The sequence below is a fragment of the Colossoma macropomum genome, unplaced genomic scaffold (assembly GCF_904425465.1).
Source record: "Colossoma macropomum unplaced genomic scaffold, Colossoma_macropomum, whole genome shotgun sequence".
Classification (NCBI taxonomy): Eukaryota; Metazoa; Chordata; class Actinopteri; order Characiformes; family Serrasalmidae; genus Colossoma; species Colossoma macropomum.
The window spans coordinates 30,316,104-30,377,051 of record NW_023494805.1 but is presented as its reverse complement, the minus strand read 5'-3'; the positions used below and the strand labels follow the sequence as shown (position 1 = coordinate 30,377,051).

Below are 60,948 nucleotides of genomic sequence, written 5' to 3'. Positions count from 1 at the left end.
TATCCCCACAAGTCAGGGCTTGACAGCAATAACGACTGACTTTAGTCCATAGGTTCTGTCGTTGTTGTGACACTTCTTTCCAGCTTCGAGCAAGGTCACTATACAGTTTCTTTATCGGTCTCTTTTGTGTTTTCCTCCTTAGGTTTTTTGGGTACCCAGTTAGGTGTCTGAGTTTTATTATTGAACGTGTTTTAAAAGTGGAAGTTTAAGCCGCGCGATCCAATATGTACACTCCCTTCACGGAGGTATTTCAATTAATAATTGCGTCCTGTGACCTTGTAGAACTTGTCTGGTGATGGTGACTCGGACGTAGTCATCATCACAAAGTTATCCAAAAGATTTGTTTGGACATCTTCTCTAAATATTGTTAACAGTCTTTTTGTTGCTGTCACATTTACTTGCATATCCATTCATTCAAAGTTTACTTTATGGGCTGGTGATTAAATGTTATTTCAAACAAGGTAGCACAAACAGAATGACTGTAATAACAAAAAAATAACAGCAAGGATTCTTTTCCAAGTTACCTGCTGAGTGCAGTACATCTTTAATTATCCGTATATTCCTATCACACACTGTGTTTTTCTCTCAGTGGATGTTACTCTGGATGCTGATACAGCACATCACTTTCTCATCCTGTCTGATGATGGAAAAGAAGTAAAATATGGAGACACAGAACAGAAACTTCCTGACAACCCAGAGATTTTATTTGTATATCAATGCCCTGTAAAAAGAAGATATTCTCATCAGGGTGATTTTACTGTGAGGTGCAGGTCAGGGGGAAGACTGAGTGGAATTTAGGAGTGGTCAGACAGTCCGTTAACAGGAAGGGGGACAATACGTTGTGCCCACAGAATGGATTCTGGACCTTAGTTCTGAGGAATGAGAATGAATATAGTGTTCGTACTGATCCCCCAGTCCCCATTTCCCTGAGAGAGAAGTTCCAGAAGGTGGGAGTGTTTGTGGATTATGAGGAGGGTCTGGTCTCCTTTAATGATGTAGAGGCCAGATCTCGTGTCTACTCTTTTACTGGTCAGTCTTTCACTGAGAAACTCTAGCCATACTTTGAACCCTGTCTAAATGATGGGGGTAAAAACTCAGCTCCACTGATCATCTCACACGTATCAAAGACTGAATAGATTTTCAACAGTGTACAACTGAACCTGCAAGTGGACCAACAGATAAATACACATTTCTTATGTTGTGTTTTGTATGGTTTTGATTTTATGCACAGAAACAAAAAAAAACGTTCCTCGGATAAATTCTCTCTTCTTCTTTATTCTCCCTTTAAAAATACATTTGTGGAATATACCACAGTTCCACAGTCATTTGTGGTCAGCAGCTCATGAAATCATAATTTGTGTTTATGTTAAATTTTCTGGAGAACTGACTTTCCCATGGAAAAATAAACTACAGATTGTAGGGTTTGTATTGTAAAAATGGTTTAATAACAACTGTAAAAGGGCTAATGTGGTCAAAGCTTAGATAAAACAATTAATACTAAATTAAGAACAATAAAATGTGGGTTATTGTTTTATATAAGTACAGCATAAAATCTTGGTGTCTTTTGTTTTGGGGAAACATGCTTGTGATGGGGTCAGTAAATCTGTCCCATCACCAAGACTGGGAAAGGACACCGGGGCATAAAAAGGGGGACAATGACTGGATTGAAACCTAGACTATAGTAAAATGTACATAGAAGAAATACTTACCTTGTCCTGTCCTGATCCTCAGGGGAGCTCAGGCGCCTTCCAGGGCTTCCCTTATACTGGCCGGTAGAGCCCACGGCTGTGTGTAGAGGGGGGGAGGTGGGATCCGAGAACCTGTGGGGAGAGACAGAAAAAGGGTTAGGAGTAAATTAATATATAAATGAATATGATGACTGATATGAAGAAGCTTCTTGTTATGTGTATTATTTGTATTGTCTTAATTATCCTGAAGTTGTTTGGTTATTGTTTGTTTTGTGTATCCCCTCACTAGCCCTGGGGAATGGTTTGGGTTACATCAATTTGCAAGGTGGTTGTCAAATATCTTACCCGCATCCATGGGTGAAGCATCAGCTGTAAAGTATCAGAAGACAAACAATTTAAGTATATATACACATTCGAAATATGTAATGAATGTGATTATTCCAACAAAATCTCACAATGAGGTTGTGTTTAAAAAGAAAAGTTAAAAATCTTACAAAATCTGTGGGCCATTGCTTGGAGCCAGTTCTTTAACAGGATCAGGTTTTAGCTTTAAAACCTATCTGAAGACCCGTTGAAACCTCTGAAACAATAAGTAGGTTGTGGTAAGGAAAGTGTGCTTCATATATTCAAAATAAATTGCAGGACTACTGACTCTTGGCTAATGATTAACTTAATACATGCATGGACAAATACTGATAAAATCTTAAATAATATAATAATCCAAATTAGTAATTTCATGTAGTTCCACAAAAAATATGACAGATTTCTTTTTAATTAAAAGTATGCATTTGTATAAGCCATTGCTTAAAGTCAAAATGTTTATGGTAGTTTCTGTATATACATGCAGTTCATCACCATTATACAGCCAACCCATTTAAAGCAACCATTAACACTTTACAATACTGGTACATTAATCATGATATAGCACTGATGTTTATTTTATATATAAAGCCCTCTCCCAACAACGTACACCATGTGGCCAAAAGTATGTGGACACCCCTAATCATTGTGATCATGCCTTTCAGCCACATCAATTGCTAACAAGTGTATAAAATCAAGCACCTAGCCATGCAGTCTCCATAAATAAACATTGACAGTAGAATGAGTCATACTGAAGAGCTCAGTGATTAAACATGGCACTGTCATAAGATTCTACCTTTGCCACAAGTCAGTTCAAGACATTTCTGACCCGCTAGATCTGCCCCAGTCAACTGTAAGTGCTGTGATTGTGAGATGAAAGTGTCTAGGAGCAATAACAGCAATAACAGACCATGCAAGTGCACACCACATACATTAGTTGCATCACTTGCTACAGAGTTCCAAACTGAAATGGATTTCATGAACAGTAAAACATGCTTCACTATCTAGCAGTCCGATAGACAAATGCAGGTTTGGCAGATGCTAGAAGAATACTACCTACCAGAATGCGTAGTGCCAACAGTAAAGATTGGCGGGATAATTGTCTGATTTTTCAGGGTTTCACTTTAGTTCCAGTGAAAGGTAATGCTAATGCTACAGTGTACAAAGACATTTTAGGCAGTTATATGCTTCCAACTTTGTGGCAGCAGTTTGAGGAAGACCATTTCCTGCCCATGGATTTAGAATAGGATATCAAATGAATTCATACAGGTGTATAGTCATGTGTCCACATACTTTTGGCCATATAGAGTAGGTTATGAAAAAAATCTTGAAAGTGGTCCATAATGCTTTTTGGAACAAATTCTTCAAATATTGTTAGCTGTTTTAGTTTGAGATGTAATGAGAGATTTACAATCACAGTTTAAGATTAAATAAGTTAAATATTTTAATAAGGATAGTAGTGCACTAATTATTTTGGCTTGCAGTTCTGGATTAGAATTGAACAGTTAGAGAGGAGACAAGGAGCATTCTTTCACATCATTTCTGAAGGCATTTCAGACTGTTAAACCTTCCTTAGCCCTAAACATATACCCATAACATATAACTTTCCATATGAGTGGGCTTTTGCTAATTCTTTTAAATGTGCAGTGATGAGAAAATGTTGGGCTAGAGGGGAGATGTATCTTGCTCTGCTTTGGTTATTGTATAACAAGTTCCTTGTTTATTCAACCATATTAAGTGAAAGCATTTAGAGCAGGGGTGTCCAATCTTATCCCCAAAGGGCTGGTGTGGCTGCAGGTTTTCACTTCAACAAAGCAGAAGGTCACCGGATGAAATGTTTGAAGACTAAAACCAACGGATTAAACAAGTAGAATCAGATGTGCTTCAGCTTGTTTGGAGTGAAAACCTGCAGCCACACTGACCCCTTGTGGATAAGATTGGACACCCCTTAATTAGAAAGTGCTCCTTGGGACATTTTTTGTGTATATACAGCATTGAATGTGATCACACGCCCTTCTAGCAAGGCAATAAAAGAAAGCTTAATGTTGATTTATGAAGGTATTCAAATGGCTGAAACTAACTAATCTAAATAATCCTACTGATTTTCCAGATCTTCAGATGAAATTAAAAATGAATTTCTCTTTTATCATCTAATCGAACATATTTATACGATTTATTTAAACAACAATGAAAAAAAGAACACAAAAGATGAAAAGCCTGAACTGGGTGTAAAGCGGCCTGTCTGTGTTCTAATAACCCCAGTGTTTTATTTCAGAATAATTAATCATTTTAAAAATTGATGAGCTTATGAATAACAGAAAGCCTCTTTTAAACATGTCTAATAATAAATATTTATCATTTTTGTATTGTGTTGTTTTTATATATGTAATGTAAATATCATTAACACTTGGATCATTAACACTTCCCTCCACATTGCCACAAATCTTACACTAAAAGTATTATGATATCAACAATCAAAGCTACAGGCAAAGATGTTTGTTACTGAATGAGATGCCCCATATTTTTAACTACTCCAAATTACGATTATGCTTGTCATATTAAAAGTACATTTGTAGCTGTGTGAGCTTATAAGGGGACTATTCCCCTAATTAAAAAATAAAATACAAAAAGACATACAATATAAAATGTGCCATAACTTTTTTACAGTCCACAATTTATGCTTCATGTATTTTTTTTTTTCCAATTTGTTAAATTCAGCACATAAAGGGTAAATGTCTATTAAAATGTTCAGAAGTGTGTTCTCTGTGGAGGATGTTTAAATTTATTTTCACTTTTCACTTAGTCAACCAAACATCATTTGATCAAGGGCACCCAAACTCTGGATTCAACTTTCGTATGCTGTTTGTTCTTTCTCTTGAAAAAACTGCATCATCTGGACAGCTCTTTTAATTATGCCCATGTTGCCTGCCCCAGGCCTAGGGGAACCTGAGCCGTGCACAAGATGATATCATAACAGCGAATGGCTGTATGATGGCAGGAGATGGTCGATCTCTCTCTCTCTCTCTCCTCTCTAAAATGACAAGGAAAACCAACACAAAAGTCAATGTGTCGTCAGCGTGCGGTGCAAGGTTTATTCTGAACCTTTTACCAACTTAGAAATTACTTTTGTATGTTCAGTGCTATTAAATATACAGAACCATTTGTAATTCCAAAAAATGCATTCCCACATTACATTGACATCTGAAGTCTAGGCTATGTTCATCTTAATTCGCTGAAGTTTGAGAACCTCTGTATCAAAATTAAGACTGTAATACAATTATCTCTACATCATTGTTTCAAATAAACAACAACAGAAAACAGATTGCTTTTAGCAATAAAGCTGATATTGCATTTCTAAAGCTGAGCTATTTTTTTACTATAAACAAATATTCAAAACACATATCACAATAGTAAGAGCTTAGTACAAAGAACCTCATTGTTTTCATGGGTACCGCCATTTCAGAACAAGCTGCTAACAGATAGCTAAGCTATGGGTTAATACAGAAAGTAAACGTTGCTTCACAGATGCGCAAAACAACTGAAAGAAACTACTTTCTAAACAATAGATCTGATGTTGCTAGTACATACTTTGGATTTTCAGCAGAACACAGAATTACAGAAAATGTAGATGAAAAACAGAGTTTGTTTCTGCTACTTAACAGGCTAGAACAAAGTTAAGTTCAGCTGGCACTCGTATTTCTCACATTACCACATTCGCTCCATAAAACTACACAAAAACACACCTTATACGAACTATGATATGACACAATGCTTCCTGAACATTTCAACATACAGTTGAACTACTTTGAATGTATAAAAGAGTGTTTCGTACCTCTAAAATGACAAGGAAAACCAACACAGAAGTGAATGTGTGTCGTCAGTCTGCGGTGCAAGGTTTATTCTGAACCTTTTAACGACACAGCCCGTTTTCCTGTCGGTTCAGCCTACTCTACTGGATGAAATAAATATAACTCCTTTCTCTAACCCCTTTAATGTCCTCAAAAGCAATGGACTTTCATATTTCGTCTTTTTTATTTGTTTGGGGCAATAATAAAAACAATTGGTGCTTTTTTTTCGTTTTTTTGACCCCACAATTTAAAAAATATTCATGTCTACCAAACGGTTGAGATGGCACTTTGTGGCATACATAGTGACTCAAAATGTGCTCTACCAAATGGTTGAGCAGAACATTAAAGGGTTAAAAGACTAAATGATTTGACATTCTCAGCACTGTCACAAAAAAAAGAAACAATGGTGTACTAATGTCCATAATAAGCAAAATGTAATAAAACCAAGTCAAATAAATTTATAAAAAAAAATGTGAGAGTCCCTAGTTTACTGAAACTAATAAACCCTTTTATTTTTCAGTCCTCTACACCCATATTCTGTTCTGTTTGCAAAGTGAAAAACACATCTACATCCAAAACGGTATGTCATTGTGAATAACTACATTACAACACAATAACAGAAAACCTCTTAAGCTGAAAGATAGAGAGATGGTAGTGTTTTGAACTAAATTCACAACCTGTTGATCTAATTAATCTAACATGGTGAAAAGAAACCCAGCAGTTTCTTCCGTTTCTTCCATGGCTCACTTGCAAACCATGATAGTACTTAAAAAAAAACAAATAAAATAATCTTCTAATGAATGACAGGTGATTCTGTGCTTTTTTTTGGGCCTAGTGTAGTTATTTTCCTTTTCCTCTCAATGATTATGTATAAATAACCATGTTGATATCACTGATCTAATTCTTTAGAGGGCAATATAAGTAATATGTTACTGATACATCATGTATTTTTCATTTTTTCTTGGTGAACTAGGTCTAGATACAAGGTATAAACAAGATGAAGTTAATGCAATCTGTTGATTTATATAGAGTATGATGTGTAAAGTTCATTAGATCACTATAAAATATTTCTTGCACATGCAGTCTTTTAATTTCTGTACTGCAATTTCAAGACTGCAAACAAAAGCGACAAAGCAGAATTCCTCAGTCTTTTTTGCATGGTCATCAGTTTCAGCATGACTATGAAACTATGGTCATTAGTAAACCTGATATATATATGGTTTTCAGCTTTGCCTTTAAGCACAGAGATTTCTCTAGATTCTCTGAATCTTTGAATATTCTGCACTGTAGAAAGAGAAATACCTAAAATCATTGGAAATACCTAAAATCATTAAGGAACCTTTTATCAGCATTTTTCCCAATTTTCTTTACAATTTGGTCGTGTCCAATTTCACCTACTAGCTAGGCCTCCTCCAGTCACATGATGCTTCCAGTGCTAGGAGGGTGAAGCATCTTCTGAGTCATGTGAACCCAGCCACTGAATCCTTTCAAACTGCCACTAACGCAAAGTCATTGGACAGCTGAACATGCTTGGAAGAAAACATTCACTTCCAGTTCTGTTACATCAGCTAACAGACGTCTGTGCTGGCTAGCATCGCGCTAGTGATAGGCAAGAGGGAGGACCATCCTTAAAAACTTAAAACATGTTAAGACAATGTTGATTAATGTAGCTTAGAATTAAAATTGCAGTAATTGTAATATAAAAAATACACTCTTTTAAACTATGATTTTGATATGAAAATGATTGTTTAAGCATTAAAAGATTAATTCTTTGTCTGATGGCAAGACAACATGCAATAAATATATTATGAACTCTGATTGTAAATCCAGCCTTCTATGTATCAGTTCACCACATTCTGAAGCCTGCTTTTGTAATACGTCTTCAAAATTGGGTCTCACTGTTTATTAGTACTCTTTAAAAATGTATTTGTCTGTCTTGATTGTGATTGACTTAGATCTAACTGGCAGATAAAATCATATTTTCCCTTTAACCTGGTTCTTGCACTATTAAACATATCTAAGACACTATATACCTAACTTACAGATAAGTTTTATTTCTTTGACTTGAAAAATCTTTTATGTCCATGATCAGTTGGGAGATTTTCATAAGCAAAAGACAGACAAGCTTGAAGGGCCTTCTGCAAAATATTCAGTAAAATCAATAAGTGCAGTATGACTGGCAAGGAGTTCTTTACTATGCTACACTGAGACTCGCCCCCAGTGGAAAGAACCGATGCAAATTTACAGCAGACACATTGCAGTTCCTCTGTACAATTCACACTTGTTGAATTTAAAGAGTTGCTCATTATTTGAAATCCCCATTCTTCCAGCCTATTGCAGATGTCAGCATGTTCAGATTTCCAGTAGCTATATATTGCTTCAGCCTCAGTGCAATCTTACACAGTGTAAAACAACAGCTATGAATGTCCACATGTAATAAAATCATCTAAATCATCCTTTCAGACTTACAATATTAGTCTGTCACCAAATGTTCAAGCCAAAGTTTTGTGCACTCACGTTAATTCGGTTGGAGAGATGATAATGAGTGAGATTCATGTGATCTGATTTCTTGACACACTTGGATCAGAAATTTACCATTATATTAAGAGCGTGGCAGTTAGGGGTTTACCGGCAAGTTTTACCTTTACCATTTTCCCAGTAAGAAGCGCATGTGGATTAAATGATATTTACTACAACACATTTGGTCTCACATGCAACAAGTCACACACACACACACACACACACACATACACACACACACATGCATACAAAAAAAAAACACATACACAGCTGAAATAGCCAGTTTTATATATTTTAAAGACACATTTTGATCTGTTTTGACTGAACAGCATGTCAAACTGCTGTTGTAGAAGAACAGAGCAGAAAAAAAATACTCAAGCAGGATTTGTGATTGGCAGATTTAACAGACACTGTACTTAAAACAGCCTCTTCTTCCAGTGTCCGATTTGATGTTTCACAAATGGAGAGTAGGTTTAGCTTGAAACCCAAATAAGTGAAGAGTACTTTGACCTGTTGAGATTCTAGTTACATGTTTGAACTGATTTTATTGCAGCTCTGTTAACTTTTTTATCTTAGGGATTTTACAGTGGCTTTTACAAAGAAATTCAAGCTACACATAGAAGAATGACATTTTACAAGAGAAAATCCATCTTTTACTAGTAAAAATGTAATGTTAGTAGTCGATATTTAATAATATGTAATTCTTACATAATTATTATTTAATTGAAAATTTGAATCTTACATGCTAACACATAATACCTACAAATAAGAGTTGAATTTTAAAATGTTATAATTAGATTTTTTTTAGTAAAACATTTTCTGGTAAAATAATTGTAAAAATAAATAATTTTTTGATTAAAACTTAAAACATCTTTACCAAACAACAGACAAATAATTGTCAGCATTTCTTCTCTTAAAATTGTAGCTCTGATTCGAGAATTTTATTTTTCTTTGTTTTCATTCATTTAATCGTGTCAATGTAAATTTTGATTTGCTGTTACCCAGGACACTGGTAAAAATACAGCTGTACTAAAAGACACTGCTGCACTAATCACTGGTGTTTAAAAGCAAGTAATGTTTGACAAAAAACTCTTTTTTAAGTAAGAACGGCTGTGTTTTAGTATATGACAAGAATGTGAAAGAGGTTCAGAGGAAAAGTGTGTTTCTTCAACAGTTTTTATTTCCAGTCAGCACTGTTTACCTGGTTAACCTTTAAGTGACAACATTGTAGATAATATGACAAGCATTATTATTATTAATATTATGCCTAAGTTATATAATTCCTTTGATTCTTATTCATTAACATAAGCATGAAGGCTACATCTGCACTGCGGTGTTTCTATGCTTTCAGTGGACTCTAATACAAAGGCAAATAGCTTGATACTGTAAGCAGACTGTGTTTGTGTTACTGAACACAGTTCTCTAGCCATGCTGCTCTCCTAATTGGTTTAATTCTGACCAGGTCATTATCCTTCTCCTCTGTCTGGACTTCATGGCTGGATGGTGACCTCCGTCTCACCATACACCTGTCTGAGGGCAGCACAGTCCAGGCTGGCCATCAGCTTGGTGGTGCCTGCCCTCCGAGGACTGAAACGCTCCGTCCATGATATAGTGGTGCCTGGACCAATTATGCTGCAAAGCATAAACATACACTTTTAAGCTCCATTTTTATAGGCTTTCACCTCGAAATAAGGATTAATGTGTTCTTGAAAGCAAAAGCATTAATACTGTATATATCATGTAGTACAAAGTTGCCTGAAAGCAAATCAATGTAACTTCAATAAGAACGTAAGCACTGCAAAAAAATTATATATTGGCAAGTGAAAATCTTAAATCTAGTAAATCTAAGTCTAATATTTTTCATTGCTGTAAGAATTTTATAAGATTAATTAACTTGTCATTTTTATTTGTTTTAAGCCATTTTATCTAGTGAAACTGTCTTGTTCTACTGGAATATAATTTCTGTGTTTCAAGCATTATTTCTTAAACCAAGCAAAATGATCTGTCATTAGACTAATTAATTAGTCTTATAATATTCTTACAACAACCTAAAAATGAGAAATAGTAGATATACTGACTACATTTAAGATGCTAACATAGCTTTTTGCAGCGTTGTGAACCCCTTGACAAGTTGTTGTCTGTCTCCTATCTTCTACAAAGACTGCAGAACACAATAGTGATGTCCAGCAGCAGCAGCAGAGTTAGAGGAATGTTATGTCTTATAAAGCAGCTTTTGGAAGAAGTAAGCTTAAATTTGTTTACCTGTACTGCTTTGTATGAATTGACATGATGCCAGGTCCCTCCAGACGAACATACACATTTTTCAGACTGAGCGTAAAGGGGTTGGTGAACTCCACTGTCACGTACATCTCCTCACTCACTCTAGGAGAACCAGACACCTAAAAGAGAGAAACAGTAGGTGTTTGTGTGCCCATTTATGGTTAGATGCATCGTGAACAGGGTCGCAAGGATCAAAATTTTAGGAATGTGTGTTATACCACCTGTCAGTTTCTCCATTAGTTTATTTTTTTTTAGTTATTTTTTAACCAAATCATTGCTCCTTTTTTACCCCTCCATAATTATTATGTACCTTTTCTTTTCATTTATTCCTTTCCCATCCCCCTAGTTTTCCATAAACTGCTATTCCTGTTCCATAAATTCCAGTTACCCTGTTTCATTTAATTTAATTAATCACTTTGTATCATGAAAGTGTTCTTCAAATTGATGGAGAATGCGCTGTAGATGGTTCTATATTGCACCCAAAAAGTTTCTTCTGTTGTTAGCTTTAGTCAATAGAAGAACGCTTTTGGATGCTATAAAGAGCCCTTTTCAAAAAGGTTCTATATAGAATCATCTATTGCACATTCATGCACATTTTCTATCTGAAGAACCCGTTCTGGATGCAAAGAACCCTTCAATCATGTAAAGGGTTCTTTGAGTGTTCATGGTTCTATACTGAACCATTTTCTTTACTAAAGATCCCTTGGAGCACCATTTTTTAAGAGTGTACAATACAGTGTCCTGATTGTTCAGATTATGAAAATATATTACTTATTGTTCCCACTGAAATCTATAGCTGAATTCTAGAGCAACTCAACTACAAAAACACCTTGATTTCAGATGTAAAGCATCTGGATTTGTAATTCACTCATTTACTTGAATAGAGCCCACTATCTGATGTTTCTCCAGCAGGGTCGCTATTAGCACGCTAGCCATTTTTGTATGTTATTTAAAGAATAAGAGGCAAAAGAGTTTTCAAGAAATTATTAGTTACTCAGTTTTATATTATTTAATATGTTAATGTTTTTTTTCATGGAACATTTTAATTAAGTAAATGTTGAAAAAGCTAAAAATACAACAGAAAGTAGTTCTAAACTTTAACTGAGATGCATCAAGAATCGTTTCATAATCACATCTTGGCTACTTGAATCAAACTTTAATCGAACCGCGTGGTGTCTGGAGATAACCTCCCTCAAAAACAATGTATTTTGGGTCTTCAACGTCTTTGCAAACAAGTTGTATTACTCTGTTGGGTTTGAACTGTGAAACTAAGGAAAACTGTAAGAAAGTTCAGTCAGAACACTCCCAGTCCAATCTACATAATGTCCTTGATGCAATTCATGAAATAATGTTTGGCCATCCACATATGTTTCTAAAGATAAATAAAAAGTAGTGGAGCCTGTCAGATTTATTTGATTAAATGTTAAAATGGAGCGTCGGACCTGCACAGTGAGTCTGGGGTTGTGCACATTGATGAGCCTCATGGCGGTTATGATCTGACCCGTCTCTTTCACCTTCCCTGTAGCGATGAAGTGCAGGTTCCCCTGCTCCACCAGGTCATTTTGATAATCCGTGCTGCGCACCAACACTTTCTCCTTCTTACCTAGCACCAGCAGGGGCAACAAGGCAAAGTTCATTTTACACAAATACACAACAACAAAGGGAATGTTGAAAAGATCATTTCAGGATAAAAGGGTAGAGAAGTGAAGGAGAAAAAATGCGCTTATTGTTTGGGTTCATTAGCGATGGCTTAAAGTGCACTCAAATTCAAGTATAAACAAAATGACAACTATGGTAGAGAATACTGTTGGTCATCTAGCTTTAGCAAAGACTTGCACGCATTAACACATTCACTTTCCACAACCCCACATGCTTACTCTGGTGCGGATCCACTTTCACAGTGGGTGTCTTAAGCACGACTTCAGCGCTCGGCACCCCTGTGTAATAGACCACGCTACCACTGATGTAGATGTCCACGGTGCGACGCTGGCTGCTGCGGTTAGTAAACTCCAGCACCAGTTCAAAATCATCCCCCAACTGCACCTCCAGCGCAGGAATCTCCACATTCACGTCTCCCTCAGGCACAGAAGCTTTCTCCCGCTGACAGCCAAACTCCTCAGCCTTCTCCAGCACCCTGCGCTCCTCTGGACTACCTAAGAAGAAAGAGAGAGAGAGCGGGTGACTAATTAAAGAGGAATTATGTGCAATTGAATGGTTAAGTTACAAACAAAGTCATTCAGAGTGATTTTCTTTGAAATGCTCTGTTCCAGAGAAACGTTAACTCTCAGAAATAAAGGTAGTAAACTGTCACTGGGGCAACACCCCTCTTGTCACTGGGGTGGTATTATGGTACATAATTGTACCATAATCCCTTAAAACTATATTTTCTAAGTTGTATTGCCTCCACACACCCCCCGTCTCATCACCAGTCTTTTTATTTTATTGTTATGATTTAAGTCATCAGGATATAAAAAAGTACAAATACATACTTTTCACCTGGGAAAACTTGTTAAAGGTGCGCAATTGAACTTTAAAACCACTGTTGTACCTTTGACGGTACATTTACATTGTTTGTACCTTGAAGAACGAAAAATATACCTGCACAGAACCTTTATTTCTAACAGTGTAGTGAGTCACAAAGCTTAGTAAGAAACTTAGTGAGAACAATGGTGGTGAAAGCACTCAGACATTAGAAGAGTTTTAATGCCTCTAAGATGTCTCTGTGGTGGCAAATACGCTAGATGAAGTTTGAGACGTTGCTTTTCAATCATTTTGAGAGGAGGTTTTGGCCTTAAATGTCATTTTTAAAACACCTCCTTGGTGGAGAGGTACATACAGGGCATTGTAGGGCAAAATAGCACCAAAAGAAAACTTTCGCCAGTATTTTTTCCCTTATCAACATTATTTAAATGTATCAACACAGAAGACATTTTCACTAGTCATTTTTGATAGTAAATAAAATGGTTATATTTGTGTTATAGACACCACCACTTGCTGCATGCTGTTGTACAAATATTAATAGCTCTCCTACCCTCAGGGAACTTGTACTGGTCAGTGATGTCTTTGCGTCCATCATGCAGCACTGCTTTGGTCAGCACCATGCGGCCCACATGGCTGCTGTTCACCTTCACTGGTTGCAGGGTGCCCTCCTTATCTCTGCGGTAGAACACCACATCACTGTTCACCTGCAGAGAGCAATCATCCATTAACATCAAATAAAGCAAAAAGAAGAGCACAAGAATAAGAATCTATGTCTATCCTGGTACATAAATGAATTAATAGTACAATTTATGAATATCTTAATTATACCCTGTGGTTCCCTAAAGAACACTTTTACTGAGAACCACCCCCTAAAAGAGAACGCTTTTGGCACCTTTATTTTTAAAATCGTATGATTCTGAGTTCATAGAGGCTCATTCTTTTGCAGTTTTCCCTACTCAGTCATTCATGAACCGAAACACGTACATCAGAGCTGGGGAGTTGAAAGTTGAAAGTAATGACTCTCTAATATGAGTAATAATCAAAGAGGAAGCACATTTAGGAAACTGGACAACACTGTTTACACTGGTTAGACTAGCAAACTTACCTCAGCAAACACAAATGGGGCATCAAAAGGATAGCACACTTGGCCGTGTTTGATGGCCGCCACAGATGCAGGTCCACACCTGTACATACCTGCCACACAGTGACCAATACAGTTACTGCTACTGTAACTATAATACTGATTAATATGTCATATCACATGTGCATGGATACATTTATCTATGGATCCATGGATACTTTTATCCTGTGGCTGTTATTCACATATGTGTGTTTGCTCACCATCACTTGTCTCCTGAGGTGTAGCATCCACAACCTGCCAGCCTCCAAAGCCCTCAGGAAGGTCAGGCCTCGCCATGTAGCACTCATTCCAGCAGTGATAATTCCTGCAATGCAGGATAAGACCATGCAAAGCCAACATAAATCTCACCTAAAAAACAAGCCCTTTTGGATTTGGATGACATGTTTTACAAGGGTGTCAGTCAGTAAGACCAATTCCAGCTGCTGAGGGCCACTGTCCAGCAGAGTTTGGTGATTTCCTTACTTAAACACACCTCACTGAACTCATGAGTTAAAGGGGACCAGTTATGCTGTCAAATGGATATTTTAGAGGATACCCCCAGAGATACTGTTCCAGAACCTATGAAGCTTGATTACTACATCTGTCATTCTTTATTTGCAGCATTCAGTTGGTGGGGGCGTGGCTATATTTGCACTGCCCTTTATTTTGTCAATATGTCAATATGAGCAGAAAGAAAAAAAGCAGATGTTTGTCGCTCACCACTGAATGACTGAAAATATGCCACTGTTACAAATAACCCAAACTGCAACAACACACAAAATTTGATCTAATGTGTTCACAACACTTCAAGCCAGAAGATTCTGGAGAAAGTTTAAAGGATGGACTTTTGAACTAGCATCAAAATAGCCAAATGTGTTTCCCTTTAATTGCCAGGTTTAGTAGGTCTCAGAACAGACCCCTACAGTAACAACTTCTAATAGCCTATATATTTGTTCCATTTATTCACTAGCATGACAGGACGAAAAGAAAAGGGCTCAGTACTTTTATTGTTTTATCTGAGTATCATAGCAGGACTTCAGTTTAGCAACAGAACTGACCAGATGGAGTCCCTGGTGCGGTTCCTGTCTATTTTGCCATTGTCGTCTAGTATGATGTCCATCTTCAGGTTTCCGTCGTTATCGTGGGCGGAGAAGTAGTTGGTCACAACTCTGCTAGGGATGCCCAGGCAGCGCAAGACTGAGAGAGAGACAGACAAAGAGAAAATCACTTTCAAATTTGGAATGCTGTGCTCTATTCACACGGAACTTTAATAGTGAATTTGTGATTACAAATGTTTTCACTTCAATCATTGTTCTGACAGTCAACCCATCAGAGTGACAATCAGGACTCTGTTAATGGGGCAGAATTAGATTGTTTTAAACAATTTCATTTCCACCACTGAGGTGTACCAGATAGCTGCTAACATACTTTAATTGTTTGCCTTGAGAAAGTACTTTATTTAATTATAATATTTGCTGGACAGCCCAGCAGGCCTGCTTACGAGGGCCGCTGTTTCTTGCTGAGCCTCTTGCTTGACTAATAGTCTGACTGCCACTCATTTTTAAAACACGTATGCATTTAGCTAGCCTGGGAGCTGTGATGCTAGTGCTATATTCTAGCAACTAGAAAATGAGTATTTTCTTGCTTATATTTTTACAGAAAATTTTAAATGCTTAAATTTGTAACAGTGGCAAACTGTAGACATTTTAGTATGTTTATGTGTAAAAATCACCTTTGAGTCTGCTTTTTTGCTAATTTTGACCTAGTTAACTCACTAGCTAACTACATCACTCTTAACGGACTTATTCTTAATGTAACAGTGAACAGAGCATATCAGAATTACAAACTGAACCCATGGAAAGATTTTGTATTTTTTAAGTTAATTCTTAATATTATTGTTGTTAATTAGCAGCTCTAGTAGTAATCGCAGGAGAATTTATAGAAAATGTGCCTTTATTGACAAAAAGTGGGCATCCACTAGGTACCGCAGACAGGTGGACTAAAATGTTAATTTGCCACCTTACACATAATGCAGAGGTTTTTCACATCATGTACTGCAGATACTTGCATGAAACAAATATTATGCCACCAATGGCAGTCCAGCAAGACTAGCCTTGTTTTACTTAAAGAAAATCAGTATGCTGGCGTTTCTGTGTGAGAACAGTGTTTGATCAGCAGAGGGCAGTAAAAGCATGAGTTCAGTCTCTCACAGGTGTTGAAGACAGCCGCATAGACCCAGCACTGCGCATAGCAGACTGGCATTCCTCCACTGCCGGAGTAGTTCAGGAGGATCTCCACACTGCCGGTCCAGGAGGTGGGGGCAACACCGTACATGTAGTCACCACTCCAGTTCCCCACCAACACACCTTCATCATCACGTGAGTTCAGCTGTTAGGTTACAAATAAAAATGGTCCAAACAAATCATTATTACAACTTATGAACATTTTTTCCTTCTCCTGTAAAGTTTCCATTTTGGAGATACAAAGTTTTATTCTAACAATGACAATATATTTTATAAACCTTATTTAAAACCTTATTTAGTAAAACTGCAAACAGTTTCTTTTGTACCTAAATAAAATACTAGAAAATGTTAACAGACAATAAAACAAAATGTATAAGCTATATTCTGTAGTGACTTCTGTTCATCCTTTTCAGATAAACAGCTTTGGCAAAAATGTAGCAAATTAGGTTAAATGCATTTAACTTACATGCTAAACAAGCTGTGAATTAAAAGTTTATCAAGGTTTACTTCATGTGGTCCCACATCATCTAAGAAAACAATGAACCAATTTAACTGTTCACATTTAATATAATGGTTTTCTTTTGGCGGACCATAATTTAGCAGCTCTCTGGAGTTTGGTGTTTATGGTCCTCCTATCTCACCATAGCAGAGGCCTTCCTGCTGATCTTGATAGGATCTCCGCGGTTGGTGAGGGGCATATCAGCTTTATCCATGATGAACAGACAGGCATCCAGAATGCCAAACTCAAACTGAAACACAGAGAATGAGTTCAAATTAGCAACCCACAGCCCCTGAGTCACTCTGACATGTTCACATCGCAGGCCTTTATCTGTGGATGTCAGAATAAAACAGAAACACTTCGCTTGTGACTCACAGATTAAAAACAAAACAAAGCAAAACAAACATCTCAGTCACTTTCCAATTTGACATTTGTTTCTAATCTCTCATAAGTTGTTTAAAGCCTGACATTTCGAAACAAAACCATGCTGTTTTCTTAAACTCTTATTTGGATGTACGCTTTAAAATTATAGAGCACCCTGAAGGTTATAATGAACTTATTTCTAGATATTTTTAGTTGTTTAAAATAATTGTAGTGACAGTTTCTTATTCTATTGGCAAATAAATTAGCTTATTTAAAAATAAAGCAGACACTTTTGCACTTACCAATAAATAATGTTTGAAACAAGCAGAATTAAGGAAATTTCTCTAGGTAAAATTACTTAGAACAAGCAAAATTACTAGAAGTAAGAGAATTAATCTTTTAATAGTCTTTTCACAATCTGAAACATTAGACATATAGACCATATTTAAAAGGAGAATTCCACCAATTTATCAAAATTTCTGCTTAAGCAAACGGTTAAGATGTAAACAAAGTCATTCAGAGTGGTTTAACATAAAAGGCTCTGAAAAAGAGTTAGACTCAGAGTTAGACTTGTTCATAGTTGTGGTGATAAGAACCAGACATCTGAAATGTTTTATGTCTCTAAAAGCTACATCACAGGAAGTTATCATGACAGAAATAGTTATGAACACACTGCGTGATGCCTGATAAGATAAAGTTTTAGCCTAAAACATATTTTCAAAAAAATACATTCAGAATTCAAAATACATTCATTCGGAGATGTACATGCAGGGCATTCTGAGGACACCTAGTCATCCTCACAAAATAAAAAAAAAACATGTGAAGGTGAACTGATTATTTTGTATAGTTTGTATAGATGGTACCCAACACCACCACTGTAAAGAAATCTGAGCCAGTAAGTTTCTCTGCAGTGCACCATTTACATCAAACCACTCTGAATGACTTTGTTTACACCGACTCAAAAATCAAATCAAAACATGTTTATTGGCACATCACATTTACACAGGTTATATATATATATATATATATATATATATATATATATATATATATATATATATATATATATGCACACACACGTAAGATATGTACACATGGACACATTATACACATCAATATACATTCAAATATGCAGAATGTTTTAAACAATGGTCCCATTCATAGATATCATTTCTGTATTGTATAAAACTGAATCAAATGATGTCACTGTTTCCTAGGGGTGGGAATCTTTAGGCACCTCACGATTCGATTCGATTATGATTCAGAGGGCTGTGATGCGATTATAAAATGATTATCGATGCATCTGCGAAAGACTGCACGTCACGTAGCAACGAGGTTTCGCCGAGCTAGTAGCGAACGAAAAAGGAAAAGAGAAAGACAGACGAACATTTGGAGATGAATGAACTTATTCGCATTTATAAGCAGCACAGTTGGTTTCCTGGTACGTTAAATCCGCAACGAGAGACTGTCAAACACTAAAAAGTTGCGAAGATGAAGTCACTTCTCTTTCTAATTTTCCTGTTCCACATTGAATGCTGCCGCAATTACATTCAGCGTCTCAGTCAGAATTTAAGGTGGATCGGGAAAGTTCAGCAAGAAACTGGCGAGTGAGAAGCGACTTCAGCCTTGTAAAACAGCCGAACGCTGAGAGACATTTTCAACAAACTATTCAACTTTTGAGGAAAAGTTTTCTGGCGGAGATGGGAGGAAAGCGGCTGTAGCTGAGCTGAAGCTTAAAGCAGAGTAAGTCTGTGTGTTCGTTTATATTGTTTAGTCTATAATAGGACATTAACACATACTGAGACATACTGGACATTAAATGTTGCGGCTCCCAAGGTGGTTTGATTTTTGTTGAAAGGACAAAATGTTAACATTTGGGTTGTGACTCCTGATCTAACCTGGCTTTTAATGCAGAGGGAGCCAGTTGGATTTCTCACTCATCCAGTAGTGTTTTTGTTATGTGCCGCCACATAACAACTGTCCGGCGCTGCACTTCTGCATTCCAAGTTCCACCCTTTGCGTTTTTTATTAACATTACATTATAAATTAAATATTTAGAAAATCGTTTTTTGACATTCGTGAATCGATTCAGAATCGTCCACGTCTGCATCGCGATGCATCTAAGAATCTTTTTTTTCCCGCACCCCTACTGTTTCCATACCTGCCCATAGTTCCAGGCACGTTCAGATATGTCATCGTACGCGCCATGATAGATGATGCCCAACTCATTCATCACGTACTCCTCCCTCTGCTCCTCATCATCAAGGAACACAGAATCGCCTACAAAGAGAAACCACACTGGCTGAGGAGTAAGGTCAAAGGTCAAAAATAGGTATTCCTTAATATTGCAAACTTTTGACCTATCCATGTTCCGCCCACAAATGTGTTGCGTTTGGACAAACTTTACAGAATGCTGACAGAAATTGGGCGTTTAGATTCTCTACATATTGAGTTTTAACAATAGTACTCTACCGTGCAGCGCTGTAGCTAATCAAAACTAGTCCTGTTGGAACTGACAATGAATTTACTTAGCTCAATTGCACAACACAAAGCCTACACCTGATCTGTCCTAACAGCATGACCTTTCATATTCACACAAAATAAATATCAAGTGAAATAAAGAATACACTCTAAATGTCTGGCAAAACCTGAGCTGTGCAATAAAAATTTCATTTGGGTGAACAGAATTTTTGTCAGTTCTGTAAAGCTTGTCCAGCTTTGCATTCTCACAACTTTGCAACAGTTGCTATAAAACAACACATCTGTGGGTGGAACATAAATTCTTGTTATTGCTCAGTTCCACACCTGGTGACCATGGGTTGAAAATGATGTAAAAGTCCAAGTTGGGGTCCCTCCTTGTCCTTCGAATGCCATATCTAGTGACCACAGCAACATACACCCCATACTTTCCCACAATGCAGTCGGAGGCAGCTGTGATGCCCATGGTAACAACATTGTCGTTGCTCTCGATCACCTGACCACGCCATGTGCTCCGACGCTCCTCAGTGGGGAAGACGGGGATGTAGGTGCCTTTACTGTATTGAGGGCTGGCACCTAGTGGACAGGAGGTCAGGTTACATGTACAGCAGTATCTACACACATTGTAGCCCTGACTTAGCTCCAGGGCCTATAGCAGGCATGTCAAACTGAGATTAGCGTTTACCCTCATCTAACGCTCTGAATTCAGCTCATGAAGGCCTTGCTAATTAGCTGAAGTTCTGAATTAGGTGTGTTTAATGAGGCAGAGTGTTGCAGGTTGCAGAGTTTTGGTCCATGAGGACTGGAGCTTGATACAGGTGGCCTATAGTGAGGATAAATATGCAGAGTAACGTAGAGTAAATGCACGTTGCAATCTATAATGCTGATATAAGAAGTTCAGTACTTTCTATGATTTATCATGTTTTTGGCTAGGCTCAAGACCTCAGTTAAGGCCAAAGGGATTTTTTTTCATATAAGAGTCTTATAAAATACAGCATAAACATAAACAACTGTCCTAGACATTCAGCCTACTTAAACTGCAGTCTAGCTTTTGGGACGCAGCTCATGCATTCTCCCTTCACTGTTCCTTGCAATAATTAAAGTAAATCTTATACCAGTTTACTCGTGAACGTTTACTGATTGTGATTATTATCTTTTCTGTCGTCACAGTTGTCACAATAGGCCTCAATTCTAAAATGTAAAAATCAAGAATTTACATGAAAAAAAGTGTATTTTTTAAACTAAGTTCAGTACTCTCCCTTCAATTGCAATAAATTTGCACCTGCACCAGCCCTCATATAAAGATGTAAACAAATAAGAAATATGTTTTATATGACTAATTTCATGTTAAAATATATACTGTAATCAGGAGTCTTAAACTCTAATGATATGAGAGACTCTGTTCTCCAAAAGGGGTCGGTTATTTTTATCCAATTCAATGCATGTATGCAACATTTAGTAGCATTATTCAGACAAACAAGTAAAGCTGATGCACTTTTTTAATAGGATGTTTCATACTGATCAATTTCTTCACATTCTTTGCTGCTTATTTAAAAATATAAGTAAGTAAAGTTTATTTATATAGCGCTTTTTACAACAGGTGTTGTCACAAAGCAGCTTTACAAGGAAATCAGCATTACAGAAAGACATCTGGGTCCAAGCCCCCATGAGCAAGCCAGAGGCGACAGTGGCAAGGAAAAACTCCCTAGGGACAGGAAGAAACCTTGAGATTTAAACGTCTATGTTATATAAACTCATGTTATTGCAATGAAACAGATGATCCGTCATGAACAGAAGTGGGTAGTTACTAGATCCATGTACTCAGTTCCACATAACATTTTGTTGAATTTGTACTTATGCTATAAATCTGTGAATAAAGGAAACTGTTCAGTTATATTTTAATCCTTCACATTTAGTTTTTTTTTTGCTTAACTTCATTCTGTTGGGGCTGTTGCCCATGCCAATTACTTTCAAGCTTTACTGTTTTAATTTAGACCAGAATAAGGAGAGGAAATGCACCAAACAATCTTGATCTTTTTATTTTTCTTTTAATTTATTCATTTTTGGTAGCTAACTTTATCTACACTTGTATAAACATTTATTTGCAATAATTACTTGAAGATGCTTCCAGGCTCCTGTGACCACCACTTTATATCACTGTTTTCCTCAGAATTTGCAATATTGCTGTCTTAAAGTTTAATGAACTGGAAAGAGGAACCTAAAGAGGAAACACTGGGTACATGAGGAAGCATGCCAACGAGAAGGGAAAGTGACTACGGGGCAATGTTTACTCCTCATTCTCTAACTATAACAGAAGAAGATGCACTTTATTGCTGTGTTAAAGGAATTGTTTCTCAACATACCCTCACATGTTTCCATGAAAAGAGGAAGACAATAGAGTTAAACAGAAGAACTAACACATAATGCTTCATATTATCAAGGATAACAAATATTTGCGCTGCAAAACCAAGATGTTCACACAGTAAAGCCAAATTAACTGCCTTGTTTTCATTGCTCCAGATCTACCCTAAGATGACAGTTATAAAATACACCTACCTTTTACCGACACTTATTGACCATTTTATCAGCTGCACCTACTACGTAAGTGTATTTTGAAGGTTTACAGTTAATGACTGCTGCTGAAAGGGACCACCATAGGACCACCATGATCAAATATTACATTTATGCAATTGGCAGACACTATTCAGAGCAACTTACAAACTTGATCATGTTACTGTGGTGGGTGAATGCAGCGTTAGGAGTTTTGCCCAAGAACCTTGATTGGTTTAGCCAGGTGTTTTTGCCTGAGCAGTGAATTGAACCCTGGTTTGCAGCTAAGATGGCTGGGGTCTAATCCACTACACTATACCAACCACTATACCATTATTTGGATAGTGGACCATTTTCAGCACAGCAGTTCCACCAACATGGCAGTGTGAATTGCTCTGGTACAGCAGCAATGAGTGTAGCTGAGTGTACAAGGAAGTGTACCCAATGAACAGGCAAGTCAGTTAAGCAATAAATGTAATCGTTCTGTTTAAGAGGGAAACGCACCTATAACAAACTCAACAGCAAACTTGTCTTCTGTAGGCTTGTAGGGACGGTTGAAGGTGATCTTCATCTGGAACTGTTGAGCTCGACGTACAATCAGATGGTCACTGGCGTACAGGTGAGTGTGGTGACTCTGCTTATTCACCTCATGGCGTTGCTTCACCATGTCAACATCCCAGATATCCAGGTACTCTGAGTAACAGTGACACAAGAAGAAAAGATTTTTGAAACTAGTTCACTGAAACTCAATTCAGGATGGGTTACATGGCTTATCCTGGTCCCAGGAAAATACTTAACAGAAGATGTGCAGGAACCTTTTTAACTATTACCTAACTGTAGTGAACATGGACATCCTCAAGGCTTCAATTTTGAAAGGGAACTTTACAATTTTGTGAGTTTTGTGACTGGAGCTTATGTCATTTCACAGAGTGGAGTTTCTTCAGAAAATGCTTTATTCTGACAAGATAGGCAATAACATTCACTGCAGGTGTGTTATCTATTCTATAAAAATGACTCAAGAAATAAATGTTATCAGTATGTATAAAGGATGTATCCTGCCTTCCGCCCAATGACAGCTGGGATAGGCTCCAGCACCCCACCGCGACCCAGAAGGATAAGCGGTTTAGATGATGGATGGATGGATGGATGTATAAAGGAAATGTATAGTGTAAATTCTGCATTCTGGTTTTAGATTTTCTTCTGACAGCTTTGGTTAAACAAGTTAAAATAAATCTTCAAAATTACTGCATAATCTGTAGAATTTTCACCTTGTCCTGTAGTACTGTCTTATAGTAAACTAATGCTAGTGATCTAATCCTGTAGCAATTTATAGTAATTGTCTAAATGAACTATAAGATTCTTATAGAAATCCTGTAAAATTCATGAATTATTATTATCATTATTATTATCATTATTATTATTATTATTACAAATACGTTTCATACAGGAAAAGAAAATGCACCAGTGTTAATATGATCCACAAAGACTCACTACATTATATAAGGATCTTTACACCAATCTCAAATTGATCAACTTTGGTAAGGTTGATGGAAAAAATGATGGAAATGAGGGAACTCACAGAAACCCAAATGAACTAAATTCTGTGTTAAGTCCTAGTTCAGTGCTGTTTTCCTCTGCTCTAGGATGGTAGATTATGGTGCTAACAACCTAACAAATGGGTAAGATTCCCAGGGAACACACGCATGCTGATATATACCTTCCCTGTACTATAAATTGCTGAGGGTCTGTATGAGGTCCTCAGTTCCTGAACTTAGTTTCTCTCATAACCACAAACCTCACAGATCAGCTTTTATAGGCTGTTTATAGTATTTATAGTAGTTACTGAATAAGATGTTTCATCAGTAATACCTGAAATATAGTGTTGAGAGTCCTGAAGCGGGCTTCTGCCAAACTGTGTGAGATCTAAATGAACACTGTAGTGATTTTACTCCACTGAAACACACACACACTCTGAACCTCACCATTAAGAGGTGGAACTCCTCTAGGCAGTGGCCCAAAAGCCTCAAACTCAGGCACACTTCCTTCATCTTTGTTGGAGCTTGCCGAAGGAGCCGCACTGCGGCCACGGTGGGACACCCGTTTGGGACGTACAGCTGGTGCTGCAGGGGTCTCTGTAGGCTCAGGAGTCTCCTGATCTGCCATAGCTGGTGCACTTCAAAATGCTGGAAAAGAGTAAAAGTATGCAGAAAAGTGCACAACTCTTCAGTTAAGGGCAGCATTCATCCATGTACAGTTGTATGCAAAAGTTTGAATAGTCCTGGTCTAATTGTATGTGTTGTTGATTTTCTAAGTGAAAATAAGCAAACACATCTTCTATAGAGAACATGCTTAAATATAACACTTTTCTGCAAACTTCTATGCCCAGTTTCTACTTAATTTGCCGTGTTAAACATATTGGAAAAAATAAAAGGCAAAATGTGACATAACTTTTATACCATCACATTTTGTGGTTTGTTTTTGTTCCCAGTATGTTAAATGTAAACTGATCTCACATTTAGCGAAATAGCCAAACCAAGGTGGAGCAATTTGTGGGAATATTTTAAACATAAAGATGACAAATTTGTATAACAGTATAATTTGTTTGAGTTTACACATGCATACTTAAAGCATGAAGCTCAGAAATCAAGCTTTGCTCCCCAGGAAAAAAAGCTCTAAGACTAAAACACAGGGGAAGGTAACCACTGTAGAATGATTCAGTAAATTGGATCAAATGCAATATACTAAAAATTATGCTGCTCTCTTAAGACTTTTCCTTATTTGCCTATTTGTTAAAATCTGTTGTTTGCTCTGAATTCAGTTCATGAATGCCTTGTTAATTAGTTGAAGACCCGGTCAGGTGTGTATAATGACACAGTGCGCTGAACTCTGCACTGTTATAGGATTGGAGCCTGACACACGTGCTTCAGACTGTTAGTGTAAACCTGTCAGGTTAACGTTAATAAAGTCTGCTGCTGTAGAATCTGGCAGTGTGGAAAGTCAGATTAAACACCTGATTCAGACATTTTCAGGAAGACACCGCAGATCTCAGTTTTGACAATAAAAATAATATACTTGTTAGTATTTCTATAGATTAGCTGAATAAATGAGGGGGGTTCTTCAGAATTCTCTCCTGGCAGTGTCACCACCTCCCCCCAAATCAAATGCTCTTTAAATCTACATAACTCGTGACATACTTGTCAATAATATGGCTAATTTTGGCAAAAAGACTACAAATTTGCATTTAAATGTAACCCTGTTTTTATGATGTACCTGTGATCTGATTACTGATTTTGTTTTACCTGTAACAGAATGCAGTTATATATTTTTTTAGTATTCTGATGACGTAATACTACATTTACATTACTAGTTGTTTAATTCCAAGTTGTGTCAGTTGCCAAAGGCTTGTTTGTCAATTTTGACTGAAATAAGGTTCTGTTAAGTAACTTCGCAGCTAGAAATGATTACAAAATATGACTGCTGACTTAGCGTAGCTTAAAATGCCTAGTATGGCTTCAGAAATTCAAAAAGATGCTTTGCAGCATTTCACTTAGTACAGGCTTTGTGACAACTTGATCACAGAACTGAAAATGTGTTTAGTTTATTTAAGACTCTAGGAACCTGAAATCAGTGACGCTCTTGCTTCTGACAAAAGAGGAAATGAAGGCCAATTTGCCACTTTGGTTTTTCTACAATGCAGTGCTTCCTACTATCTGACTTTCTTTCTAGCAAGACTACTGAGAAAATATAGAATTTATCCAGTAGAGGTCAATAACAAATAAGAAAATGGTTTCTTACAATAAAACCAACCCTTTCTAACTCAATGTTTATCTACAAACCGCAATGATACTTTTTAACAGGGAAACTACACATTCCTGTGGTGTCCATCAGTGTCTGATGACCTGAACATGATCTCATCACATCTGGGTCTTAATCAACTCCAGCTAAGAGCTACACAGAAGGCATTAGTCTCAGCTCTCAGTGGAAAAATCTGCAGTAAATAATAACAAGTAATGTTTTATGTGAGATGCTTACTTGAGATGTTTTCATATTGCACATTAGTTACAAATAAACAATAATTAAAGGAATATGGTGGCTGGGCAATTACTCACACTAAAATGACAGCATGAATAGCATTTTTTAGCTTTTTTTCCCCAAAAGTATTTATAAGCAAACCAGTGGCGCTGCTTGCCATCCACAGTTGGAGTAGGAATCCAGTGAGAACACTAAGTTTATTAGATTTCTTGGGTGCTTCATTTTTAGCTGGTAGGGGTTGAAATGAAAAACTACCTGTCATGAATGTTTTCCCCTCTTAAATCTTCTGCAGTGTATTTTTATGCTACGCTGGAAACATGGCAGCTGTTTTCATTCAAACTAAGAACGGCACAAACTATGTCACCGCAGAAGACACAAGCACTCGTTTGAGAATGTGTCATTACATAATGGGCGTCTGCTGGTGAAAAGGCTGCAGTTTGGGCACCGTGTTGGCACCTGGTAGACCCCCCTGTAGCAGTGAGTCATCTCACACACAGTGAAAGCTCTGTTTTCTCCCAGAACGCTTTGGAAGGCCAAACTGCAGATGCTCCCACATTTTCCACACTTAGGCTTGGCAGAGTTGGTACAGGGTGGGGAAAATATCTATCAGCACAGATTTTTAGAAATGTTTTCATTACTGTTTTTAATGGTTGTGGGCGCACATGTATTATAAAACTCTCTGGAACTCTTGCAACTTATATAATGCATGGCAGACACACACACACACACACACACACACACACACACACACACACACACACACACACACATATCTAATAGTGACACAGTGACACACATTAGAAAAATTCAAAACACCAAACCAGTACCAGACAGTTTTTACAGAATGTGTGAAGTTTTTATAAGACATTTGAGACAGAGTGTAATGATGGATCTACTGTTAGAAATTCTGATCGTACTTACTGCATAGTCAAACAATGTACTTAAAAATGTCTAAACTGGAGCCACAATACAGCTGCTTGGGAGGCATGTTGGTGGTCATATTGTAATCAAAATCATTTAAACATGGTTGTGAGTTACGTTATACTACTTTTTAGCAATGTTTTTCCCAGTTTATACATTTCTCATCATTGTTTTTGCAAGTGCAAATCTAATGCTGAAAACTGTGTGGCCCACTACAAAGTCAAATCATAAGTGCTTTGGAAGAGATTGGAAGATTTTCAGAAGCCAAACCAATGACTGTGAAGAACATGTGGCCAACATTTGGCCAACTCCTGGACAAGCAATGTAATGGCCAGGAACATTAAATTGGTTTTTAAAAGAGAATTTCATTGTAGATGTGACTTGTGGCTAAAATTAGATTACTGCAGAGCAAAAAAATGCATCTTAATATCAATGGGACACCACTGTCTTTCTCTATTGTAGCGAGTGTATGTGTTAGGTCACATGCAAAACTGTATTTACAACATCCACTAAAATACATTCAATGAAAGGAAATCTTCTGCCACAAAATTAAAAATCTTAATATTAACTTATTTTTAACTTGATATTTGAATTTGCTAAGTAGGGAGTGTAATATGCATCATAACTGCTGGTGTTTACTAACCTGATGTGTTTGCTGAGGGAGAGGCTGGAGGAACTTGGAGTGTCTCAGAGTCTGCTCACACACTTCAGGCTCCTGAGGCTGCCACGATCATCCCCCCCTGCTACCACCATTTATATACAGAGAAGGAGTAGCCCACCATGTGTGTGTGTGTGCGTGTGTGTGTGTGTGTGTGTGTGTGTGTGTATAAGTGTGTAAGAGAGCCATTGAGATAAAGCAGCCTCTGGGCTGGGTGTTGTGCACATGTGGATGTCACTATGAAAGCTGATGTGTTTCCATGTTTGGTTATATGTGTGTGTTTGTGTGTGTGTGTTCATCTATGCTGACTTTAATTTCGCAGGGCTTTTTGTAGTTTGTTTTTCACACATTATTCATCACCCAAAGACATGTTTGAATGTATTTTACATGTTTTGTTATTCTAACTATGATGGTACTTTATGCTTCAGTAACTAATTAACTGAATTTAGTTACTTCCATCTTTGTGGTCTAAATGACTGATGTAAGTGCAGCAATCAGATATTCATTTGATGGTGTGATTGATTATCAGAACTACGCTGCTGTGACAGTCTGCAAGAACATTCAATCACTTTTTATCAGAAGCTAGCAAGCTAGAGCTTCATGTTTGCTGATATCTTTGCATGTTGTAATAAATAGAACAGTGAAACGAGGGTTTGCATACAGTTGTGGGTTCATATTACAGCACACATGACCTGTATAAATACAGACGTGCAGGGGAAAACTGTAAAAATACAGTTATTAACTGTGTTTAGAAATTAAATATTGTAAAATTGTAATTTAAGGGTGTCTTTTGTCTTGCTTAAAAATACATAGCAAGATCTAATCATGCATGTGATTGTTTGTGTGTGTGTGTGTGCCCACAGAAATACTTTTATAAATAGTCTTTTAAGTGAGGCAAGCCACTTGGGGAAAGCAATGTGTGACCAAATAAAGAACTAAGTGAGGAATGTACCACGTCCATCTTTCTGTCTAGACAGGCAAGTGTTAGAAAAGTCAAAATTCATACATGATGAATACATAATGTGTCCTAAGGAGAAATCTCATAACATAAACTAACACACATCAGTGAACAATATAAGTCTATACTATGATGTTGGCTTCTGAGAACATATACTTAAGTGATTGTAGTTCCAAAATATAACTGATTTTAACATGCAAGCAATGAAACCTTAAGTCTCTCATTATTTGTACATGTGCCACAGCTATATGCAGCCAATATGGAAACAGCTTACTTTGCCCGTTACACTGAGAAACAAAACGCAGTTGTTCCTGATACCCAGGAAAAGTTGAATCATAGGCATGATCTAACCACTAGCATGCTCAGAAACACCAGAACACACTAAGCTACGTTCATCCACCAGCAGCTTTAGTGCTAGAACATGCAGAGGCCCCAGTATGGCCAGTCTTCAAAGCAAGTGGCAGAATGCTTAGATTTGGAGTAAAGAGATTATGAGGAGACTCTCTGCACACACATCTTATGAATAGTCTTTTCAGCAACATCCCCAGGCATTAAGAACCAACATGTGACAGTAGTTTGCAAAAAAAGTGCATCATGAAACTAAAATGTGGCAGTGGTCTGCAAAAACACAGGGGTGGAAATTAATGACCTTTTGAGGGGCTTTGGGTGTTTTCTGCTCCCTCATTTAAATGTGCACATCAAAAGAAAGCAGTTGGTTTCTGAGTTCAGTTATTCTGATAAATACGTTGAAATATACCATTTACAATCAAATTTAGACTTTACCCAAGACTTTATTGACTATGAACTTCAAAACGTAGTACATCAAAATGTAGTATATTACAAGCACTATTTTTTTTTTCAAGAATATCTCAGCGTTACTACTTATTGTGCATAAAATAGGCACATGGAACCAGCTGCCCTAATCACAAAGAAGTTCAACAGAACTCAACTGAAGTGATATCGTGTGAAGATGGCACTCCTTAATAGAGCAGCATCAACCACAATGTTCTCTTTAGTTCCGCTCTACCCGTGTCGGCAGACAGCACCCATACATGCTGTTTCCTGTGTTGCACTACTAGTGAGAAAGAAACCACAGGTTAATCATGTGATCTGGTTCCATATTCTGCGTTGTGTTCTGCTGTTCCGCACAGCAGTAGGAAGTAAGTGAAGTGCTCGTGAGTTACTGAAAAGTAAAAAATGATGAGGATAGCGAAGATATAAGTGGAACCAAGCAGGCGAAAGAACAAACAAAGGATACAGAGCTTACGCCAGAGTGATGGAGACACAGAGTGAGAATCCATTCAATGCTGGTAAGCTGCACACGATCATGATTGAAGATGACCACAGAGCAGACGAGTGCCTGAGCATTTTGAACTTAAGTTTAGGAAATGGCCGATACATCCTAAATGAAATGCACTGTCTAGGTCCCACATTTGCCCATTTGTCCACTCTCTATATGATCTCTATGTATAGTGGCCCCAAAAAAGTATTTGGACATTTGTACCATACTTAAAAATGTACTAAGTTCCTTGTGTTAGAGAACAAAACCAAGCGTCTTTTTTTTTTTTTTGAATGACCATTCCGAGACCATCTCTGACCTCTGAAAAAAGATTCTTTCAAACGACAGCTGACGTTTTTTAGTTCATTATCATTTGAGCAATTTCTTTGCAGAGTTTTGCGGTTTTTATCTAAAATGGCTTCATACACTTCATAATACCACCAATGAACACAAGCTCACTGACACCACTGTAAGAAAAACAGCCACAGGCTTTGATGTTTTCACCTGTGTGCCTTACAGTACTCTTACTGTAGTCTGGTTAGAAACCTTCTCCAGGTTTTCTCCAAACATCACACTCTATCATCAGTTTGATGTTATGCTAAAAGTGAAATAAATGTCATTTTGTTGCCAGGCAACCTAAAGAACCTCATTTAAGTTTACCAATTGCTCTTAAAAAAAAAACCCTTGCATAATGTAACAGTTCTAAGTTCTACTTTAAACCTTAAAAGTTCTTCACACTACCAAATCTCTTTTTAAACACTGTTCCTAAGTGAACCAAAAGTAGTTCTTTTATGGCATTGCTTAAAAAACCTTTTGCAAGTTTGGACCATGACTTCAACATGTGGTGGTAGTCTGAGGGAAGACTGATTGATGGAGGGAAGCGAACTCTGAGAACTTGGGCTGGAGTTCTGGGTGGCTTTTGCCAGTTGCTAGAAGGTCAGACCCACTTGTAACTGTGGTAGGACTGTCATGGAACTAAGGAACGGGAAGGAAATTGGATGGTGGTGGGGATTGGGAAAAGTTTGTCACGAGAAACGGAAGGTGAGAATGTAAATTTATAGTGCGTTAAATTGGAAGGAGGAGGGGTTTTAGACATGCTCCCAAATTTCAGTTATTCTGTAACTCCATTTTACATACATCATCTTAACCACTTATCCTTCTGGGTCGCGGTGGGGTGCTGGAGCCTATCCCAGCTGTCATTGGGCGGAAGGCAGGATACACCCTGGACAGGTCGCCAGTCCATCGCAGGGCAGACAGACACATTCACACCTAGGGGCAATTTAGCATGTCCAATCAGCCTGACTGCATGTTTTTGGACTGTGGGAGGAAACCCACACAGACAGGGGGAGAACATGCAAACTCCACACAGAAATGACCCCGGTCGCCCGGCCAGGAATCGAACCCAGGCCATTCTTGCTGTGAGGCGACAGCGCTACCCACTGCGCCACCGTGCCGCCCTGTAACTCCATTTTGTGGCACCTTAATTTTTAGTGTCCAGAATACTTTTGGGGCCATTAGATATCACATACCTTATCATAGGCTGCTATGGTCAAATGCACAGATAGATTATTAAAGCTGTGTCAGACAGGATGTAAGAGTGTGACACTGCTTAATCCAAGCATGCAAAGTAAATATACTTAGATACTTTCTATGTCTCTTTTAGGAGCCAAACAACATGCTGCTGCAAAGGCAGCAGACAGCACTCACCAAGGGAACTCCCCTCTCCCAGAGCTGCGTCTGGTTCTGCTAGGCCGCAAAGGGACAGGAAAGAGTTCTGCTGGAAACACTATTCTTGGCCTGAGTGGGGGGTTTGAGACTGGCAAGCCAACAGAGGAGTGTGTGAAAAGGCGGGCTGACACTGCAGGCCATCGTGTTACAGTAGTGGACACCCCGGGATGGGAATGGTATTACTCAAGCAATGGCACTCCAGGCTGGGTGCAAAGAGAGACAATGAGAAGTGTGTCACTCTGTCCACCTGGACCCCACGCTTTGCTTCTTGTGGTACGGTCCTGTGCCTCGGTGACAGAGGACTACTATCGTCAGATTGAGGTGCACCTGGAGCTTTTAGGGAAGACAGTGTGGGGACACACCATGGTGCTGTTCACACGTGGGGACGAATTAAGCTCCATTCCCATTGAACAGAGAATACAAAATGGAGGGAAGTCCTTCCAGAAGCTTCTACAAAGGTGTGGAAATCGGTTCCATGTTCTAGAAAACAAACGCCGTGGTGATGATGGAACTCAGGTGATGGAACTGATGAGGAAAATAGAGGAGATGGTGAAAGAGAGAGGGGGAAAACATTATGACTCGGATCCACTGCTGCTGGTCTTGGAGGTAGAAGGGAAACGAAGAGCAAGAGAGAGAAGAAAGAAACAAAGACTCATGGAGGCCCAAACACAAAGAGGGGCCATAAAAGCTGTGCTAACAGGTGAGTGCTTATGAATTCTCTACATCAGGGGTGTCCAATCTTATCCGCAGAGGGCTGGTGTGGCTGCAGGTTTTCACTCCAACAAAGCAGGAGGTCACCTGATGAAATGTTTGAAGACTAAGACCAGCTGATTAAACAAGTATAATAAGGTGTGCTCCAGCTTGTTTGGAGTGAAAACCTGCAGCCACACCAGGCCTTTGCAGATAAGATTGGACACCCCTGCTCTACATGCTACATGAAAACATCCTATGATTGATCTAATTATACATACACTCAGTGGCTATTTTATTAGGCCTTGCATCAGGCCATGGTGCTGCATCAACCAGTCATCATGCCCCACTAAAGCCACAGGAGTATTCATGTTTCTATAGTGGCAAACAGCAAAACAGAATCAAAGTGAAACTAAACTGCTGCACTGCCTACCACGTGTGTCTTGAATAAAAGGCTTCGTCAATTAACACAAGAGGGTTTGCATGCAAGACTTTGTATTGGCTGTATTATAGGGAGGGGTTGTATGATGTGGAAAAAGGAAAATCAGCAGACAGATTAATTGTAAACATGCTTTTCCTAATGATTCCCTCCTGGAGGCTTCACTCCTTTGGACAGTGGTACAGTACATTTCTAAACCCATTTTTAGGTCTTTTTTTTCCCATGTGGATGTGCTGTACACACACTGCTATGATTTTCCGATGCCCCACTTGTGATTACGTTTTGGTGATGGGCCTGGGTACATCTACCTATCTACACTAATTGTCCAATTTATCCAGTTGGCTTAACCATAGTTATTGTAGTTGTACAAAGTTCTAACATCTGTTTTCCTGAATAGTTTGTCTGTTTTTTTTTCACAACAAAACAAATATGCATATACAGACATACACATACACAAAAACGTCTGTGAAATGGGAGGAGGAATAAAGAAAAACATGACATCAAGCAGTATGCAGTAACAATGACATTTTAAATAGCAAAAGTAACTGTAACAGATTGTTCTTGCCTTCATACTGTGGCATTTGGCTGTGCCCCTTTCCAAACAACCCAAAACGAGGATAAGAACCTCGAACAAACCATCCTTTGAAAATGTATTTGCTAGACATTAAGGCTGCCATTAAAACCCTTTTTTGCTGCAATGTTGCTGGAGTTTTCAAACACTGTGTGTACACTAGATGTGTCAGTGTTCCATTTTAAACATGCACAGTAAAGTTATCAGGGACACTTTGAAATACTGTTAAAGTGTTCATGACAACTATTGTCCATTACTCAAACTAACTGTTGTTTCAACCGAGTGTTTTCTGTGAAGGCCAAGCAGCTCTGCTTTCACAAGTTCCTACTACACTGTCATGCTTTGATCACGGGACATAGCCCTTCCTCTGAGTGGAGCTTTTAAACAGTCACAATGCGTAGAGCCACAGCACAGAGAAAGGAGAAGCAGACAAAGGACTTTCTCCTACAAAAAAATAAAGGCTCACATTCCAACTGGCTTGAAAGAAATGCTCAATCCCACCAATACATGTATGTTTACAACTATCTTTGTATGAAGTAAAAGATTGATCTTAATTACTTAACCAGGTTTTCAAGCACACCTAGTTTGGCACTCTGCTGAAGCTAAAGCTTGAAATCTCATATATTAAATAAATTAGCATAATCATCACGTGTGTGTTTTGATAAACAGAGGCTACTAATAAAACAAGGGTTTCTACATCCAACACTGTTAAACAAGGACTGGCATAGCATGTACATGTTTAACTAATACAGCACAGTATATACAGTATGTTTTATGATGGAATAGTAAAGGTTCTAGTAGTATGTTCCATATTGTATTTTATGTTGGAGCAGCTTCACAGCTCTTGGTAAAGGTGATCTGTTGCAGAGTTCTCAAGTTCAGTCCTGAGTGCACATAGTCCTTTATCATGTGAAGTTTGTTTTTATTTAGTTCGTTTTTTGTTGTTTTTACTGCACATGTATACTGCTCACACACACTCACTACCATGTCACTACCATATCAGTGTCACTGCAGTGCTAAGAATGATCCACTGTCTAAAAAATTCCTGCTCAGTGGTGGTCCTGTGGGGGTCTTGACCACTGATAAATAGGGTAAAGAAAGACTAATACATTTTCAGAGAAACAGGTTAAACATTATCAGTAATTGTAGAACTACAAAGTGCACCAATAAAGCATAGATAAAACTGACAAGGTAGGTGTTCCTTATAAATTGGCCCAGTGAGTGCATTTGAAGGCTAAATGTATATGTTGCATATTCAAAACCATGTACCTTGTGGTAAAGACAATTTAAGCATGTCTACATTCGCACATGCTATAGAAACAGGTCTCAGGAAAGAATGAGACTGAATAAGAGGAAAACACTGTGCCTCATAGAATACTGTAAAACCAGGTTTACGTTACTAAAAATATTGTGGAAGCTGATTACCTGGGGTCCATTTAAGCTATTCTAAATTAATTCAGTTAGCTTGGGCTGGATCAAATTCCACAGTTAAATTAAGCAGTCAACAAACTTTTTTATATTACATTTTTTCTTTATTCCACACAGTTGATGCTCCACAAACTGAAGATCTGGATGACAGGAGTTTGTTCTCTAGGGGATCACGCCGTCTCCCGGAGCTGCGACTTATCCTTCTGGGAGAAAGAGAGACGGGCAAAAGCTCTGCTGGGAATGCCATCCTCAGAGGGGTCACATTTTTCCAAACAGGACAGGCCACAGAGGAATGTTCAAGGCAGCAGGCAGAAGTTTCCGGAAGACTGGTCACAGTGGTGGATGCTCCTGGATGGGAGGGTGGACCTGATGGAATTACCCCAGAGAGAGTGAGGCGAGAGATCGGTGTTAGTGTGACCTTGTGTCCTCCTGGTCCCCATGCTCTCCTTTTGACCCTGAGGGTGGATGCCCTGGTCAGAGCTGCAGCAGTCAGGGACCACTTGGAGTTACTTGGCGAAGGGGTATGGAGACATACCGTACTGCTTTTCACCAGAGGTGACCAGCTGAGAGAGGGAGTCACTATTGAGCAACACATTCAAGGAGGAGGCAAGGACCTGCACTGGCTGATGGAGAAATGCGGCAACAGATACCACGTTATTAGCAGTGTCTCCTGGGAAGGTCACAGCTCCACTGCCCAGGTAACTGGACTGTTGGAGAAGATAGAGAAAATGGTGGCAGGAAATCGTTGTGAGGCTTTCTCACCACTGGTGCAGGAGATTCAGGATCTTGGAAAGCAGAAGAATGAGAGGTTCAACCAGAAACTGAAAGAAGTTAACGACAAGCTTCAACGTCAAGACACGGAGCTGAAAAGGATGAGAGAAAGGGAGGTGAAAAGTATCAGGTGGTTTTTTGACAGAAGGAAAGACAAGGTGAAATCCCCAGAGAAAACAAGCACAGAGAAGGAGGAAGCAGTGGATAGAGGAGAAGATGACAGGAAGAGCATAATGGGAGAACTAGAGGAGAGAATGGCTTGGTTAACAGAAGATAAAGAAAGAGAGATTCAAGAGCTGAGCCTGGAAAACAGCAGAGTCATAGCAGCTCTAAACCAGGTATACAGAGAGAAAGATGAGCTGGTTATGAAATTGGAGGAGAAAGAGAATGAGGGTGATGAATTGAAAGAAAAAGTGGACGAGCTACAAGTGAAAGTGTTGGAGCTAGAACGTGTGAGCATGTTAAAGGAGCAAGAAAGACAAGAGAAAGAAGAAGAGCTGACAAAAAGGCATGAGAGTGTTGAAAAGGAGGTCAATGTGTTGAAAGAAGAACTGGATCAGAAGGAAAAGGAAGAAGAGGGGCTAAAGAGAAGAGTTGAAGAGACAGAGCAAAAAATGGCACAGTCAAAACTGAGGTATGAGGACGAGATCATACAAGCAAAGCACGAAACACACCAAATACTATCAGCAAAGAATGAATTTGAGAAAAGGCTTGTTGAAAACCAGAAGGAGATGGAAGAGATTAAACTGCAAGCTGAGAACAAAATTAAGGAGCAAGAAGAAAGATGGAGGGAACTGAGTGAAAAGAGGGAGAGGGAGATGAATAAACTAAGAGAAATGCTAGAGCTGATGACCAAAGAGATGGAAGAGCTACAGGTTGCTTTCCAAGAACAAGTGAAAACATCAGAAGCAGAGAGACAAATGCATGAAAACACGGTAATAAAATACAATGAACTTGTAGACAAACTTCTTGGGAAAGATGCAGAAATTGTAGCCATTCAGAAGAGGCAAAAGGAGCAGGAGATGGCCCAAAGTATTGAGACTCAAGCAAAACTGCAGGAAAAGGATGCAGAAATAAATGACTTAACAAAAAGACACAAGGAGAAGGAGCAGGAGATCGATGTACTGAAGCAAGCTGTTGATGCAAAACAGAAAACCATGGAAATTTTGAAAAATGATAGTCAAGCAAAAATTGTGGAATTCACCTCTAGAATAAAACTTTTGGAGGATGAGTACAAAGAGATGGAAGATTTCCTGAAAAGAGAAAATGCGATTATAAAAGAAGAAATGGAGATCATGAAGAAACTGTATGAGGACAACATGAGAAAGAAAGAAGATGACACAAGGCAGATCTTGGAGATGAAGGAAAACATGATCAACCAACTGCAGAAACAGAACAAAAACAGGGAAGCCCATCTAGAAGATCTTATAGAGCAGTTAAGAGAGAGCCAAATCCATGAAGGGAGTCTACAAAATCAAAATGAAGCCCTCATGCAGGAGTCAGAAGGGCTTCTTTTAAAGTGTGAGGACTATAAAAGAGACCTTCAGGCCCAGAGAGCTGAAAGCCAGAGAAAAGAGAAAGAGATTAAAGACATTCTCAACCAATATGAGGAAATGGGGAAAATCAAAGATGCATTGTCCCAAGAGCACATTGAAGAGAAAGAAAAGGAGATCTGTCTGCTGAAACAGACCAACCACACCCAGCAAATGGACCTGGAAGACATGAAGGAAAGAGCTAAAGAACTAAAAAACAAGATAGAAGAGATGAAAAAATACTATGAGGAAAGGCTGCTGGAAAGAATAGCAGAAATGGATGTTAAGGATGCTGAGAGGGAGCGAGCTCTGCACAGTAGAGAGCTGGAGCTGAGTGAAAGAGAGCACACTCTGAGACAAAATATGCAAGAGCTTGAACGAAGCAAAAAGGACTTGAAAAAACAAGAGGATGACATCAGCTGGAGAGAACAAGGGCTAAGAGATGAAAAGCAGGTGCTGGATAAGAGGGAACATGAAGTAAGAGACAAGGAGAAGAAACTGGAACATCAGTGCCAAAATAACCAGCGCTACCAAGAAGACCTGGAGAGAAGAGAAAACGAGCTACAGAAAAGAGAAGAAGAGCTTTTAGACGCAGAGCAAAAGTTAGAGCAAGAGATTAAGAAGAAACATGAGGAGCACAAGGCTGTAGAGATGATACTGGAAAGCAAGCAGAAGGCACAGAAGGATCTGTCTGAAAAGCAGGAAAAGGAAATAGAAAATATCAGGCAGCAGCTGGAAGACAGAGGAAAAGAACTGAGGAAAATGGAAGAGGAGCTTGTACTAAAACAGCTTAATCTTAAGGAAGAAAAGAAAGCCTTGGAGAACCACAGAGAGAACGTAGAAACCAAAGAACAGGGATTAAAGAAAAGACAGCAACAGTTAATAGACTCAGAGAATGTGTATGAGAACAAACTGCAGGAACTGTATAGAGGTATGCAGGAACTGGAGAAAACCAAACAGGACCATGAAAAATGGCAGGCAGAACTAACAAACAAGGAATATGATTTGACACAAAGACTAAACGAGTTGCAGAAAAAAGAGCAAGAACTGCGAGAGAGAGAGCACGAACTTGGACTCATAACTCAAGAGCTAATGGTAAAAAGTCAAGAGATCGAGACTCGTGAACAAAACCAGGCAACTTTATCTGACAAATGGAAAAAAGAATTAGAGGCAATTGAGCTGGACTTATCAATGAAGGAGCAAGAACTGATAAATGCAAAGGAGGAGCTTGAGAGAAGACAGCAAGAACTTGCAGACAGAGATAAAGACCTAGACATAAAAGAACATCAAATTAACAAGAAATATGATGAGTATGAGGTGGCAGAAAAGATGCTGGAAAGCAAGGAGAAAGCACAGATTATTTCTTTGGAAAAGCAGGAAAAGGACATAGAAATTGTCAGGCAGCAGCTGGAAGAGAGAGAAAAAGAGCTAAAGAACATGGAGGAAGAGCTTCTAGTAAAGCAAATTAAGCATAAGGAGGACTTGGAGAACCATACAGCGAATCTAGATATCAAAGAATCTGAAATGAGCAAGAGAGAGCAACAGCTAATGGATTCAGAGCAGATCTGTGAGGTCAAAGCACAAGAATTGTCCAACGCTTTGCAGGAACTACAGAATAACAAACAGGAAAATGAAAAATGGCAAGCTGAATTAACTGCCAAGGAATGTGATCTGATACAGAGACTAAACGAACTTGAGAAAAAAGAGCACCAGCTTTTACAGAGAGAAAATGACAATGCAGTCAAGGAGACCAATCAGGAGATTGAGAAACATCAACAACAGCTCTTGAGCTTACAACACATCCAGGCAACTGACAAACTGGAAAAGGAATTAGAAGGTGTTAAGCAGGCCTTGGCAATAAGGGAGCAAGAAGTGACAAACAAAGAGGATGAGCTTCAAAAAAGGGAAGATAATCTTAAGAGTGCAGAAATATATCTGGGGCAGAGAGAGGAAATTGTGCAGAAAAGAGAAGAAGAAGTACAAATTAACAAACAACAGCAAGATGCCATGTTATGTGATCTCAAGAAAAAACAAGAGAAAACAGAAGAAATAGCGTCTTCTTTAGAAACAAAACAACATGAGCTCGAAGATCTTCAGAAAGAACTTATCAACAGAGAACAAAACATAGCAACAAAAGAACAAAACCTGAGCAACACATACAAGGAACTAGACATAAGGAAGAGCACCATGGAAAACCATGAGCTTGATCTAAAGTCAACAGAGAACACTTTAAAGAACAGAGAGCAAGAGTTGAATGAACTGAAGGAAATTCTAGAAATGAAGAAGGAAGATTTAGCAAACTGCACAAATGAACTAGAGAACCAGAAACAGGAGCTAAACCATGAGAAACAAGTTGTGAAAGTAAAAACAGAGGAGCTGGAAAAGTGGGAAAAATATCTGTACAATACAGAGCTTAAAATGATCAACAGTAATTCCAACTTTAAGTTTCAACCATGGAGCCAAACAACAGCACCTAATGGAAATCAGCAAGTCACACAAAAAATGTATCAAGAAGTTGGAGTGGATGGCAGAACCTGTGAAAAAGAGCTCAGAGAATATGGTAATGAGGATGGGGAGGATGATCAGAGTGTGCAGATGGCTTCACCATCAAAAATGACAAACTGCGAGCCTGAAAATGCACAGCTGGCATTCCAGCATAGAAGCAAAGGAGAGCTAGAGGCCAAGACAGGAAAGGAAGGCAATGGAATGAGCTGGTGGGAAGAGGAGTCAGATGCTAAAGAGGAAGAGGGTGAAGAATTCTTTGAGCCAGCCAGTTCTGACCACTCAATGACTCAAGGTTCACACTCTGTGCCTCAGGAGCTCAGAGTAGTTCTACTAGGGGAGACGCGGTCATCTCGCCGCTCAGTCAGACATATCATCCTGGGGCAATATACTGAGATTGGCAGCCCCTGGACAGGAAGTGTATCTGGCAAGCCCCTCGTTGTTGTGGAGCCCCAGGGGATAAAATGGCGATCACCCAAAGCTATGAATGTGGCGTTTGAAAAGGAACTCATGCAAAATGTATCCCTGTGCAGCCCTGGCCCTCACGCTTTCATCCTCATCCTGCCCGCTTACCTAAGTTTTACAGGACAGTACAGGAGAGCGGTGGAGCGTACCATGGCCATGCTGGGAGAGGCTTCATGGAAGCATGCTATTGTTCTGTTCACATGGGGAGAAGCTCTCGGAGAAAGTGGTCAACAGCACATAAAGAGGAATGGGGATTTGGAATGGCTCATTAAGAAATGTGGAGGCCGATACCACATACTAGATAACAGACACAGGGAAGCTCATGTGGTAGAGCTGTTGGAGAAGATTTCCAGAATGGTGGCAGGGAACCCCAAGCATTATTACCAAACAGAGTGACTCAGAGATGAAGAAGGGAGATGAAATTAAGATAAATTTTTCTGTTAAATAGAATGACACTTGGGTAAATTGTGATGGATTTGTAAGATCTTTACACATTTCTGTAAATAAATAAATAAATAAATAGCATTTTTGTTTCTTTTTTTGTTCTGAGTAATAAAACAGCAGCTTATGGTCACTGAATTCAACAGTAGTTTTCAATCCTAGTGCTGGGCACTTTAACAACAACATTTTTTTTATGTAGTACATTTAAGCAGCTTAAAATACTATTTACAAACATGGAAATAATGAAAATAAAGGCAAATGCAAGAAGATAACCCACTCTCAAATGGATAAAAAGTCAAATGCTAAAGATACAAAATACGGTAATAAAGCAAAAACAATAGGATAAATAAAGAGTCCAAACAAAATTCAAACTCAGGACAAATATAACTCAAATGACTCTTTTTAAGTGCTTTTTAACGAGCCAGTGGTTTGAAACACCCGTGGCAGGTCCTGGATATTTAAGAGGTTAAATGCTATATAGAAACATATGTTGAAACACTGATCAATATGCATTACTATACTTTAACACCACATTTCCACTAGATTTGTACTTAAGTAACTACTTCTTCTAGGTGTGGTGAGGTATTTTTATATTTGTACTTTTACTCAAATGCAAGACAACTTCTGCTTGTATTCATGCTGCTTCGCCCAGGTAGCCGACACCACATTACTTGTTCAACCTTACATGTAGCTCATTCTTATATTGAGCCATCACAATCCTTGTAGTTTGTAGCCTTAGATGTACTTTTACCCTTATCACATAGAGGAAGGCTGGCTCATTCAATAATCCACCACAGGGAGGAGAATTTGTATCATATGCTGATCTGTTGTTTGAGGTAGATATTTTATTTCTGTCATGCATCTTCCTTTCTTAATTTTTAAACCCTTTTTTCATTGTCACATACTTCAAATAAAACTGAAATAGACTTTGAAATAGTCTCTGTTCCTACATTATAAAACAGAGCCTGCTCTAATGGGTGACTACTGAACTGTTAATACTAAACAAGCCAGTCAAAATTCTTTCTGCATCCTTACATTCTCTCACCAAATGCTAGATGCCATATGGTCTAGCGCTTCACCTGTTTCCAGAGGTGTGGATTACATGCATTCTTATCATTGTTGCAATTTTTGTAAAATCTTAAAATCTTATGACTGTCCTTTTCATTTAAGTAAATGTTAATCTGTGGCTATAACAGATTTTAAGAAGGCCAGCACAGGCCTCTAGATATATTGCTACACAGCCTAGAGCCTTAGTCAAATTCATATTATTAATAAGCTTCACAATGTTTGCCGTAATTCAGAAGGCATGGTATGCTATTTTTATTGGGATGGCTTTTTGGGATTGCACAGGAAGCAGATTTACGTTTTTAGAAACATTGGAAACGCTGCAGCTTAGTGACATCTGCTGGCTCCATGTTGGCAACTGCAACAATCTATAAATGTTTTCATGATTTCTCCAGCTCTCTATGTTGCTGTGGCCATTTATTTATGTGAATTGATAGAGCAGTGCTGCCATTTATTTCAACAAAAGACATTCTGGTATTGAACACAGAGCCAGAGGGAGAACACTGTGTGTTGGGTTTTGATGTCAGAAGCAGCCTGCAGTCAGTGCAGTGGTTTGGTTTTGATAATTGCACTTCCAATGTTACTACACTCTCAGAAATAAAGGTACAAAACTGTCACTGGGTCAGTTCCCCTCTTATCGCTGGGGTCGTACCCTCAAGGGTACATCAGCACCTTTAGTCAGGGAACATAATTGTGCCATAATCCACTGATACTATATTTTCTACGTTGTATTGACTCCACACACCCCGTCTCGTCTCCAGACTTTTTATTTTACTGTTTTTACTGTTCTGTTTTACAACATTAGGTTATTAAAAGGTACAAATATGTACTTTTCCACTGGGAAAAATATATTTAATGTAAGTAGGTAACCTGCATGGTACCTTTATTTCCAACAGCGTAAGTTACAGCACTGCTCAGTAAACATTGGGACAGAACTGCTGTCACATATAATGGCTCATATCAGTGGTTTTTAAGTGAGGATACACAAGAGAACTTTGAGAGTTTCATTTCAAAACTCTACATATCTATTTGTAACAGCAAATTTAAAAAATATAGAAAAGAATGTAATGCACATGTAATGCAAAACATATTTTAATTTCTGTAATCATGATGGTATTAATCATAATGCAGCACTGATATTTCTTGTATGTGTAAAGCCCAGTCCCAACAACAGAACATCAAGAAGGAAAAAATAAAAAGAAAATTCCTGAAAGTGTCCTTTATTGCATTTAGGAATAAAATATTTCATTTGCAAAATGTGAAAAGAGCATAAAATATTCTTTAAAAAAAGTAAGCAAGTTTCTGTATTCTAACTGAAGGTGCAGAAACAACTGAAGTACTTAACAGACCAAAGGCAGCAGGCTGGCAAACACACCACGACAGTTGAGAAGGACGCCATCTGTCTACTCTGGATGTGTGCATGTTCCTTTTCAAAGCCTTTCTGCAATTCATACTAAATTGTTAAAAAAAGGATTTACCTTTGTGAAGCAAACCTTTTCTGCAATGGTCCAGACAAAACAGAGAAAAGCCCTATCACTGCAGCTGCCTCCCTGCTCCCAGAGAAAAATCATCAGTCGGTGACAGGATCAGATTGCTCACTGAATCTGAAGTGCTTAACATGTCCCCATTCCGCTGAATGTTTACAGATATAGAGTACTTTGCAAAAGTCAGAGACCACCATCGTGACAGTCAGCTACACAAGATCCATGTAATCCCAAACAGATCTGAATGGGGTGACCAGTCCATTATTTTGAGAACACCAGCAGTTTCTTTGTTTGATTTGCAATTTTTCTTCGTTTTTCTGTTTTGCAAAACGTGTGCACAAACAATAAAATCACACCATGTGGCAAAATGTTATGCTGCTGGTGCTAATTCATTTGTTCAAGCTGAAGCTTTAAGTTTGTAATCCTGAACAGATGTGCTTTCCATGTCATCAAGGAAGATATTAGGGAAATAGTGTGTCAATGATTAATATTGTATGCAAAGACTTGAAAGTAATATAATTTAGATCTGCACTTTGAGTGTAAAGCAGCAACTGTGCGTCTGAATGTAAAGGTATGGTGTCAAAAGGTATCAAAAATTTACATGAGACAATACATTTATCATTATTCCATATAAAGTTAAGAGTTAATTTCTTAGACATGGAGTAAACCTGGTCTAAGACTAAAGTGCAGTGCCAGTGGTGTTTCACCATTACAAATGCTAGTCAGTCTGAGCTAAGGCTTAATCTGGGTTTGGAAAACCAGCTGTAAAAGTCTATCAGAATTAGCAGAACTAGCATGCTTTGATTATGTTTGGATTTCTCAGAACATTCTAAGACGGTGAATGAGCTCAGGCTGCCAAAAATCTCCTTTCAAATTAGATTTAGTGATGATCATTCACAGAGATAAACACCTGAGTAGGACACTTCAGTAGGGCATAAACCATGTTTAATTAGTTAAATCATTCAAGGCCTTTTAGCGGCAGAATTTATAAAAAGGGACTTGCCATTAGTCCTGTGGTTGAGTGGGCTCGTGCTGGGCGTCTACTGTTCTGCTGACAGGTAAATTATGAGTTTGAATGCAGGGGTCTGTTTCGTTTGAAAGAGAGACACATTCAATCTCAGAAACAGACTTTGAAAATAGAATTCTCTTTCAATGGCCACACTGACAGGCACAACAAGAAGCGAGGCGCTCATATGTAATCAGTGGTAATTGTGGCCCATGGCTGTCATGTGCAAGCCAGTTATCCCTCTACCTTACCATTACACCAGGCAGGCTGTCAACTCAAACGACCCAAGCACGGGGAAGTGCTCCTCAGTAGCATTTATTTTTCACTAGGATGTTTGTACCTCCCAGCAGGGGGACCATTCTGATGTCTGTAAAGAAAAAAAAACACCACTTACCATTCATGCAATAAAATAAGTATTTTTTTCCCTTCCTCTTTCAAAGACCACATTGTTAGATTTAGGGCAAACACATCACTTAGGTGAATGTAACATGCAATCTCATAGAAAATTTGCTTTCAATGACCGAGTGCATTAGCCTAGTCCATTAAATTGTCCATTAGGCTAACTATTATTTTGATTTAGTATGTGTTCATTTATTGTAAATTATCCTTTTAAGGTAATGCTCATGCACAAGCAACATAATTTCACTGGCAAACTTTATAAAACCTCTTTGATTACATCCGACAAATTATGGCCAACTTCTGACTAAACACAGGAAGTACATTTCCGCACCATAATGCACAGATCATGCCTACTTCATGGTAATTGATGATGAATCCACTTCAGAACTCTTTGTCTTACATTTCAGGCAGTCTCTCTTTCATTCTGTTTAGTGGGATGGACTAGTCACTACTCTGCATTGCATCAGCTGAACATTTTCTGTACGCCTGCTTCTTTGTGATATACCTAAAAGTGATCTTGTTAGGCCACTGTTAAAAACATAGGACTTACTGCCCCCCCCCTTTGAAAGCACCACCTTCCTGTTCAAAGTGGATTTAATAGGTTATTTCTATCAGTGGCTAATAACTCATTTGAATAATGGATTTTCTGATGTTGGGTTTCGGCACTTGACCGAGCGAGTGAATGTCTGATTTACTATAATGTCATTATTATTCAAGAGGTTTTAAAAGACTCGTCAGACTTTTCCACAGTACATACAACATTTCACAGTGCATGCTGAGCACATTTTCATCAGACATAATTAATTCTCCATCATTAATTTGAGTCCATTTGCAAGACTGCTGTTTTAAAATGAACCACTGGTCAAAGTCCTCCTCTGCCATTTAAGCCTGTAAAATACAGTAAATGAATTATATAGCAGCATTGTACAGCATATAGATATCAATTTCGCAGATGTCTGTGTCAATCACTGTGAGGGTTTGCCCTCCGCATGCCCTTTAGAATAGCCCCTCTAATTTGTTGTTTCCTTGGGTTTTGAGAAACTTCCAACGCGTGCTGTGACTGCACTCATCTCAGAAAGGTCAAACGTATCTCTCTTGGGGTGGACATATTAAATCTGATGGACCTTGCGGAGCCACACTCTGGGAAGAAGCTGCCCTTTTAAACTGATCCAAGATCACCTTCCGCAGCCTGTGTCTTGACCTTAACCACACCAGAAAAAAACACATGGGTGATGTCAGATCAGTAGGAAAGGGCAGCTTGTACCTCCACCCCATCTCTCCTCCTCACCCCACACTGCGCTGCCCGTGTGTCTAAGGTGGGTAACCCTCATCGGGGGAGGAATGCCACAGCATGCAGACCATGAAGCAAATATAATCGGTGTGCTTTTGCAGGTCATGAAGTTTATCCTTTTAAATTTGAAATGGCCTATGGATATTAGTACACTACACATTCCCAGAACCTATCAGAGATGGGCAGGAATGCACAAAGGGCACCCACAAAATGTCACTTCACACAATGTGTACGGACGGTAGTTTTGAATAGAGAGAATTTTTGTATCAGTGAGATATTTGTTTTTAGATGATTCAGACAATATTTGTAACTCACCTGTACGACGTCTCCCCATAATTATTTAAGCTACAAGTGAACTTACAATTGCATTTTTTTGATAGCATGCTCAGCTATAACTTAAAAAGATCAAAAATGTGTTATTCTAAAAATTAAGGTGTAAAGTAGAAAGAGAAAGGGTTCTTTGGAGCAATGACACAGACAAACTAACTTGGTTCCCTCAAGAATCTCTCAGTGGATGGTCAGTGCCACAAAAAACTAATTTTAATTTCACAAAGATCTTTTAAAGGGTTTTTCAAATACTCAAATTGTTCTGTGTGCAACAATGAAGAACATCCTTAAAAGATTCTTAACTGATCTCTAACTGGCTCCTGCAAGCAACATAAGGTACTTCCAGTTCTTGCAAATAGGTAAAATTATGGTTGCTTGATTTCAGAAATTTTGAAGTCCACTCCGATTCCTAGCGATGGTGATTCTGGGGCTCTAGGCAAAAGACAGACAAGAAACGTTCTCATTATTACAAGATGTCAAAGATCTCACTAGATTAATGCCAGAATACCTGTAGGCTACCAAAGCGGTTAGATGTTGTTTTGACTGGACCTAGTGGTGCAATTGTTGGAGTTAACCAAATTTTACTACATGCTTTGTTTACAGTGAAACGTTAAGCCCAGTCTTTTCACACCTACAAAAATTAGACAAAAAATATGACATCTCATAATAATGAGAAATTTTCTCTTAATTACAAGATGTTCTATCTCATAATTATGAGATATCCTATCTTGTAATAATGACATATGTTGTTTTTTTATGATGTACTATTTAAGCAATAGAACACGAGAGGGAGTATGTTATCGCGAAACAACATCATGGCTGTGATTTGGTCGCAGGCACGAGCCGGTAACACACGACCTCGAGTGTCCAATTACTTTTATACAACAATTAAAATAAAATAAATAAATTAATAAGTTGGACCGTGAACGCGGCATTTAATATGTTTAATGTTAACAATTCCTTCCGCCAAATTATAGTTCCTTAACAAGCAGCTCGTTGCTACGTCAAAGTAACGAACTCCGCCCACTCGCTGCACAGCCGGCAGTTCGTTCTCCAACTCCCTGTTTTGTTCCAGCCAGTCTATAAAGCATCTTACAGCCCGTTTTGTTTGGTGAATGGTATTCGGTTCATTTCTGGCTGATTCCAGGTTGATTAGTTGTTCTTCTGCCACAGCTGCCGACTGAAAAGCTGCTCAGTGGTGATGACAGTTTGGGAATTTAGTGTAGTCTCATCTTCAGAGTCTGACAAAATCGACTGTCGGTCAAATGTGATCTTAGCAGTATCCGTTTTCTGTTTGTGCGCAAAGTAAGAAGTAAAAACGTTCAAATGGCGTGAGCGTCTCCTACAGCTGTCAAAGTCGTTGTTCAGCAACGGCGTCTCAGCGGAGTGATAGTGTTTATGAAAAACCCGTGATGTTATCGCGAAATAACAACACTGTTAAAACACTTCTCAACCAATCAGCAGCTGCTGTATACAAGATCATTTCTACAATAACATGCTGAAGGGTTTATTTTTAATTCTGCTTGGCAGCAGTAAGTCACACCACCGTACCTCTACACGTCTACAGACAACACGTCAAGGCCTTTGAACAGCTACTAAAACTTACAACATACTGAACACTACTGCGTATGTTCCTCATATGTGAGTTTCTCGTAATGAAAAGGTGTAGAGTAAGTAGCTAGTAGACTTAACTGACAGGGAAAACCAGACTAAATAATGGCCAAAATCCAAATATTTTATAATATTTATCAGCTGCACTAGCTACCGTATGCTTAAAGTTATTTAGCTTAGTAGCTGGGTAGATAACTAACCTAGCTAACGGTAACATTTCTATCTCGCAAATTAGCTAACGTTAGCTTAGCTCGCTAGGCCAACTTTCGCTGTTGTGGGACAACCATGTGTACAGAGTTAGCAGTTTAATATACCGCGATACAGACATTATCAACAACTTCACTTACCAAACTTTCTTCAGCCAATTTCGCCTCACAAACAGAAGATTCACATAAAGTGCCGCAGCTCGCGCAGCAGGAGCAGTGAAAGTGCGCAAATCAGTGCGACGCAGTTTGTGGTGTGTCTGATCTGATCCTGACCCGCTCATACCATACCATACCATAGTGTGCACCACACACTACCGTGTTGTGCTGTGGTCCACTACCAAAAATAATAATCTCTGGTCAGCATGGTGGTCGTTTCGATTGATGGACGGGGCTGAGGGGGGCTGACAGACTGTTAAACTGCAGTGTGGAGGTTCATTCACGTTATATAGAGGAAGAGAAAATCTCTTCTGATATTTTGGCCTTCTCTGTTTTCTGGAGCATGGCAAAAATTTGACTTAGCATTTTGAAATAATGACTTAATTTTCATGTAGTACTTACTATGTTTTTATTACTTACAATTACTTATTTCCTCAAAATGCTCAATTATTCCTTATTGTCAGTTCTCATGGTGCAACGCACAACAGCACATCATACAGGACTGCACATTGGCTCGGTATAACTAATTTTTCCTCAAAATAATTGCTTACTGTGTGGTAATAATGACTTACTATCTCAAAATTACTTACTTTCTTTAGTAAGTCAGAATTCTGTCTTCATAGCTCAAAATCTCAAGAAAACAAGTCATTATTCTGTATAATGAGCCAACGTTTTGGGAACGGAAATCATAAGTTTGAGATATTATGTACATATTTTGAGAAAACAAATTATTTTGAGTAAAAACATTTAAGAAAAAAGACTTATTTACAGATACTACATCAATGATTTGAGAAAATAAGCCATTATTTTAAGATACTAAGTCAAAGACAGGAGGGGAAAAAGTTAATGTTCTTTACCTGGCAGTAACTTTGTACTGTAAACCTACAAAGTGCACCTATGTGGTAATTAGTATAAGGTGGGTGTGCCTAATAAACTGGCACCTCAGTGTGAAGTACAGGAAAGAGGAGAGGTTTGAGAGAGTGATACACTGATTTACATGCCTTTTATCTCTGTCTTGGGTTATTGTAACTGTAGATAGACTTTATTTATGCTGACCCAGTAGCAGCTCCTTCTTCCCAAGACCAAGCCTTCACCATTACAGTGCGAACATGAGCAACTGGATTAAAGGACAACGTCTGCCAGACCCTCACTCACTGCTATTCCAAAGATGCCTTTAATGATGCCCCTGGTCTTTCTTCCGCCTGAGTGCGTACAGTGGGCCACAGCCAGACTGTGGAATGTAGCTAATGAGACACACCCTCCAGGGCTGAGATCCCCCTCATTGGCTGAGAGGGGATGGGTTATTAATTTGTGCAACTGTCAGACACAAACACCTATTAAATATGGGCTTTATTCAGTGTATCTGTGCTGCAGAGACTGATGATAAAATTATCATAGAGACTATAGAGCAGTGGTGACTGACCCTGGGCCTGGAGATCTACCTTCCTGCAGAGCCTAGTTTCAATCTGCCACACCTGCTCCACTTAATTAACTATTTCAGAATTTCCTGGGTGGCTGGATGAGATGCCTTAGTGTGACCTGAGAGCAGCTTGTTAGAGGCAGGTTTGAACTAAACTCTGCAGGAAAGTATATCTCCAGGAGGAGGGTTGGTGACCACTGCAGGGTCTAATCCAAGGGATGTGCTTTACTGTTGCTTTTGATAGTGGAGGAAGTTGATTTCTTTTCATACACACATTAATTATGTTACATGTAAAGCATTTAAGAAGAATGCCAGAGTGTGGTTGTGTGGTCATTTTGGGCCTATATGTAATCAGATTAAGACAGAGAGGTAGTTACCCAGAATGACCTGCAGAGGGTGCTTGTGCAGCACAGTCCTCTTTCCATCCAGTGCAGGACAGTTAAAACGCTTAGAAGCAAGTTTGAAGACTAATTCTAAACATCCATGTCTAAGTCAGTCATTTTAAAAAAAGACTCTTTGCGTACACCTTTTTAGTTAGATTTTTTCTATACATACTACATTTTCATTATTTCACATTAATTCACCTGGTTAATAAATTAATTTCGTTATTTATAAATTATTGAAGTAGTGTTTTTTTATTTTGCTGTACTACAAGTCCTTGTTTATTGTCTTTAATTACATATTTTTGCATTTTCATTCATTTGTATTTATATTTCATCAGTTAATTTCCTTTAATTAATTTAAATTGTACAGGGTCATGAATTATTTCATAATCCTTTCTTGTTCTCATTGAGTTGTATTTTAATGTATGAAATGAGCTATATATGGTATACATAATAATGATGGTATTTTGTGGTGAGAGACATTATTATTATTATTATTATTATTATTATTATTATTATTATTATTGTTGTTGTTGTTGTTGTTGTTATTGTTATTATTACTGATTATTATTGTTAGTATAAATCTGGCTTACAACTTCTGGCTTTTCCTTTAAGCTTGTGCTAGGGGTTGCTCTCTCTCTCTCTCTCTCTCTCTCTCTCTCTCTCTCTCTCTCTCTCTCTCTCTCCATTCCCTGGAGTAAGAGGGTGAGTTAACAGGGGGGTCAGATCAGCCTCTGGAAGACCACAAATAGTTTGTGTGCGTGTGTGGATGGTGTGGTATTATGTAACCTGATGTGTGTGACATTTGCTGATCCCAGGTGAGATTCCCAAAATGACCATTACACTCCACACTCACACTGAGATCTACAGCAGCTCACAAGGTGTGTGTGAGTGTGTGTTTTATAAAAATTGTGTTGCTCAAATATTAGTCTTCAGTGGTTCAGGAGACTTAATGGTGATTCTCCTAAAATTCCTCATGAGAATTAGCATCAGATAAAAAGGAGCCATGAGATACGTCTGGCCCATACACATTATACACATTAGAGTAGTTATGGGCGTGGGCAATGTGGCAAAAATATCATACCACAATAAAGACGTTTTCATGATACACAATGCATTTTAAGTTTTTTTGACATACAATCTCAATGCACTAGTAGTGCCACAATTCAAAACAGCCAGCAAAAACTCTTAATACATTGATTTTTGTTTGACGTTTCACATACTGCACCACATTTATCATATTGCTCGCGTGTAGTTACTTACAGAATCAAAACTGAAAAGGCTCTAAATCTAATCCAGTTCCTGGCTTTATTTCACTTACAGTTAAACATGAGTGCTGTTATCTCTGCAAATCTGAGCACAGTGTGTGACTTTTGAGATCTCTACTAAAACTCAAGGGAAGACACGTGAGATTTCTGGGTTTTTATCAGGAGAAATGTCTAAGCAGCAGTAAAGAGTTAACTCTCTTTTTCTATTTCTACTTGATCTCATTGTGATTTAAGAGAAACTACAGAGATATTAAGGACTATAAGGACCATAATGAAGCCAAGAAAAAAGTGAAAGAAAAAGAAAGGAAAGGCAGAGGAAATTTACACTCAAAGCTAGCCATGGTGTTTATCTCTCTCTCTCTCTGTCACTTTAAGAACTTTAATTCTCTTCTTTTCTCTTCATTGCTTTTTCATTTCTTGCTATAACTCACACCCATCCTGTTTGTTTGCTGTGTTGGCTCTGCATGAAAGGATCTCTCCATTCGTTTTAAGCAGGCGCTGATGGTGTGTATGATCGCATTCTCCTAATTAATTGAAATGGATCAACTAGGCTTGTCCCCTGTGGCATTACAGGGGTCAAAAGTTCAGTGTTACCCAATGCCCTCTAGAGGCCAAATGAGAAAAATGCTACTAACTCACATTTTCTAACTACTTTTGTTTTGCTCTGTGTGGCATAAAATGCTGCCATTTCACTACAACATCTGTCATAACACAACTCTTCATCAGCCCCAGTGCTGGACCTGTGGGTCATTCTCTTTTTCAGACGTCATGATTTATAGAGAACCTCTAGATGTCCTTAAGTTATTACTTGAGCACATTCCTATCAATGAACTTGCCTTAATTTCTAAAAAACATTTGTCTAGCACTGTCTGACACCTGTCCATGTGTCAGCTGGATTAAAAAAGCCTCACTTTAGGTGGGAGAAGATGGGTAGAAACAGGGAGAAAGCATCAGCTATTTCGGTTTTATCTCAATTACCTCTATGAAAATTTGATGGCGGCGCAGAAAGTGGGATGAAGAAAGCTGAGTGTTTCAGAGAAGGAGATTAAAGATTGATCATGTGTATATATAATGAAGCCTTTTGCCAGAAAGGTTTCTTCAGCTGTATGTGAGCATGTACATGTGAAGGTGTGTGTACACTTCTGCATGCACAAGAGTGAAGAAGGATAATAATCCCTTTAAAAAGGGTTCTTTATCAGTTCTTTGACCATGGTCATATATAGAACCATGACATTCTGAATGCGTAAATGGTTCTTTGCATGGTAAAAGGGTCATTCTGGCCTAAAACTAGAGTTTTTTTTTTGTGTTATGTAGTACTTCACTGTGCAGCATGATATTCCTCAGTTTGACACAATTCGTTCATCAGTGTTCTCTCGTTACAAAACCCAGCATGCATTATGCAAATACATCAATCCCTGTGGTGTCAACCAATCCTAACTGCTATCCACTGAGCTATAGTCTAATACAGGGGTGCACAACTCCAGTGCTGGAGGGCACTGGAGTCCAGCACAGTTTGATTTTCCTGATTTTCCTGCTAAAACATACCTGATTGCACTCGTCTGTCAATTGCCAGGTTTAGTGGGTGTGTTTGAGTAGGGAAACCTTCAAACTGTGCTGGACACCAGCCTTCCAGGACCAGAGTTGTGCACCCCTGGTCTAATACAACCAAACCAGCATTAGGGTAACTCCTACCTCAGTCAGCCAGACTGTCTGTCTTGAGTAGTCCATTCTCTGCATTGTGGTGATGATCTGAAAACAGTTGCTACAACAGCAATAAGGTGTTCAGCAAAGTGTTTTGCAACCCCCAAATCCACCCCAAAATCCATGTCACCTTCAAAATACTCATCAGAAGGAGTTTTTTTAAGTCTTTAAACCAGAAAAAGACACTGCAGCACCACTTTTGATATGGGTTTACAACACAAGCGTGTTTGCAAGAGCTGAAGTGATATCTATGGAGTTCTCCTGGTGACATCTCATATAAATAAAATAATGCATGGCTATGCCTTATTAACTTGTGGGAATGAGATCCTAATGTGTGGCCACGACTTAGTAAGGCGTGGGAATGAGATAATTAAGTCATGGCCACCACTCAGTAAGACATGGGAACGAGATTGTGCCTTACTAAGTCGTGGCCACGCATTAGGATTTCATTCCCATGCCTTACTTAGTCGTGGCTATGACTTAATTATCATGTTCCCATGCCTTGCTAAGTCGTAGCCACGCATTGTACTTATTCATACAGGATGTCACCAGCGGGGCTCTGCAGATATCTGTTAACTGAAGTTACATTTTTCATTTTGGACAAAGTATCCCTTTAAGTGGCTCTTCTCCATAATGGAGAACGTGGTGTATGTTGGTTATAGTTTCTAATATCTTCAAAAAATGGCTCTAAATAACATCAAAAAGATTTCCTTTGCTGTTGCAAGTCACATGCGATTCTATGTAGTACTATATAGAACTCTCTTTGCTTAAGAGCATACCTGCTTGCTATTTAAGCTGCAGCCGAGAACGAGAACATAAAAAGATGAATGTAGACAAACTGTGTGTCATGGAAGCCCAGTCTCATGACTCTGCTCCAGGCCTGAGTCAGACGGACCAGAACAATACGTCTCCTCTCTGCTGAAAGAGTCTGTGTTTGGAGTCTCTATCGTGACATGACCGCTATTTATCACAGTACTGACATGCTGTCTGCTGGAGGTTCTTGAAGGGGGGCTACTAACCTAGACAGACAGTAAGAAATTGAGGGGAGATAAAGGCTTAGTGTAAGTCAGAGACAGTCTAACCTTAAAGAGAGAGAGAGCGAAAGAGAGAGAGAAAGGGGGTGGAGGGTTTGAGCGGGCCAAGCCGTCTCATTGGCTCGGTGGTGGCCCGTCTGTTCACATCGTGTTTGTTTTGATGTATCTGTGGCAGGGCTTTCAGTCGTGCCTGGCCAGGCCTGTTCAGGCCAGGCCACAAAAATGGCTTTTGGCATGACCTGCTCCACGGTGGATTTCACAAGCCATTTCCCAGCTCATGCTCTCACTGAAACCGGACTAATTACACAGAGGACAGGGCCCACAGAAAGAGAGTGGAGTTCACAGTGCTGCACATAGATTCTATCAGTTCTAAAGGAATACTCCAGTGTTTGTCAACCTAATGTTTACCCGTTACCACTGAAGCATACAGTCAACATTCACAGAGAACATTTTCAGCATGTTTCTCTGTACTTAGAAAAGAGAAGAAAACACATTGACTCTGTTTTGCCAACAGGCAAATGATGATACATTACAATATCACAATATACAATATCATATTAGTGTGCTGCAGCTAGCATCATCCATCATTAGCAAACTAGATGCTCATTAATGTCTCGGAGAACACAAGTAAGCTTACTATAGTGAACATGCGCCACTTTTTATACCAATAGCATTTGACCATATAGTCATATGCAAAAGTTTCAACATGTAACACTTTTTTTGATTTTCTAAGTGCAAGTAAGTTAGCACATCCTCATGAGTGTCCAATTATATCCGTAAAGGGCTGGTGGCTGCAGGTTTTTATATAATGAAAAGTTTGAATGAAAACATGCAGCTATGCTGGCTCTTTGCAGTTAAGATTGGACATCCTGCTCAACAGGGAGCAAATGTAAATATGGCATTTCTCAATTCAAATTCTGCAAAATTTTAGAAAAAAAATACAAACATTAAATGTTCCACAACTTTTACAGAAACCACATTTTGTTTCCGGTATTTTAATTCAGCAAATAAACAGTAATTGTGCATTAAAATGTGCAGGTATCATATAATAATGAACAAACAGAAGCAGTGCAATTTCCTATCGTGTGCCCCTATTTTTTCAGTCCTTTTGTTCTGAAACCTGGCCTGCCTGGACATTGGGCCCCCAGGACCCCAACTCTTGGTTCCTTAAATGACCATTGTTGTAAATGAGATATGTGAAGACAAAGAACTTTTTTTAAATTTTGAAAAACCTCCACATCATATAAAGGTTCTATACCAACTATTTTCTCCACCCAGAACCAAACATCCAAGCCAAGAACCATTTAGGAGCCTTTTGTTTTGTGAGTGTACGAATCTGCAGTCTGTAACACTTGCTGTGACAGTTGGCATTAGAGTGCTGGATCAAAGCAGATTAGCTTTTTATTTATGCTGACACTGTCATGAGAGCATCACTCCAGAAGAACAAAACAGAGCATGATATCAGTTTGAACCAGAGAAGAGCAAGAAGATAGAAACACAAACACAGAGCAAAGTCACAGAACAACAAACAATGCAACAGAAACAAACAATGACTAAAAAGAAAGGAGAGGGGAACTGCAGGGCAGAGAAACTATCCATTACTGCAGTCTCCTCTGTGCAGAGGCAGGGGTCAAGAGTTCAGCCCGTCGCATCCCATGCAGCTCAGCATCCACTGCTGTTGCCATGGTGAGTCACTGGGTCGTGACGTCACAGCCCTAGGCTCACAGACATACATACACACACCGTGTTCTCACATCGTGCTCGAACCGTGTTTTATTCACACGTCCGGTTGGTCATGAGCAGCTGCTGTTTCCATAAAGACCAAAGGCGTGTTATCGTTTATTACTTTTCCCACCCGTATTCGGACAAGCCCTGCGATATGCTTCGTCAGTCCCAGTTCAGGAGGAGGGGCCTGTCGGAATACGGGTGGGAAAAGAAATGACGCGTTTAATCTTCCAGTAATATTGTAAAAAATAATTAATATAAACTATAACAATAACTTTCAAGTAGTCTAGGGGGTATACAGTCACGAGAGACCTAAACTTGAACTTTCTCAAAACAGGGAAGCTAGCGGACTAACTGACATATGAGTGGTGATGGTTGTTGTTCTGTATGAATGTTTAATGCAGTATGAACTAATTCAAAATTACATGATGGAAGCTTCCACTTCCTCAGGCCCAAATATTTTTGGTAATAAGCAAAAAACGTTAACGAGAAAAAAACCCTCTTCAGTGAACATTAGAGCTGATGCAGCGATGATGCCTCTGTTTGAGTCATCTCAGGGCAGCAGATCTCACCGCGCGTGCTGCTCTAGCGGAGCCTGTAGTCTTTTCCTCCAACTCTGATCACAGTTTACAGTGACTGGAATATTTGATTATAGCGAGATGTGGAGTTCATAAATAACAGCCTTATGAATACATTTTGTTAGTGATAATTTTGCACACATTGGAGAAAATGTTGCCCGACATTATGCTAAATAAATAAATAAAATCTGCTAATTCTTGTAACTCTTATGTAAGGAACTAGCCACACATTAATACGTTTATTATTAATTTCTCTTTCAGAACATTTCTTATTTTTAAATCTCAATTATTTATTTATTTATTTATTTATTTATTTATTTATTTATGTTTGCTTGTTTTTTGTTTGTTTGTTTGTTTTGTCTTGTTGAAAGTCAGAAGTGAGCAAAGAAAAAATACTACTACTAATAATAATAACAAGAGCAAGAAGAAGAAGAAGAACATCCCCCGGTGTAAATAGTCTCATAATAAATGAACTGAGTCATCATGACCCTTAAATTAAAGCCCGTTTCTCGCGGTTTCTTTTTATTTAGTCTCTTCTCTGAATGTTTCGCTGCTCCTCCGTCTCTGTTCACACACACACACACACACACACACACACACACACACACACACACACACACACGTAATAAGAAAACCGTAAACATGATTTCGAAAAATGCATTTGATTTCTTAAACACTATTTATAGAAATATTCAAATATAATAATGAAAGTAATATAGTTTATAAACATTTAGAATAAATGTGTATGAAAAATATAGACACACATATACACATTTTAATAACAATGTGATGTAATAATATACAAGAACTAAAACATCGTATTTGAATAATGAGAAAATAATGATTTTGCAGCATTTAGTAGTTGGATAAATAAATAAATAAATAAATAACGTTATAATGTTATTATTTGTACCTCTTTAACAGGACTTTCTTTAGGACCCTTCGTCTCTCTCTCTCTCTCTCTCTCTCTCTCTCTCTCTCTCTCTCTCTCTCTCTCTTTCTCTCTCTCTCTCTCTCTCTCTCTCTCTCTCTCGCGGTCTTCTCACGGTTCACTGGAAGCTCGACACTAACGCTCAGTGACGCAGGACCTTTCCCGGATCAGAGCGGCTGACCGCGCCGAGAACCGGAGAGTTTAACACCGAGCAGATTAACACAAATACACACAGCAACCAATACACATACACACACACAGCAAACAATACACACAGAGTAAACAACACAAAAACAGAGTAAAGAACATACAGTAAACAACACACATAGAGTAAACAACACACATACACACAATAAACACAGCAAACAACACACACATGCACACAATAAACACACAGTAAACAACACACACACACAGTAAACAACAGACATACACACAGAAAATAACACACAGAGTAAACAACAGACATGCACTCTCACAGCAAACAGACAAACAGACAAACAGCAGACAACACAGTTACACAAAACAAACCACACTCACAATGCCAAAGACACACACAAAGCAGTCAACACACACAGCAAACAACACACACACACACATACACACACACAAAAGAAGCAACACATCCATACAGTACACACTATACAGACACAAACATCAACCAATACACACAGGACAATTAACACACACAGACCAAACACACAGAGGAACAAACAGCAAACAACACACACACACACAAACATCAGCCAACACACACAGAAACAAAGATTAAACACATATGCACACACTCTCACACACACAGAGGAGGCACACACACGCATACGAACACACACAAAAAGCAAACACACAGACACAAAGAGCAAACAACATACACGCACAGGCTAAACACACACAGATGAAACAACACACACACACACATAGTAAACATATACATACATATACAGAGTATGCTGACAAAGGTAGAAACACAGCCAGGGGGGTGCACTGACACTAAAGTCCCCCTAAAACTGTCCTGGTGATGCCCATGGAGTCACATTTTGACCTCCCACCTACTCCAAATGCTACAAATGAAGAGGCTGATGTTGTCACCCATCAACTGAAGAAGTTTCTAGTAATTTTACCAAAAAAGCGACAGCTACTGGTACCACACTCCAGCAGGCCTCATTATTAGTCTGAGATTCCATGTTGCCTCGTGTTCTGCCGATGAGCCCTGAGGGGTTCATTTACAGCACTGTCACTTTTTTGTGGTGAAAGCATCCTGTTTGAGGTCCTGTGTTTCTAGGTGCCAGGTTTGGCATGAATACAAGGCAGAGAGGAGAGGAGCCTACAAGACAATAAGAAGGATAATCAATAATTCATGCAATATATATGCAGTTCTTCTTCAGTGATTTACTACTTCTTTCCTTCACGTCCATCATCTTCTCAGTTTGCTCGTTCGCATCTGTGATGTCCTCAAGCACAAGATCTGCCTCAACGATGGGCATCTGAGAGACAAAAAGAAAAATTCCAGCATGATTTCTAAAGTTGTTTTGACATTTAAACAGTGGTAGAATGCCCAGAGTTCACCCACATACCTTTTTAGAAGCCTCATGTTTGACTGAAGAGGCTCCTCTTCCCACTCACATACCTCTACAAGAGCCACGTGTTCGAGAAGCTCCTTGCTTTCATCACTCAGACCAGTGATGAAGCCAAGGAGCTTCTCGACCACATGGCTCTTGTAGAGGTATGTAAGTGGGAAGTGGGGCTTCGTCTGTTAACGCCATGACGTCATATACATAAGTGATGGGTGGGAGACAAGTCGAGGCACTCCAGGTAGGCCTTGGAGGAGTGGTGTCATTGGTAAGCCATCTCCGGCTTCTTTTGAAGTCACTAATGGCAGCTTCCTCTGAGCTGCTTGGCCCTTCATATGGGGTGGCAGGTGTGTTTTTTTGGACTCTCAACATAATGATAGCCTTTAGCTTTGATTTAGCCTTTAGCATAGTTGCCCACTAGGCAAGTTAGTGTGTCTACTAGCCCTGCCTGCAGTGTCCCTCTGTGGGTCAGCTGTATCATGCAGCAGTGGGGTCACATGGCTCGTCGCTTCAACCAAGCGGGTAAAATCACTGAAAGTCGGTGCTACTGACAACATGGACGACGTTAATATTTACTGAACTCCAGCAGAGTCTGACGCTAGGACATGTAGCGCGAGTGAATGGGATGCATGTATGCGACAAATGACTTGAGAAATTCAGATGTGAACAACATTCAGCTCCATTTTGCCGAGCCAGGGAGGCTGCTGGGTGCCTACACGTACACAGCATGGGTTAATCTATATATTGTTCAGTTCTGTTTTTAACTATTTTGCACATTAAAAAATATTTTACATTTACTTCAGTTGTTAAACATGATTAATACTACTATTCTATAATAGTAAATACTAATTATATATTGTAAATAAATAAAAATAGGGTTTCTTAAGGGTCTAATATATCGCTCCTGTCAGAATAAAACCTCATATCTCCAAAATGATAACTTTACAGGAGAAGGATGAAACCTACTTTAATTTTAAGTCAATGGAATCAGATCTTTTTTTTCTATTTATTGTGAAATTTCCATACAGTATAAAGAGCAACAGGCATTTTTAAATTATACCAAAAACTGAAAAATGACAAAAATGTAGATATGTAGTTTTGTTCTGACAGCATGTGATATATAATCCAACTATCCAACTATAGTCCAAATACTATCTAGTCAAGTATGTTTTATCTGTGACAGACAACACAGATTTTACCAAAATAAAACATTTAAAAAATGCAATTGTGTAAATATCAGGACTTATAGCTTAGTTAGGTTAAGAGAAGGTAGTATCAGTATCAGTACTGATACTGGAGGATCAAGTATCGGTATCAGAATCAGAAGGGAAAAAGTGGAATCTGTGCATCTCTATTAAATAGTACATTTTAAACCAACAAACTCTCATAGTTTTAGTTAGTTGAACACACTTAACAATGTCCCAGTTTAATTTTTCTTACATATAACTGGTCAGCATTGTCTCAAACAGCATATTTACAAACTGTGCCCTCAAAACTACAGAGAAAAGGTTATTAATACAGTACAAGTGTATGATTTTTGAAGTTTTATGTTTTAACATGTTATTTTGAAGATTAGAACTTGCAAGGTTTTACACCATGTTTCTTTCTTATGAGCTAATTTTTTGTACCATGCAATTTCTGCAGGCGACCAATGATTTCCAATTAATTATTTAGATTATGTTACACCAAGGCTGAGCTATTTTGTTCTGCTTTTCCCCATAAGGCTCGGCTCAGGTGTCACTATTACACACTTACTGGGTCGTGACATCACAGCCTGTGGGCCCATGAGGCGCCAAATCTTGGCGCTGGGTCTCCATGGCGACATCTCTGAGGCGTTTAATGAACTTATCAGACAGTGGTGATGAAACCTTGAGGACACTTGGCCCACTTTACTGCCCCAACAGGTTCTTGCAAGATTAGAAATGCACAATAATTGCACGGAGCTGT

At 38.7% G+C, this 60,948-nt stretch overlaps 2 protein-coding genes across 2 annotated transcripts; one reads left to right on the top strand and one right to left on the bottom strand.

Moving 5' to 3' along the window:
• Positions 1–9,506: 9,506 nt before the first annotated feature.
• Positions 9,507–28,155, bottom strand: f13a1b (coagulation factor XIII, A1 polypeptide b). Its single transcript, XM_036597459.1, has 15 exons — positions 28,027–28,155; positions 24,413–24,613; positions 22,935–23,123; positions 20,208–20,456; positions 19,564–19,682; positions 17,182–17,289; positions 16,508–16,685; positions 15,356–15,494; positions 14,519–14,622; positions 14,283–14,371; positions 13,728–13,881; positions 12,574–12,849; positions 12,139–12,299; positions 10,679–10,815; positions 9,507–10,048 (listed from the first exon to the last, which is right to left on the bottom strand). The coding sequence occupies exons 2-15, from the start codon at positions 24,591–24,593 to the stop codon at positions 9,907–9,909; spliced, it is 2,226 nt and encodes a 741-aa protein (XP_036453352.1). The 5' UTR covers positions 24,594–24,613; positions 28,027–28,155; the 3' UTR covers positions 9,507–9,906.
• A 1,996-nt stretch (positions 28,156–30,151) lies between these two features.
• Positions 30,152–40,919, top strand: si:dkey-185m8.2 (trichohyalin). The gene is made up of 3 exons (XM_036596176.1): positions 30,152–30,309; positions 31,942–32,706; positions 35,252–40,919. Exons 1-3 carry the CDS (start codon positions 30,276–30,278, stop codon positions 40,798–40,800), a joined length of 6,348 nt encoding a protein of 2,115 aa, XP_036452069.1. The 5' UTR covers positions 30,152–30,275; the 3' UTR covers positions 40,801–40,919.
• Positions 40,920–60,948: the final 20,029 nt, after the last annotated feature.

Bases quoted from the DNA above. Each gene is read 5' to 3' on its own strand.
- f13a1b (XM_036597459.1), bottom strand. From the start codon at position 24,593: ATGGCAGATCAGGAGACTCCTGAGCCTACAGAGACCCCTGCAGCACCA. The intron at 19,683-20,207 runs GTGTGGAACTGA...TTCTCTTTGTAG, and splicing joins TTTCAACCCATGGTCACCAG to GCGATTCTGTGTTCCTTGAT. The intron at 12,300-12,573 runs GTAAGCATGTGG...TGCTGGTGCTAG, and splicing joins GAAAGTGGATCCGCACCAGA to GTAAGAAGGAGAAAGTGTTG.
- si:dkey-185m8.2 (XM_036596176.1), top strand. From the start codon at position 30,276: ATGGAGACACAGAGTGAGAATCCATTCAATGCTG. The intron at 30,310-31,941 runs GTAAGCTGCACA...TGTCTCTTTTAG, and splicing joins TGAGAATCCATTCAATGCTG to GAGCCAAACAACATGCTGCT. The intron at 32,707-35,251 runs GTGAGTGCTTAT...TATTCCACACAG, and splicing joins CATAAAAGCTGTGCTAACAG to TTGATGCTCCACAAACTGAA.